Genomic DNA, 72,089 nt, shown 5'->3' with positions numbered 1-72,089 from the left:
GCAGAGCAGAGAAAGTTCCCACTTAAATGCCTGCAGATGACTTGCCCGTGGAGCCCCTGAGAGGCTCTATGAGAAGAGCAACCAGGAGCAGTGGAAGGTCGGGGCGCACAGGCTAAAAACTGGGGCACTGGCAGACACCTGGCTCCCTCCTTAACCTTTCATAGCCAGAAGGTGGTTTCTTCCTTGCCTTTGGAAAATTAAACTGGTGGGACTGTTTTCAGGGTCCCGAGGTCTGGGAAGAACAAGGTGATGTGGAATGGGGCTTGAACAGAGAGTGAAGAACACTACATAACAAACAGTGAGACCATCAGAGCCCTTCCCTATTACTTAGAAAACCAGAATCCAAGCATATATTCCTTTCCTGAAGCTCTCTAGCAGCACATTGGAAGATAATTTTGTGGAGAAATGAAGTAGCTCCAAAGAAAAGCTTTCCAGAGACAGACAAATGGAGCTTTCCATCCACAAGGATGGCGTGCCCTTTCATTACCCCAAGTAAAACCCAGCAATTAAGTCTCTGCCCATGCTCACAGTGCTTCAGATAAACATTTGGTGCTTTACTCTTAGAAAAAAAACAAATGGGCAATCCAGAATAACTAGGTATTTGAGGAAGGCCTTCCACATGAAAGTGATGAAAATGCACCAAAAAACCCCCAACAACCAACCAATGAAATAAACAAACCAACAGAAAATGACAATGAAAAGGAACTCAGTGAAACAGACAATGCTGGCAGCAGGGAAAAACTTAAAGAAAAATCTGCAATTAATACCTTCAGAAAGATGAGAAATTTTGTTACACCTATAAAATATCAGTATGATGCTTGGGAAAAGGGAACAGAACAACAAAGAGCTCTTGGGGGAAAAAGATGATGTTTTGATTTCACACACCCCCCAAAAAACTATAATGTTCATAAAAATGTTGAAAAATAACTTTGTTTCCAAACAAAAGGAAAAATGATGGACAAGAAGGAAGAAAATGCAGGAAAGTTAAAAGCGCAACCCAGAGACTCCCACACCTATACTTTAGGAGATTCAGAAAGAGAAGATAGAGAAACTGGACAGGATTAAATTATCAAAGGACTAAGGTAGGGAGGTCTCCCCTAACTGAAGTGTGAGAACTTCTATATTGAGAGGCTCCTGATTCCTCAGCACACTGTATGCAAGAAGACCCTACACCAAGGCACATTAGTGTGAAATTTTAGAACTCCTGGAATAAAGATGAGAGAGAAAGAGAGAGACAAAGACAGAGATAGACAGAGACAAGATTCAGAATTCAAAATGGCTGCAAGCTTAACCATGGTGACCCTGGATAATAGAACAGATGAGCAATATTTTCATATTTGAAGAGATAATTATAGTCAACCTAGTATTCTATACATAGCCAAATTATCAATTGAGAGTGTAAGGTATTATGTAAACATTTTCTGACATGAAAGGCTCAGACATTTTATCCACTACACATCTTTTCTTAGGAAGCTACTATAGCGTGTGCTTTATAGAATGAGGAATCAAGAAAGAAGAAGACATGGGTTTAAAAAGCCAGGGCAGTTAATACCTGGAGTTGAAGAGGGTGGAGAAAATAAGGCCCAGTGTGCCAGCTTTATAGCAGGCCTGAAGACCAATAGGTCCAGATAGGAACAGAGGCCTGAGGTCAGTGGGGAAAAGGGATGCAGGGTAGGTGGGTGGAAGAGGGGAGGACAGGAGACAGAACTAAAGTGTTTGAAACTGTGGTTCAGCATTTGTGAAAATTCCTGATAGACTCTGAAAGATGTGTTGGGATAGTTGGGGAAAAAGTAGCAATAAATACATTAAAAAATGAACAAATGAAAAAATCAGTTAACAACTCTAAGAAAAACAGTAAGGTCTATTATGAAGGGTATGAAATCCCAGTACATTACTTGGTTTAGTAACAAACAGTATTTATATAGTCATAATGATGCAAATACTGATTATTGACTAACTCGATATCAAATATATAATCAAGAAGTTGAAGATGGTGGAAGAAAGCTGAATGCTTAACTTCTATAACAAGAAGTCAATATATAAGGTCTTAAATTTATAAAGCAAGATACAGCAGTTTGAGCATCTTATTTAGAGGCAGGGAGATAATTACCAGTAAAGACTAGGTAAAACAGTTGAAAGAGCCTCTAGGGAGCAGGACTGGGGATTTGGTGGTGAGTGGGGCAGGAGATTACCATTTTTCAGTATAAACCAGTTTATTTGATTTTTTACACATCAGAGCGTTTATTATTTAGATAAAATAAAGCAAACAACCTCAGCAATTATTCTTTCTGTGTAGCTTTTCTCAGTGCTTTCCATCTAGTCTAAATCACTTGCCTTCCCCTCTTCTCCCACCCCAACCCCCCCATCTTGTGCGCATGTAGATCATATGATTTATTACACTATTTTCGTTGATTTTTAATGGTCCAGTTTTGCCTTTTACACTCTTGGAATGTAGGGACTGTGTAAGAAGCTTCCAAAAATCTCTTGGTTCATTTAGCCCTCATTGTCTCAGTAGTTTCTTTGTGGAATCTCTACTATGAAAGAAATACGTAGCAGGTCTGTTTGTTGAGTAATTAGGTCCAAAGAACTTAAGATCATCCTTTAGAAACAGAGGTGCTTTGGGAAGAAGCACCAGGGGCTTACAGTGTGTATTTTTTCGTTTTGGAGAGGTTCTGGCTTGTGTCCCTCCAAGTAGTAGCAGGAGCTAACTTCCCCACAACAGGGATTGCTTAGGAAATTAACCACAACAATAACAGAAATCAAATATTAAAGAAGAAAAAAGACTAACCTAGAATTCTGCCGCTCCAAGAATCACCTGTTTTCCTTTTCCTTTTCCTGTCTAGTCCTTGTCCATATGCAGACATGAGCTTTTCACAATCAGTGAAGATGTAATGTTGTGTTAAGACTTTATCACATGCAGTTTTCCTTGCTGGTACATGGGTTTTATAATGGTTATCCTAAACAGCTCTATATTTCAACACGTTGTATTTATTGAACCATTTCCCAATGAATGGATGTATTGGTTGAATCTTTCTTACTCTGCAATTAACATCTTTCTACATATATCTCTGTTATTCTTTTTGATTATTTACATAAAATAATTTCCTAGTAGGGGCCAAAATGGATACAACTATTTAGAATTTTTGTTATCTTAACAGGAAGAGAAGCTACAATATCAAATCTCAAATTGAAGGCAGGGATGCCTTCTAAAGCAGCATGCCTCTTCCTTACTCCTTTTAATAAACCTTACTTCCTCACATGAAGGTTCATCCAATTTGTTTAGAAAACAAAAACTTTTAAGTCCTGGCTTTTTTGAGCCAAAAGCAGCATCGTTTACTGTACTTGTTGGTCATCATTCTGCCCTCAGAAGCTGCACAAAACCAGTGTGTTCTCTCCTTCCTTCCACATGGCAGCCTTTCAAATATTTGAAGATGATGATTATGGACAAGTGACCTTTGCACAGACTTTCAGCTAAAATATTCCCCGTCCGTGACTGTGCATCCTGCTACTCACTCACCTTTGCCATTTTCTGCCCCAATTACCCAAACCTTCTTCTCTCCCTGCCAATCACCCACAGTTCCCCCAGCATCCTTTATGGGCTGCCTTTCCAAGTCTATGCCACTGTAGCCTGTTAATTCACAAATGCCATCATTTGTAAGATGCGCCGTCATTTTTATGTATCAGTAATAAACAAGCAAAAACCTCTGCCAATTAAACTCTGACATGACATCAATTATAAGGCATGCTTCATTTTCAAAGATGTTAAAATGTGAAAGTAATGTGTGTCTTAGAATCAGTGAAATACAGCAAGGCAGTTGTTTCTTTCTAGGTCAGCTGCAGACTGTCAATGTGCACCATGCAGTGTGGGTCCCTAGACTTGGCAGTGGTATTCCCTGGGTGGTTGGCTTTCCCTGACAATGGTAGCTGTTGCTGCCCAGGCCTGTCCCAGACCTGGGGGAGGTTTTGTAGGCATATGTGATGTGATTTGGTACTCCTGAGTGTGTGCTTGTGTGAGTGTGTGTGTGTGTGTGTGTGTGTGTGTGTGCATTGCAGAGGTGTGATTAATTTAGCTTACTGATTAAGTATTTGTATATATTGTGAAATAATCACCACAGTACAGCATATAGACAAATTCATAAACACAGAATCCATGAGTAGGGAGAATTGCCTGTATTTCTAACAAAACCTTCTTTCATCTTTCTTCCTCCTCTACTTTCCTATCTAACTACCTACTTGTCCTTACATCTTTCTATCCATAGAGAGACGTCTGGAATTGTATTCAGCAAGAATTTGACAGTCACTACTATTGGATGGTGGAATTTAAAGTTTTTATTTGAAAACAAAAATATAATAGAACACATTTTTACAAATACAATTGTCATTATTAAAATCTATCTTAAAATATAATATTAAACATTATGAAAATAATAGTAAGAATTTTTGTTTTGTTTATTTACCACAATGGTATTTGTGCTTTTTTTCCACACTGTGATTCAATATTTCATGAGGATGTGAGGAAACAAGCAATAATATATTGCTGGTTTTAGTGTAAACTAGCACTTTTTTTTGGAAGAAATTTGGCAAAATGCATCAAAAACTTCAATGGTTTTATCCCTTTATCCAGTCATTTCATTTGGAAATTTCACCCATGGAAATAATCACAAAAATTTATTAACAATATTATTATAGTTGTACATATGTAAATCAACCCAATAGTACATCAATAAGAGCTCATAAGAAAGAAATACATTACGAGCTATGTCATGTACCTTAAGAATTTGTATGACATTGTTAACATAAGCACAGAGTAAAATACCACACAATTGCAGATATGTACATTAAAAAGTCTTGAAAAGTATGCAACCAAAATGTTAGCAGTGGTTACCTCTGGGAGGTAAGATTCTAGGTAACTTTCATTTAAGAAATATTTTTGTGGACAGTCCACAATTTCTATAGTAAGTATATACAAGGGTGAGTCAAAAATTATCCACACTCTGGCTGTAGAATTTATTTTAATTAACTTTTAGAAAAGACAAATACAACATTTTTGATATAATCTCCTTGCTTTTCATTACACTTTGTCCATCTGTCAACAAGCTTTCCTATTCCCTCATTAAAAAATGTTTTAGGCTGAGCTGCAAGCCACAATTGCACTGCTGTCTTCACTTCATCAGAAGTGAATCTTCGTTCTCCTAGGGCTGCTTTCAGGGGACCAAACAGGTGAAAGTCTGGTGGACCCAGATCAGGACTATAGGGAGGATGCTTTAACACCTCAGAATGAAGTTTCTGCAGAATGTGGACAGTGTGGGCAGAAGCATGCAGACATGCAGACTCTCAGACCACAAAAAACGAATCACTGCACGCTGATCTTCTTTCATGCAAATCATTTTTGCTCACACCGCAGTTACAAATGAACTGATGTAACATGTTCACACCTGCACAGCAGTGACTGGGGAGACAGTAGCCTTGAATGGAAAGCACTGATAAGACAATGTGGCCAACAGAAGTTTTAATAAAACTGGAATGTGGATAATTTTTGACTCACCCTCATATTTATAATGAGAAAAAGGATAAGAACTATAATTTAAAAATAATACTTGGCCTCTCAATAAAGCACAATGATCAATAGCATAATTTACATAAATGCAGATGCCTGCCTTTTTTGGTCTTTTTTTTTTTTTTTGAGGATCTTGTACTTGCTTGACATATTCAACATTATATCATTTAAAATGATTTACATTGTATCCTTGTGAGGCAGGTTTAATTATCTTCAGTTTATAGATGAGAGTACCTAGATTCAGAGAGATTATACACATAACCTAAGGGCTCCCAGTTAATTGGAGACAGAGTCAGAATTTACACATAAACTTTCTGACATCCACCTACGAAAGCCAATGTCGGAGTTGTGAGGCCATTGTCCTGCAGGACCAGCAGAGCAGTCTCCCATTTTATTGTAGAAAAGGACATTTTCTACAGTGTGTCATCGGTAATTTTTTCAATCAGGAATATGTGATGTTCAGTATAGCATTGGATCAACATTTTCCAGGTGACTACAACATGCCAAACATTGTTCTAGGCACTGCGGATACAGCAATTAGCAAAGTCTCTGCCCTCATGGAGCTTTCATTTGTTTTTGGAGAGACAGATAATAAAAATATTAATATTTGACATGGAAAGTGGCTATAAGTGCTGCTAGTAAAAGAGAAAGTGGGAAAGGGCCTCCCCCATTTTATGATCCTTCTCTATTTCTGGGTTTGAGGTTTTGAGCAGAGTGTGGTTGCCTTGTCCTGAGGTGGAAAAGCTGGAGGTGGAGCATGTATGGAAAATCAAGATCTTAAATTAGACACCTAATGGAGTTGTCAAGCTAGCAGCCACATAAGCCTGAAGTTTAGGTGAGAGGTCAGGTTCGGAAGTGTAAATATGGGAGCTTTTGGCTTATAGATGGTACTTAAAGTCCTGAAATTATATGCAATTATCTAGGGAGACACGCCCTGGAGCACACCAACATTTAAAGGAAGACAAGATGATTGAGAGGCACTAAGAGACTGAAAAGAAAAGAAAGGTAGAAGAAACCCAGGGAAACATGGAGTTAGAAAACATTTACTGTAGAACCTGGATTAAGATGCAGTTCTTCTGACTCCAGTGTTCTGCCATTCCCCAGTTATTGAAGATTTTTATGATGCTTTTTTCCTTTTTATGCTTATCATTTTTGTCCCTAAAAGTGTTATTTAAATAATAACTGAAGTGGTAGATTTGCCAGATGGTAATTGCTAAAATGACTTCCTTTACTCTTTAAGTCTTTTGGGCACCATTCCAGTTCTCTATAACCTTCAAACATATGTGTAAACAGTTCAGTGAGCTCATTATCTAGCTCCCTGAACAGCAAAGCATGATAGCATCGAGAAGCCAATTCTCACTCCCATAAAATGGAGCAATGAACCATTTAGCTTAAAGGACCTTCACAGAAGGGTCCGTATTCTTAGGTAGTCATTCAAAATTCATGCTTTGTTGTTTATTTTTATTTTTACATTTTTTTTACCTATATAAAGGTATAAACTTTAGATGATAAATTGAACTAATTTTAAGGTCAGTGAATTCCTACACCCGTGTACGTACATCTGCCCACCACGATGCAGATCAAAATTTAGAAACTTTCCATCACCGAGAAGCCTGCTTCATGGGTTTTCTCCGTCAATACCCTCCCCTCTCTTTCCCCATCACTAAGTCTGAACTCTGTTATCATTGGTTTGTTTTGCCTGTCCTTGAACACAATAGAAATGAAATTGTACGGTATTTTTTTTATGTCTGACTTCTTTTATGTTACAGATTGTCTGTGAAAGGCATCCATGTTGTTGCATGTAGTAATTCATTCTTCTTAAAATTTCTCTATAGCGTTTCATTTTGTAAATATACTCCAATTGATTTATCCATTCTACTGATGATGGACATTTGAGTTGTTTCCAGTGGCTGGGTATTATGAACAAAACAACTATGGTAGACACACATTTGTTTCTCTTGACTATTTCTCTGGAAGTGAACTGGTGGGTCATAGTATATATATGTGTGTGTGTGTGTGTGTGTGTGTGTGTGTGTGTGTTCTAGCCTCCAGGAGATGCAAATTAAAATAATGAGATATCATTTTTTGCTTATGAAATTAGTAAATATTTCAGTATATTTAGTACAGAAGATCCACCACATTCTGTTCCCACTTCCATACATGGCTGGTGGGAGGATAAATTGGTATGACCATTTTGGAAATCATTTTGTCAGTATTAATAATAACAGCCTTTAAAATGTTTATACCACTTGACTCAGGAGTCCTTTGTTTTTTCTTTTTTTTTAACTTTTTCTGTTTTGGAGCCTACCCTAAGGATATTTTATTATTGTAAATATTATTTAAAGTTTGTACTTAATATAAATATATTAAACATTGTTAAATATTATTGCAAATATTATTAAAAGTTTGTGAACCAAGATATTTGCTGGAGAACTATTTGCAGTGGGGGGGGGGGTGGAAAAACTACAGTGGAAATGACTTATGCCGAACAATAGGGAATGCTTGAAGTGAAGTAGGTAACAACCTCTCAGTGCAATATACGATGTTTTGTCTATGAAGAATTTATAATAGCATAGAAACAGGATTTGCTAGAATGCTAAATTTAAAAGCATGTATTTAGAGTTTGCATATAACTTTGTGAAAAATATATAACAAAAAGAGAAAAAAGCCCCAAGAGGAAATATTAACAAAATGTTAATGCTGACCAACTGAGTGGTAGGTTACTGGGTGATTTTTTTCCCTTTCTCTGTTTTGCAAATTTTCTGAAATGATTAGTGTTGTTTTATTGAAATGTTTTGAAATTTAAGTCTCTGCTTGCATTGTCGGTGGCAGCATGGGATGCTGGTTGAGAGTATGATTCTAGAAGTCATATTACCTGGGTTCAAATCCTCAAGTCCTGGTTTTATTGCTTGCTAGCTGTGTTTCTTTGGTCAAGGCTCAGTTCCCTTTAACTCACCAAGTGTTTATTGAGTGTCTAGTATGTGCCAAGAACGGCTGAGCAAACAAACGGGTAAAATTCCCTGTGCTCGTGGAGCTTCCAATCTGGTGTGTGCCACTTGCGAAATGGGAAGCAGCAGAGTGTCCAACACACAGGGTGGTGACCAGCCAACACTGGGGGAGTGTCTGAAACACGTGAGCCCTCAAGAAATGCTAATGATACCTAGTGCTTTTATATTATAATACCTTATTTTTTTATATAAAAAGTCTACTGCACAAATGTTGGAGAGGGTGTGGAGAAAAGGGAACTCTCCTGCACTGTTGGTGGGACTGTAAGTTGGTACAGCCACTATGGAAAACAATTTGGAGGTTCCTTAAAAAACTACAAATAGAACTACCATATGATCCAGTAATCCCACTCCTGGGCATATACCCAAAGAAAACCATAATCCCAAAAGAAACTTGTACCATAATGTTTATTGCAGCACTCTTTACAATAGCCAGGACATGGAAGCAACCTAAATGCCCATCAACAAATGAATGGATACAGAAGATGTGGCATATATATACAATGGAATATTACTCAGCTATAAAAAGGGATGAGATGGAGCTATATGTAATGAGGTGGATAGAACTACAATCTGTCATACAGAGTGAAGTAAGTCAGAAAGAGAAAGACAAATATTGTATGCTAACTCACATATACGGAATCTAAAAATGGTACTGATGAACTCAGTGACAAGAACAGGGAAGCAGATACAGGGAATGGACTGGAGAACTCGAGGTATGGGAGGGGGCGAGGGGTGAAGGGGAAACTGAGAAGAAGCGGGAGAGTAGTACAGACATATATATACTACCAACTGTAAAATAGTCAGTGGGAAGTTGTATAACAAAGGGAGTCCAACTCGAGGATGGAAGATGCCTTAGAGGACTGGGGCAGGGAGGGTGGGGGGGACTCGAGGGGGGGGCGTCAAGGAAGGGAGGGAATATGGGGATATGTGTATAAAAACAGTTGATTGAACCTGGTGTACCCCCCAAAAAAATAAAATAAAATTAAAAAAAAAAAAAAAAAGTCTACTGTACTTATAGAGTTCTGCAATTCCCAATTTCACTATCAGTTAAAAAAAACATTCAGAAAGAATGTATTTGACTTGGTATACAATTGACCACTTTTGCTGGTCATTTGTGAGAAATATTGATTACCCACCTAATCAGTACTTTTCTGTTCTATACTTACCACAGATCATGGGACCTGGCTGTGACCAAGAGGAAGCCAGCTTTCTAAATCCTTCCTAAGAACTTCTGCCTCCTTATGCTCTTCTCAGTGATAAAATTATTTCTTATTATCTTTTGTATTACATTATATTTTTACCATTTTCAACCATTGATGCAAGTATTAGTTTGGTGCTTTCAAAACCAATAGTGTAGTGGAGGCATTGGTGGTTCAGTGGTAGAATTCTCAAAACCAATAGTGTTTTAGTTTTTGAAGGCTGCCATGATAAAGTACCACAAACTGGGTAGCTTCAAACAACAGAAAGTTATCCTCGCGTAGTTCTAGAGGCTAGAAATCTGCAATCAAGATACCAGCAGGACTACGCTCCCTCAAAGGCTCTAAGGGAGGGTATTTCTTTGCTTCTCCCAGCTTCTGGCAGCTCCTGGAATGCGGCAGCATAGCTCCAGCCTCTGCCTCCGTATTTTCTCACAGCCTTTTCCCTGTGTGTCTCTCTGTACCTTCCCTCCTTTCACAAGGACACCAGTTATTGGATTTAGGACCCACACTGAATCAGGATGATTTCATCTCATCATCCTTAACTAATTACATTTTCAAAGATCATATTTCCAAGAAAGAACACATTGTGAGATTATAGGTGAACATGAATTTTGAGGGTGGAACACACTATTCAACCCACTACAGATAATAATAATATCAACAACATCACTCTTGCGATTTTTAAGTTCTTAATATCAATGATAAATAGAATAATGGTTTCTTTAAGTGTGTGTTCATTGCTTTCTTATAAAAGGTGGATGAGGCCCAGATTTTTCAATAGTATGATTTTGAGGAAGAATGAGCCAGAAAATGCTAAGAACCAATGTAACCTAAGATGCTTAAGGCTGATTTTGTGAAGCTCTGGGAAGACTCATCTATCTCCACAAGAACTGAGATATGCAAATGTTAAGGGTTGTGGCTAAGGCCAATTTACTGGAAAAACAGGAAAGGAACAAGGTGCCTGAACATCTGGACAGAGATTCTGTTCTTCTTTGCCATTTCTCTTGATGATGTGGAAATTCTGATAACCTGTTACGCACGCTAAGTTGTTCATATGCCAACCTAGTTGAATGTTGTTCCTTGTGACTCTTCTGTTGGTAACGGCAATTGCTTCCCCAGTTATTAAAACTTTTAAACTCTGATATCTCAGTTGAGGCAAATTCCAAAAGCCCTTTCTGTAAATTGAACATACAGGAATTAGTTTCTGGTGGGTGTGCATTTTGCAGTATTTTATAGTTGCATGAAATAGATGTAATAAGGGAAGACACTGGACCACATTTGTCTTTGCTCTTCTGTGACCAAGCAACAACACCAGGATGTAGGGCGATGGCAGAGAAAGAAGGCTGACATTCAGTTACCCATTTATTCAAAGAGGTATTTATTGAATACCCACTATGCACTATGCCCTAGGCTCTGTGTTGGGAATACCACAGTGAGCAAAACAGCACACCTTCCCTTAGAGAAATCTCAGCCTTTTGGGGCAGATGAGCAAGTAAACAGGCATTCAAATTATAGGGGAGGAGGTTTGATGGGGAAGTGTTCTGAGATACCAATGAGCGGAGTACCATAGCAATTAAGAGAAGGGGCATTCAATTTAATCTATGTGGATTGGTGGCGCTGGTTGGTGTCATAAAATGCTTTTTGGTGAAAATTCTCAGCTAAGCAGAGGTCTGTGGAGCCAGAAGGCTTGATTTATAATTACTCCATAGATCTTTTTTGGAAGCAGAGTGAAAGAACGTGCTCACAGCCTCCCTTGCTTTTGAGAAGAGTGTTATTTCTACTTTTCTCACTACAGCTACGGTTTGAATCAATATGAGAATGTGTTGGCCTTTGCACAGGGAATCAGAACTTTACAGAATTATCCAGAATTCACAAGCCAGTACAGTGCAAATGAATTGACACTAAGAACATATTCTATAATGTATTGTCTGGAAGGAAGCCTGATGCAGTTTTCTCCATGTAGTAATTGTTCAATTTATGCTGGTTCATAGCAATGGCAAGAATTTATTAGTCAAAACTCTAGTTATGTGAGGAATCTGAAGTTCTATTCTGAAAGTTAAAATAACTGAAGCTTCAGGTAGGAAGCAATTTGTAGTGAAGCTTATGTCTTTTAAGTATGTTTTTAAAATTTTTTGCATCTGTGTGTGCTTAAAATGCTTTTTTAAAAAATAGAATTGTGGTGAAAAAATAGACCTTTAAAAAATTAACTTAATTTTTAAAAATTACGTGAAATATTTAAAGTAGAAAAAATGTGAAAATGAATGATATGACAGTGTCCAAAAGCTTTGTCGAATCTTAACATTGTTGACATATTTGCTTCAAAAAATGTATTTTAAGAAATAAATCATCACAGATAGAGGTGAACACTCTGCGTGTTCCTCTCCCATCCCGTTTCCTTCCCTTATTAATCAGAGATTAACAGGTAAATCCCTCTACAATGTTGTTATAAACCGGGTGTTTGCTGTTACCTAGTTGCCTACCTTTATCCAGTCTCCCCTCCTTCCTTAGAACAGAGGAATATTGATTTTTAATTTTGAAGGGGTATTTTTTGTTGTTGCTTGTTTTTTGACTATTCTTTTCAATAGTATTTGCTCCTGTTTCATGGATGCAATATCTTTTACTTCTCTGGGAGTATTTTTTTTTTCTCTTGATTTCTTTTGCTTCCTGTATTTTATCTATTTCTTTGTTTCTTTTTTAAAAAATAATTGTGTTCGTCTATTTATTATATTATAAGTGGTCTTAAAAAAAACCCTGGTGATTCTTTTCTGCCCATTTCCATTGAAAAGTGAGGCACATAAAAGCTTATTGAAAGCCCAACACAGGAGGTCAAGGCTTATTGAATGGCGAGCTTCATTCTCAGGCAATTGAGCACCTATTTTCTTGCAGAATTTCTAATTGTCCAGCAATTGTAGGTCTTTTTAATTGGGCTTCTCAGTCTCCTAAGGAGTTTCTGTACCCTCCTGTCTCTTGCCCGTGGGCATAAGCCTGGCTGACGGCTTTTGGGGTGTTGAGGGAAAGAAGAGTTTTGGACCCTCATTTCAGCATTTGTAGCTTTGCACCCTTCCCTCGGCTACACCTGCTGCCCTTGAGTCCAGAGTCTTCTGGTTCAGTGGCCTCAAAGGTAAACTTCTAGTCTTCTCTGGCCATGGAGTGAGTGAAGAGGGAAGAGTAATTATGTCATTTTGGCTACAGGAGGTGCCCTGGGAGTCTAACTGCTTCTTTCACATATATACACCTTTAATCAGTCCTCCTAGTCTTTGATCCACTATATCGCCAACTTCAGATTTATCTAGCATTTCTAATTCCTGGTTTCTATTCCATTAAAGTTTGGCCAGGAAATAGAGTTAGGCTTAGGCTTAGAGTTAAATGAGAGAATTTTATTTATTCTCTCTCTCTCCATCTGTATTAATCCCACCTTACCTAATGATTGGATAGCTGCCTTTCCTTTCTCCCAGGGCCATGTATAGATGTCTAGGTCTCCCCCTAGCATTTTAGGAATCCTGTTCCACATACAACATTCATAGGCATGTTGTAGATCTAGTTACCTGGTAAGTATGTTGCTTGATTCCATTCTTCCTTGATAGGTGGTGCCTGTGTCCTCTGGGCTCAAGCCTGAAGCTGGTTCAAATCCATAGTTCCAGGTGGAGGTGGGCAGCCAGCATTTCCTCCCCTTTTCCTAAGTGGGGAAAACCCTATACATACATCCACTGGCTTTGAGCAGTCAGTTTTGTCCTGGCTCCCTGTCTTGGGTTGTGGCTTGTTTTATCTTGGTCACTTTGCAGAAGCTGAATCTTCAGCCCCATTTCCAACTCAGAGCCCAGGAGCCTTATGGCCACAGCTACTCTCACTAATTTGTGTCTTTGTTCCACTCCTCATTCAAGAAAGATAATCTTTCTTTCCCCCCTTATTCCTGGAAATATCTTTTTGTGTCTATCTACACACATTTATTCTAGATAGGTATATATTTATTGTGTATTTACTTATTTATTTTATTTAGTTTATTTTTTTCCTATCACTTCTATTTGTTTGGAGCAGAGGAACAAATTGTGAATTCAGTGCACCATTTTCACAGAAAGTCTGAGTATTGATTCATTAAAAATGAACAAGATAGCAGCAACAGCAACAAAAGCCAACAACCAAATGAAAACCCATGCCCCTTCGCCTGGTAAAAAGTGATAAGAGTTGATTGAGTCTGATTTGGATAGATTTGTCAGGATACTGTGTATGACTGCTTTATGATACCTAAAGGCCCTCACAAATCTTAATATTTATTTTATGTTTATGTGTCCTTGTCACCTCATTAGGAAATTCTAAGGCCTTCTTCACATGAGACCTATTTTTATTGATGTCCCGAACATAAAAGATGAACGTCTAAAGACCTGGGGTTCCTCTCTGTCTCAGACACATTCCCCGAACTTCCAACACAAACGAAAAGCATTTTCCTGTCTCGGGAGACCTCGAGCAATGTTTGGCCGAGAGACACACAAGACGAGGGTTAGAAGTGTGTTCTCAGCAGGCTGGGTGAGTAGAATGGCCTCCTTCCTGCACAGGCTCTCCAACCCCGGGCCCACGGCCAAGAGCACAGAAGTTCACCAGAAAGACAAATAGCAAGAAGTTCACCAAACACTTGGACTTTAAATTGCTTCTTGAAATGCCAGGTTGTTTTCTTTTTTCTGGCAGAAATTGTTGTGCCTTCTCTAACCTCACAGTCCTACTCTTGGTAGCAGTTTTCCCAGAACTCCACAAGTGCAATTCAATAAATATTTGCTGAAGTGTGCCAGGCATTGTTAGGCACTGGGAGTGTGGTGATGGGTATGGTGCAGTGCCTGTGCTTAAGCCCTCACAGTGTGATGTCTGGGGTGGGGCAGGGGGGCCAAACAGGCCTGCGAACCAAGAGAATTAGCGCAAACCTTTGTGCTTGGAGCCCTAGCTGTGGCGTCCAGCTGCCCAGTGCACATCTGCAGGAGCTATTATTCACTGCGAGGTTATGAACAGTTAGTCAGCCTCTCTGTGCTTCAGTTCCCTGGTCTGTATAAAGTGCATGATAACACTATCATGTAGTGTATTTATGTGCATGCGTACGTACGTACATGCATGTACATTCAGGATTTATTATGGCACTTACATATATATCACATGTATGTTTTATATACACTCATACTTACAAATATATGTGTATGTGTCTATATGTATATGTATATATGCTGTATCTATATCTAGCTATATCTAGCTATATGTATATATGTTGTAGCCTGTATATGTGTATAAATATGTGTGCTGTATATATGTATATATATATAGTATATATTCTGCATGTTCTGTATATAAATATACTGGTATTATAATATGTTGCAGATTATATATTACATCAATATATATTAAATGCACATAACTGAGCCTGCCAAACAGGAAGCACTCCATAAATGTCAACTGGGATTGTTATGTACATTTTAACTATGGAAAGTGAAGGAGAGATTGAACTAATAATGAATTGAACATGGATTTTAGATTCAGACAAGCCTGGGTTTAAAGCCTTGCTCAACATCTTATAACGTTGAGTAAACTTGTATGTGAAGCCCTTAGTCCCTTTCAAATCAATGCTCAAAAAGTGCTGCTATTATTATTATTATTTCTTAATTGGTCTGAAATAAAGCTTCCCCCACTCAAAAATAATGGTTATTATATTTATATTGATATAGAACAATTGTTCTTATTGTTGAAAATAATAAATATATCATTTCTAGCACAAAGGGGGCCATTATAGGTAGTCAATAAATGGTGATCATTTAAAATATGATTATCATCTCCAGCTATGTATTTCTGATGTAAAGTGTCTCCTGTGTGGCAGAGAAGACTAAGTTTCCACCCAAAATGTCCACTCTTCCTTCTATAGGATAGAGATATATCTGGGAAAGAGCTGCCAAGCCAGGAACTACACCTCCTTCCCTTTTGGGCCAGGTACCTGGTTCTCATAGTAGAACATGAAAATAAGTGATGCACGTGCAGGTAAAGGTGATTAGAAAGTATGTATTTTCTCCCCTCTCTTTTCCCTTCTACTAGCTAGAAGCAGAGGACTCTGAGATATTAAGAAGTGACAGATAAGATGAAAAGTTCCTGGGTTCCTGAATCACCTTGTGGAGGAAAGTTATCTACTGAGCAGGAAACACATTGGATTCTTACCTGAGAAAGAAATGAGATTTCGTTGTGTTAAGCCAATTTAGGGATCTATTTGTTAAAGCAGCTAGTATTACCCTAATAAATGCAATATGCTAAATGCTGAAGGTACCAGGGATGAACTACAGTTAGGTAAAATTTAGGACAGTATCAAAATTAGGCCATTATAAAGGTCCAGTTAAAATGTTGAGGACATTTAAAAGAGGGAGAAAGGGGGGACCAGAAGAGATATCATCAAAGATCAGAGCTTTGCCTGGATGTTGACGAACTTGGACATGTAGCAAATCTGGGGGTGGTATTTACTGGAGGTAGAAGAAACCAGGTAAGGCTAGTGTTCAGTAGAGAGTGAATACTGCCTTTAAAGTTGCATGCAGAGGGGACAAAGGGGAATCAAGAATATTAAAGATAGGAAGGTGGATAGAATCCAAATTTTGAGGAGAAATTTGAATGAAAAACAAGTGTCTGACTTTATTTTACCAACAGTGGAGAACTATTGATAGTTTTTGAGTATAGGAAGGGATATAATCAAATTTGTACATGGATAACATTTATCTGGAAATCCTGCAAAGGATGTTCTTGAAGAGAGAGTAACTGAAGACAGGCAAGGAAATTAGAAGAGAAATATAATCATCTATGGGAGAGGTTACCAGGATTCCAGCCAGAAAATGTTGATGGAAACGGAGTAGATGAGATGAATGCAAAATATATTATGGAGATAGGATAATAGATGCTGTCAATTGATTAGATTTGTGGAGCAAAGAGACAACAAATGTAAAAATAGAGTCAGGTTTGTTAACTTGGGTAACTGGGAGGATGATGGTGACATTAATAGAAGTATGGAAGGGAGGATGAGTGTGGAGGAGGAAATGGGGGAGGTATAATTTATTTTGGATAAATTTAGTAATAGGATATTTAGTAATAGGATATTTCTGTGCGATAGACTGTTGATGTTGACCAATTAGTAGTTCTTGTTTTTGGACTAGTGTTGAGGAAAGAGCATCAGTCACATCACTAATTTTTCTTGTAAGAGGTGGATTTATAAAACTCTTTGAATGAGAATGTCAGAGGCTGATTGGTGGGCCAATGAGATTGGAGACACAGTGCCTTAGTCAGCTCAGGCTGCTGGAACGAAATATCATATATTGCATAGCTTAAACAACAAAGATGCGTTTTTTTTCCAATTCTGGAGGTCAGAGCCCATGATCCAGGTGCCAGCTGATTTGGTGTCTGGTGAAAGCTCTCTCCTTGGGTTGCAGGCAGCTGCCTGCTCACTATGTCCTCACAAGAGTAAAGAGAGAGCAAGGCCTCTGTTATCTCTTTTTATAAGGGCACTAATCTCATTCATGAAGGCTCCACTCTCATGACCTAATTACCTCCAAAGGCCTCATCGCCAAATACCATCACATTGGGGGTTAAGGCTTTGACATATGATTTGGGGGGACATAAACACTCAGTCCTTAATGCACAGATGTTCAAGTCAAGGAGAAAGTAGCTAAAGTCAGGGTAGAGAAAACTCTTTAAGAAGTTTAATCAGAAAAGGCAAAAGTGATTGAAGCTGAAAATTTTTAGTCATTCCCATAATATTAAGGGAAAGAGAAACATTTAACCTAATTGAGCATTGAGGAGAAGCCAGGAATGTGGAAATGCTACCTGTCTAGCTTTCGAAAGTATCTGTCATGACAAGATTTGAAATTTGGTTTTACATTCACATCCCATGCATGAGAAAAAAAAAACATTTTGAGGCTTTCAATCCAAGTATTAGTTTATATGACTTATAAAGTTCATTTAGCATGGTCTCCTTGCTGAAGATGATTGTTTCTATTAGTCTGTTTGCTTTTGATCTGAGTCTATTTAGACTTTGTTTGAACATTGAATCTGTGGATTGTAGGAATTATAGACCTGGATGAGCCCCTAGAGATAATTTTAGAGTCCTGTTTTTCAAACTATGTTCCTAGGAACCCCAGGGATGAAGAGGAGGTGTATCACAATTCACCTTAGATGTGAGAGTGGTGAGAACCTGCATGGGAGTAGACACCTCCCATATCACCCCCACCCCACTCTTCAACCAGCTAGATCCACATGGATTCTGTGTTATATGTTGATATTAGTCTTCTAAGATGCCATTTGAAGGAAGGATTTCATGCATCTATGTCTACACCCGTGTGAAAAGCTATGTTCAAGATCAAGATCAAGGGTCTATAAACTTTGTCTGTAAAGGGCCAGATGATAAATATTTAAAAAGTTGAAGTCCATACTGTCTCTGTTACAGCTATTCAACCACTGTAGCAGGAAAGCTATTACAGACAATATAGGAAGAAATGAACTTTTTGTACCTAACCTCATGGGCTTCCTTACTATTCCTGGACAGATCTGGCTTGGCCCCACCATAGAGCCTCATCTCTATCTCTTCCGCTACCTGCATTGCTTCCTCTCCCCCACCCCATATCCATGTGGTCGCTCACCCTCTCACCTGCTTCTGGTCTCTGCCCACATGTTGTTACCTTCTCAATTAGGCCTACCTTGACAACCTTGTTTAATACTGCATTCTAAACTTCCTTGCCCCTTATTTTCCAGGCCTTTAACTTTTCTTTTTCCGATAGCATTTGCCAGCTTCTAATATACTACATGATTTATTTATTATGCTTCTTGTTCACTGTCTTACTCTCCCTCAGTCCCCAACAAATGCCCTTGACTATAGGGACCTATATTTTGTCCATCTTTGTTTCCTAGTATCTTGAGCAGTGCTGGGTACTCAGTAATCAGTGAATAAATATTTATTGAATGAATGAATGAATGACATTTTCTTATTTCAAGGCTATGTTCTTAACTAAATTATATTCTAAGGGAATGAGAATTAAATGAGGACATGAATGAACAAAATGGGTGACTATTCTAGTTTGGGGGTTCACTGAGAGACCTTGGGTTGTCTCTTTATTATGTGAGTGTGCCTGGCTCAAAGCAGGTACTTAGTGAATGCTTCCAGAATTAATGTACATCCAGCACCGATTCTGACATTTGGTAGCCCTGTTACCCTGTAAAATATGTCCCTCCTGTTTTGGCCCATCATGACCACAATGACTTCTCTTAGCCAAAAAAGCCCTTTTCCCTTGGCTGAGGTTCAGACCCTGCTGCTTTCAGCCAGAAAGGGCAACAAAAAGGAGCTTCAGAGGGAAGGACAACAGTCACTTTCTTTCCACAAGCTTCCTCCCAGGCTGTTTAAGCCTCTCTCCATGTCCCCTGTTTTAAATCTTTTCGCTTTGTTTGCTCTGCAGGATTCTGACAGCCCAAAGAGGTGACTCTGGCTGGAAAGTATAAGAGTGGGAGAGTCGTGGGGAATCCTTCCCTCAGGAAATACTGAAATATCAGGGCTCTTTTTCTTGTATTTTATATTCCAGATATTCCAGAGCCCAGATATTGGGGCAAAATAAAAAAAAGATAGCAATTTGGTACTTACAAAACAGCAGTTCTGTAGCAGCAAACTTGTCTATGGCAAGTTAAGTCTGAAGACAAAGCCCTGATAACTCCTTCTAATGCTCTTGCACCCCAAGCTCCAACCTTAAGGTTTTTCATGTCAATACATGCTGAGTGTCAGAAAATTGCAGGTACCAGCTCTGTCACTTAGGAACTATGTCATCTTAGGCAACTCACTTAGCTTTTTTGAGCTTCATTCATTATATTATCTGTAAAATGGAAATATTAAATCCAGAATACCATGAGAAGAAAACGAAGATACTGTGTTACTTTTGTGAAATGCTTTCTGATTTTCTTTAACAGTTGATGTCTATGTACATGATAGCTACACACACACACACACACACACAAACACACACACAGAATACATCTAAAAACTGGTGAAATGTGAATAAGATCTGTAGTTGAAACTGACCAATGTCAATTTCTTGGTTTTGCTGATAAATAAAAGATACATGGAAGATGTTACCATAGGAGGAAGCTGGGGGGAGGATGCACAGAATTCTGTATTATTTGGAAATGTCTTGCAAGTCTAAAGTTATTTCAAAATTAGTTTTTAAAAAATTTTTTTAAGATTTATTTTATTATTTATTTTTTATTTTTAGCTTCATTGGGTCTTCATTGCTGCACAAAGACTTTCTCTAGCTGCAGTCAGCGGGGGCCACTCTTTGTTGTGGTGCTGCGGCTTGTCATTGTGGTGGCTTCTCTTGTTGCGGAGCATGGGCTCTAGGCATGTGGGCTTCAGTAGTTGTAGTGCACAGGCTTAGCTGCTCTGCAGCATGTGGGATCTTCCCAACTCAGGGCTCAAACCCATATCCCCTGCACTGGCAGGTGGATTCTTAACCACTGTGCCACCAGGGAAGCCCCTCAAAATGAGTTTTTAAAAGAAGTTGATTTCTGCTGCTTTTTGTCTTCTTGAAACACCTTCCAAACACTTTTAATAGAATGTGTCGTGCTTAGAACTGCTGGATCTGATTCTTTGAAGGGCTCTTTGCTCCTTGAGGGCACAGTTGCTTTTTTTTTTTTTTTTTTTTTTAAATTTTATTTTTGGGGGGGTACACCAAGTTCAATCATCTGTTTTTATACACATATCCCCGTATTCCTTCCCTCCCTTGACTCCCCCCCCACCCTCCCTCGAGTCCCCCCCACCCTCCCTGTCCCAGTCCTCTAAGGCATCTTCCATCCTCGAGTTGAACTCCCTTTGTTATCTGTTCCTATTCACTAGACTAGTGTACTGCTTGGCACAGGTTGTTCACAAATTTTTATTGATTTTTTTCAGCTCAGGATATCAAAATAAGCAACCTCTCTTCTAACATACACTGGTGCTGAAGGTCTTCGAAGACATTTAAAGAAAATTATCTTCTTTGATGGCCAGTCACTTTATATAAAGTTCTTTTAGTTAATCCCCATAGCAATCTTATGAGGTATAAACTACAATTCCCATTTTACAGATGAGGAAACTGAGCCTCAGAAAGCTAGATCTACTTGCCAAAGATGGGCAGCATGGAGGTAGATTCAAGCCCTAAGTCTGTATGTCTCCAAAGTCCATTTTCATTCATTCATTCATTCATTCATTCACTCAAAAGTGCTTATGGATCACCCAGTATTTATCAGGGGCCATTCTCAGACCTTAAATATAGTCACAAATACACAGAAAGATAGCTGCCATTGTGAGGCTGACATTCAAATAATGAAATACAGATGATAAGGAATGAATAAAATAAAAAACAAAACAAAACATGTGAACACAAAGGAGAAAGAAAAAGGAAGGCAAATTAAGACAGTTGGAACTGAAGGCAATTTGTAATAGGATATAGAATGTGCAGGGTAGGCCTCATTGAGAATACAAGATTTAAGCAATGGGGTTAACTAAGCAGATCATTGGGGAAAGAGCCTTCCAGGTGGAGGAGCAGCCAGTGCGAAAGACCTCAGACTGTGGACATGGCCCTGGTGTGTGTGTGTGTGTGTGTGTGTGTGTGTGTGTGTGTGTGTGTGGACAGGCAAAGAGGCTGGTTTGATTGGAGCAGAGTAGGCACGTAGGGAAGTAGTAGGAGAGGTCAGGGATGGAAGGCAGATCATAGTGGACCACAGAGGTCATTGCAAGGACTTGTGAGGACTTTAGGTTTTCTCTGAGACAGGAGCCACTTTAGGGTTTTGAGCAAAGAAGTGACATAAGCTGACTCATGCCTTTATGGGCTCTCTCTGACTGCCATGTGGAGCTTAGACTAGTCTGAAGGAGTCAAGGTCAGAAGCAGGAGACCAGTTGAAAGGCTGTTGCAGTATTCCAGGCTAGAGATGGCAGTGGCTTCGAAATAGCAGTTGGAGCTGAGGGCCTGTCTTTCTTCTAATACTTCTCTCACTGAGTGATGGCCTGTCTTTCACTGGTGTTTACAGGACCTCAGACAGCTGGCTCATCATGTGCAAGGTGGACTTTTCTTTCTCCCCCTGCATAGTGTGGCTCAGATCTGCACTCTTTCTCCTCCCAGCTTCCCACACACACACCCTGAGCCTGGCCCTGCGCATCCCACCTCCCTCCTCTGCTCTGGCCCACTTTGTGTCCTGGGCCTTGCCTTGCCACAGTGGCCCAAAGACTCGCTCTTGCCTGCCTGTCCCTGTTGGCTGTCATTATTTTCTCAGACACCTGTTTGCCCTGATCTGTCATATGTTGTGAAACCAAAATGCTTGGGGTTGCTAATGGATGAACTTGGGAACATAGTGGGGCCTCCACCCATCACCCCAAAGCTGGGAGAATTGCAAACTGACTCTTGATTTCCACTTCTGCCAGCTGGGGATAATCAACACCTGTCTCATGGGAACGTCGAGTGGCCCAGTGGGCCAACACGTGGGGAATTGAAGTGCAACAAGAACATTCCATAGATAACAGGGAAGAGGAAAGAACTTCGTTCAATACACCCTGGAGTCAAGCACGTAGGATCCAGTATCTCATGTAATCTTTACAAGGACTCAGTGGGTTGGTGTTAACCTTCCTGCTTCCCAGGTGAGAGAGGCCCAAGAATAAAGTAGCCAGCAATGAGTCTGCTGCCAATTCTATTTTGGGAGTGCGGGCAACCTCCAAAGCAGAAAGGTGCTTCACATCTGTTGAAGACAACAAATTCCTTACTAAAAAAATAAAAATGAAATGATAAAAAGAAAGGCTTGATTTCTCGGGCCCAGGCATGATTGAGTCAATGAGCCAAACCAGCAAATTCTCTGGTGCCTCCGTCAGTGCCAGGCCTCGTGTGGATGTGGACACCAAGCCAGGGTTTCCCACAGCCTGTTGTGGGTGCTTCCCCTTGGCCTACAGAGGGAAGGGGTGTGTGAATGCTTTCCCATGACACCGAAATGCAGCTAAGCAGAAAGGACACATGGCTTGGGGCTGGAAAGACATTTATGACAATCTGGCAATGGAATCCTTTTGGCTCAGTCTAGCTGAGAATGGCAAGTTGGGGCAAGAGTCACATCTAATGATCACTGTGTGTGGTGAAGTCCTCCCCACTCCCCAGAGGGTGCAGGGCTCATGGGCAAGTGAATTGTGCCTAGGGTGCAGAAATGTGCTAAGAAGTTGGTGCCTGGGTAGCCCTGCCCCGTGTGTGTCAATCACCCAGTTAGAAGGCCGCTTGGGGCTGATTTGTACCTTGTCAGCATTTTAAAAACTGGTAATTTTCTCACCCAGAATGTGATGTTTCCCCTTTGCCAGAATCTGAAAAGGAGGCCAAAGGAGTTGACATCTTCAAGGCCAAGAGCCTTTTGTTTTCTTCTGCCACAAGAGTTTTCTGAATGCCGATAGAAGTGTGGTGGTGATGGCTAACTGTTTGAGTCAACTTGGCTAGGCTATAGTGACCAGTGGCCTTCCAAGCAAAGACTGAGTTTTCCCAAAGAAGGAATTTGGCCTCCAGCATGTAACATTGAAATCCTGTTTGAGTTTTCAGCCTTTGGACTCAAGTGGTATTAGAAGGGTGTCTGCTGTTTCACTGCAGACTTGGAAAGGGAGACTACACACCGTTGCCTACTGGATGTCAAGCTGGTAGGGCCAGGGCTAAGTAACAAGCCTGCAGGGTGTTAGCCACTCAGCCTTTTGCAGCAAGCAGGCTTTTCATTTTGTAGGACAGAACTGAGTGAGTACAAACGAATAGGAGTGTTGGAGTCAAAGGGCCCATGGGTGTGTCTGTGGGCAGATTCCAGACATTCTGAGAGCTTCAGTCCTTTGAGAACTTTGGATTAGGTTGGGGTACCCATACTTTTCTTGGTAGAGCACCTCCCCTTTTATTTACTGTTTCCACATGGAGCCCATACCTTGAAAGATTTTACTCACCAAACATATTGGGTATGCTTACTTTCTATTGCTTTATATTTATTGTATTAATTTATTTTATTTTCATTAAGTGACAATGTTACATGCATTAATTTATTGAAGCAGGAGATGACCTCATTGTGATGATAAAAACTCAATCATTAGCAAAGAGGCAATTTTATAGTTCAATTAAGTTACAATATTAATATTGCTATAGCTGTTTCTCTTTTTGTCAACTTTTGCCTATCATATCATCTTCCAATCTTTATTTTTCATTTTTAATTGATATATTTATTTTAGGAGTGTGTATTATGATTCATGAAGGTGTATTAAAAAAAAACTCAGACTCTGTCCTTTAATAGAGGAATTTAACCCATTTACATTTTCGTGATTACCAGCATATTTGGGCCATGTGAACGTAATTTAATCAATGTAAGTTTCCTGTAAGGATAGCTGAACTATTGAAATAGTCTGGGGATTTCAAAAGCTCCCTTTCAGGATGCCTGAAGTCCTTTGGGACTCTAAAATTCCACAGCGTTCTTCATCTGTACATATGGATGCTGGAACTCTGCTCTGAGTATTCCCTAAAGTGGTACCTAGACAAGAAGCAGGGTGCAGCTGAATCATGGCCAGGGAGATTTCCCTTTGTGTATTTGCAAGCTGCTTCCCTCTTTGCTTCTATATCTGTCCTGCTTTGCTTCTGGATTTGTTCTTTAAGATTCCTGGATGAGGAGATGACTGCCTGAGTGATACTATTTTTCTATTACTTTCTAAGACACAATTATCTCTGTGAAATCCTGTAGTAGCAATTCACTCACTCATCTATCCATCCAACATTTTTTTTTAATTAATTAATTTATTGGTTGTGTTGGGTCTTTGTTGCTGCACACGGGCTTTCTCTAGTTGTGGTGAGTGAGGGCTACTCTTGGTTGTGATGCGTGGGCCTCTCATTGCAGTGGCTTTTCTTGCTGCAGTGCACCGGCTCTAGGTGCATAGGCTTCAGTAGTTGTGGCACACGGGCTCAGTAGTTGTGGCTCACGAGCTCTAGAGCACAGGCTCAGTAGTTGTGGCTCACAGGCTTAGTTGGTCCTCAGCGTGTGGGATCTTCCCAGACCAGGGATTGAACCTGTGTCCCCTGCATTGGCAGGTGGATTCTTAACCACTGTGCCACCAGGGAAGCCCATCCAACAAATATTTACCAGTGTGCTTCATCCACCAGCTCTTGTTCTGGGTGCTATTAGGAGAGATCACTTGTGTGCAGATACACTATTTTGGAGGTCTAGAAAAATTCTACCCTTGAGGACCACAGGGGACAGTTCTAATCTCCTTTTCCATGGACAGCCTGAGCTCTGCAGACCATAGCCTTGTGTTTGTTCTGGCCTCTTTCTCTGAGCACAGGCCTGTGATCTGCAGTGCTGTGACTGATCACTATTCTCGGCCTTGGTTTCATGTCATTCTGTTTCGTTGTGACAGTTCAGGGCCTTGGAGTTCCTCTGAGGGCTCCTGCCGGGGGTTTCAGTCACCTCCTCCTCTCACTCCTCCCTGGAATTGTGTTTCTGACAGTGAGGACTGATGTTGGTCCCTCTCCTCTTTGAGTCTCAGGCTGTTTGACCATGACTGCATTTCTCCAAGTGGATAATTCCTTTTCTTCAGGGGTGGCCATTTTAAAGATGCACCCCGGCCTGGAAGCCCATTTGGAGCCCATCCTGCTCCGATGGATGGACATACCTGCAGTCTCCAGAGTGGCTTTGCCCCTGGACCTTACTGCTCACGCTTTGCACTCGGGCTGAGGCTCTTGCTGCTGAAATACCCCCACGACCTGCCTGCACGCTGTGTGTGGTGGCACAAGCCAGGCTTCCTGGTCCTTTACTTCCCTCCTGGGTGTGATTTCATGTCTCTCCCTTAGGAAAGAGGTTGGCGTGAAAACCAAATTAGAGTAGGGTAATGAGTGCCATGAAGAGACCGCTGTGGTGCTCTGAATCACCACCTCCCAAGTCCAAGGTGGTGGGCCAGATCAGGTTCAGCAAAGGCTTTCTAGCCGAGGGGCCTGTAATAGGAGGCCTGAGAGGTCAAAGGGATTCGTGGTAAATTGGAGGGCGGGCAGGAGAGTTTCAGGCAGAGTGAACACCTTGAGAGGTAATCAAAAACCTGGAATCAGTCCCCTGAGCCAGGAGTACTGGGTGTGAAGGAGAAAGTGACCTGGGACGGCAGGAAAGGTAAGCTGGGGCCACGACAAAGGAGCTGTTTCTCATTCTCACTCCTGGCGGTCGCACCCCGATGGGAGGGGAGCACCTGAATCCACAATCCTTTCCTCAAAGACATGCATCTCCACCAAGGGGTTCTTTCTGCTGGGACCCTTGGCAGGTGAGTGGAGTAGATGCACCCACTTCATGTCACCTCCCCTGCCCTCCTCCACCTCAAGGAACACCAGCTTGGTTCCTGAAAATTCACAATGCAAAATGATGAGGATATTCTCTGTTCAATTCTGTAAAGGCAACCACGTGAGAAAAAAGGCTGGAAAGCACGTACATAAAAGGCAGTAATTATGTTAGGGTGATGTGTTTGCTGGTGGATATTCTTGCCTCTATATTACGTGGGATTTTTTTTTTTTTGATTTTGTTTTACTAAATTTAAAATTATATATAAAAAGAATTATATTTGAATTATATTCAAAAATATCTCCGACAGACGTCCTGGGTCTAATTTCTAGGTCACGGCCAGAGAAATTCATCTCTCAGGAGGAATTGGTCTTGGTCCGTAATATGTTAGCAGAGGCTCTATTAGGAAATGATAAGGCCACATACTGAGGTCTCTAGAAATATAGGTGATTTCTCCGCCGATGGCAAGGAGTGTTATCCTACATCAGCCTCATGAATTTGCTCTTTTCCTATTTATGGCCCCCGTTAGGGTGTCTCATTTGTGGTGGTTACTGTTTCAGAAAATGGAAGGGAATTCAGCAACACTGCTTGTGATGTGGCTGCAGAATTCCCTGCTGGCCGAGGGTCCCAGAGAGCTGTGTGTCCAGCATACGATATCCTTTGTTTAAGCATCTGCATCTTTCCCTCAAGCAGGCTGTCAGCTCCAGGGAAGCAATCACCTTCCCTACTCTCACGCAGCCCAGGAATCGAAGCACAATTTGGCCTCTTTGTCATTTTCAAAAATCAAATCTGCCTAGGGACCAAGTTCCAGCAGCAGATGTTTTTGCTTTATGTTTTATTTAAAGACGTTTAATTTTGAGCCTTGTGTGTTTCCAACGTGCGTGTGTCTGTTTTTTTTTTTTTTTTTTTTGTAGAGCAGACTGTGTGCATGTATAAAATGCCACTGATTTGTGTATAGCAGTCATTTCTTTTTTTTTTAAAGGTTACATTTTTATTTATTTATTTATTTATTTATTTATTTTTGGCTGTGTTGGGTCTTCATTGCCCCTAGTGGCCTTTCTCTGGTTGCAGAGAGCAGGGGCTACTCTTTGTTGTGGTTCACAGGCTTCTCATTGTGGTGGGTTCCCTTGTTGCAGAGCACGGGCTCTAGGAGCACAGGTTTCAGTAGTTGTGGCATGCAGGCTCATTAGTTGTGGCTCATGAGCTTAGTTGCTCTGTGGCATGTGGGATCTTCCTGGACTAGGGATCGAACCCGTGTCCCCTGCCTTGGCAGGTGAATTCCTAACCACTGCACCACCAGGGAAGTCCCCTATCAGTCATTTCATTAGCAGTCAGTGCTTTTTAAAAAACTTAAAAGATGAGTTAACATTAATTAAAGATTATTAAAATCAGATAAATTAAAATTATTATAGTTATTATTTTTATTGTTTTACTTAAAATAATAGAAGCTTTACACTAAATACACCAAACACTCCATGGCAAGCTTTGTGCCAAATGGTTTACATATACTTTCTCTTTAAGCCTTACCAGAATCTTATGAAGTAGACAGAGGAATTTAATATCCATTTTATGAATGAAGTTTCAGAGTGCTAATGACTTGCCCGAGTTCTCACAACCAATGAGTAGGAAACTAAGATTTTAAACCAGGTGTGTTTGATGCTACAGAATATATATTAAATATAATCTATGTGATATTGCATGTACATATGTGTATATGTGAGTGCATACCTTTTTGCTACGTTATCTATATATGACATCTGAACATTCAAATCACATTTTCTGTCTATTTCTGTCTTCTCTCTCACTTTTCCTCTTTGCGTCTTCTGATTGTTGACTAAGCCTGTTGTTTAGAGTATGATCTGGGTGAGCAGACCGTCAGAGCATTGCACACCTTGACCCTTACAGCTCATGTAGGCCCGAAGAGGACGGAGCCCCTGGTCCTGATGCCGGGGCACGTGGGTTTGTATCTCCCCTCTTCTCTTCCCTAGCTGCAAGTCTTTGGGCAACTGTGCAGATTCTCTGAGCTTCAGCTTCCTCATCTCATGTGCTGGTTGGTGCCAACAAGAGCTGGTGGTCTGTGTAACCACAAGGGCTGTTGTGAAGATTAAGTTTGAGGATGGATGTGAAAGCCCTTTATGAGCCTCAAAGCGTCATGGTTGCTCTGTCCTGCTCCCTGGGCTTCAAGTCCTTTGGGATGAGGATTTACTTTTCAGGAGAGTCAGGAAAGTAAGGAAAACAGGAATCACCGCAGAGGCAACCTCACATATGAGCAGGATTTAGAAAAGGTCACATGGGATTCAGCAAAAGTCCAGGAACCAGTATTAGTCACCATCTCAAGGTGCGGGCATCTGTTTTTCCTACTTAAAGAATTTGTCATCACTGCAGCTTCACTGCTTTCTGCCTCTGCTTATACTGAACCTGACATCGCTGATTATTTCTATTCCTGTCTCTCCACCTTGTGGCTTCTCCTACCTTGTAGCTCATAGCTGTCTCTTCTAAGTTATTCTGCTTTAGGACCACTGTTAAGGACCATGGACTCTTTCTGTAGGTCTCACTGTCGAACTCCCAAGGGAGAATATTCAGTTTCTTAGCATTAGTGTTGTGCTGGTAAATATTTAATAACTGACTATCTATAGGAGATTGGGGTGGGAGGAGGTCCTGATTTGTAGTGTTTGTCAATTTCCATGATGAAAATATTTCCACTATGGTTGATTGCAAGCTACTGACACAATGTCATCTGGCTCCTCAAATCCTAAAAATTGAACGGTTGGATCCTATGAGCTAGTATGAACCAGCTCCAGCTCATCACTTTCATTCTGTCTGCCACTGCAGAGTTTCTGGTCAGTTTAGGGATTGGCTGGCCTTGAACTGGGTTCTCATCCTGGTCCACTTAACTGTGGCCACAGTATCAGGAACACATGTTGAACCTTTCTCAGAAAGTCCTTTGATAAGAGGGGGTTTCCAGTGTGTAATATGCTCTCTAACACAAATATCATTTGTTTAACTCTCATTTTACAGATGTCTCTGTGACCTTAATAAATTAATAAGAAAGGTATAAAAATATAAATTAGGAAATGACTAATGCTGCAAGAGGTGTGTAAAAAATATGAAATGGGGTTTCAGAGGGAAGAAATGTTACTTTCAGGTGGAAGCAAAAAAGAAGGCTTTTTGGATCCTATAACGTTTGAACTGAGACTTCCAAGGATGGCAAGACTTGGAGATGTAGAAATAGAGAAGACGGTGTTCAGGACACAAAGCACAAAAGCTGGAACAACACGTGGGCTAGAGAAAGCATGGGATAGGTATGGAGTTAGCACTTCAGTTAGTGGAGTAGAAGGTACATGAAGGGGATAAGAAGGTGATCGTATTATTAAGGAAAGTCGTAGAGGAAATTTGGTGTCAAAATGAGGTGGATGAAATACACTACACTGCTTTTCTCTGTTGCTATTAGCAAATAAAAGTGAAATATAAGTTTATATGGGTATTATCTATACCATTACATGGGTCTATTGGAATAGAATATTGAAAGCTTACGACAATAAGACTCTGCTAAGTTTCTTGACCTTCTCCATCCTTTTAAACAGCTGATCTTATTATTTATGTTAATTTCTTGCACTAAATAGTGTCAGCAACATGAGGCAGATCATTGGTAAGAATAAGACTGGGGGTGAACCTGCAGACCTGGATCCTAGTCTCTGCTTTGTCACCAACTCAAGGAGTGACCTGGGGAAAGTCATCTCTTTGCCAACCTTGGTATCCGCACATCTGTCATCTTGGGGGGTGGTTATTTGATGGTTACTTTCCTAGCCTTTCCAAGTCTATAATCACATACACACGATCTCTCCAACTTTATTTCAAATAAAGTCATTCATTTTTGGGTGCTGGCAAGTAGCAAAAAACTCTGTGCCTTTGACATATATAACTCCCTTTGGGAAACAGCTGATACTGGAAGCACTGACAAGGTTCATGTGTGATGGTGGATGAGAATTCTCATTAAGTGAATTTTTGTTGTTGTTGTTGAAGTGAAGAGTAGCTAGAAAAACCTATATAAACCCTTGCTGTTAGCAATATGTCTCAAGTATACTAGTGAACTTTTATTTGATCTAAGAAATACAGTTTTTTAAAATAAGAAACCAGGTACTGAGGACTGGGTACGTGCCAGGCTCTGAGATAATCACTGTAAAACACCATCATCATCACCATCATCATAGCTATCATTTATTGAACATTTATTCTCTGCCAGGTACTGTTCTAAGAGCTTTACATGCATAATTTTATTCAATATTCCCAAGAAACATAAAGGTTAAACAAACACCTGGTGGGTTGAATGGTGGCCCCCCAAAAGATATGGCTATGTCCTAATCCCTGGAACCTATGAATGTGACCTTACTTGGAAAAAGGTCTTTATAGATCTAATTGAGTTAAGGATCTTGAGATGAGGACATCATCTGCATGATCAAGATAGGCCATAAACCAATGAAAAATATCCTTATAAGAGATACACAGAGGGGAGACATATAGAGAAGGAAAGGCCACATGACATTGGAGGTAGAGATTGCAGTTATGTGGCCATGAGTCAGAGAACACCCTGTGCCTCCTAGAGGAGACAAGGAACAGATCATTTCCTACAATCTTCAGAGGGAACGCAGCCCTGTTGACACCTTAATATCAGACATCAGGACTTCAGCACTATAAGAGAATAAAGCTCTGTTGTTTTAAGCCGCTGAGTTTGTGGTAATGTGTTATAGCAGCCAAAAGAAACTAATACACACTTTTTAACAAAGATGAAATCAAGGCATTAAAGGGTCAATTAAACTTACCTAAGATCCCATAGTTAGTAAATGATATTACATGAGACTAACCCAGGCAGCTTTAGAATTTGCTTTCAACTTCAATAAAATATTGCATCTCATAACTCTATCTTCATAGAGGTATATAAACTACCAGTTACATTACACTCTGAAATGTTCTTTGAAAACATGGGGCAAACATAAAGGGATATAGGAGGGCATGAGGGGCATATAACCCAGCTTTGGGGTAGTGAGTATCAGGGAAGTTATCCTAGAGGAGATGATGGCTATTGGGCTGCTTTTTAATGATGAAGATACTTCTCCAGATTAAAAAGTGGGGTAAATTTTCCACACAGAGAGATCAACCACAGAAGAAGAGAAAGAGCAATGCACCTTTAGGAAATTTCAGTAGCTAGACATGGCCCAGGGGGTTCTGAAAGAAAGATGGGAGGCATGATAGAAGATCAAGGGGAATAGCTGTTGGGGGACCATATGAGCCAGGCCAGAGATTGTAGACACCTCAGGCCATTGGAAAGATTGGATGACTTGGTGCAGGTGATTCTGTGATCAGATCCATTTCTTAAAAGACTTACAGTGGAAAGCACCCTGGAGGATAGAATAGTGTGGATTGAGAGCAGAGGCAGACTATCCTATAACAATAAATGGGATGTGTGTTAGAGCCCTGGAGACGGTGATGGAGGAGAGAAAGTACATTTAACAGAGACTGTTAGGAGGTGACGTGAGTAGGATTCAATGACTAACAGGATGTCAAAGGCAAGAGGACAGAGAATCATGGGCTGCCTTGCAGGTTTCAGGTTTGGGGAGTGTTCAAGAAGAAAGAAAGGAGGTACACCACTGGGGGTAGAGGCAGGGGTGGAGCTGGAGATAGTGCGTGTGAATAAATATTTCACGGATGGCCAAGGGCCTCTGCATGGTTTTTATTATGAAAGTGTGAACATCTACATATGATCATAGCTTTGGAACTACACTGTAGTACACACGGAATTTACAATGTACTCCAAGAAAAGGAAGAAGAGGGGAACTAACATTTACTGCATATTACAGGTTGGGTGTCTAACTTACATTACCTTACATTATTCCAAAGTGGACTTCCTCTTAAGTGTTATCTATATTTGATAAATAAGGAAGCCAATTAAAATGTTAAAATTATAAAGTAACTGGACCAATGTCACAGGGTTTAGTCAATGTCTGGGGCTCTGAGTTTAGATCCCATCTTCTTTTTTACTGCCTTTTGGACATCGAGGCAGTGTGCTCTTTGACTCACACCTTCCCCATTTATTAGTCTGACCTTTGGAAATTTGCTTAACGACTCTCGCCTCAATTTTAGCAGCCTTCAAAAGGGGATAAAAATAAAGGCACTTGCTCGCCCTAACTCAGGTTAAAGTCTATGAGTGAAATTTCTGCAAATGGTAAAAGCCTGGAAAAATATGGGTAACTATGTATGTGATTAGCCTAGACTTTTCTAAAAAAATTTTCTTTTGCAATAATCCCTGACCTCAGCAATTTTTCTTGTGATTTTCTGTTTCTTCCCTAAAAGTCTACTAGCATAAGTTTTTAGTTAACAGAATTTTAAAAATCGGGGCTTCTTTAAATAGTCATATCCAAATCACTTCAAGCAGTTTCTAAATGTGCTTCTCTAAAAATCCTATAAAAACGCATTCCATTGATAATGGGTTTTTATTGGCTGTGTGAACACCAAACCTATCCATTTGTCATGAAATGTGTCCACTTTGTGTTAAATCTGTAAGTGATATTAGAAGAAACTTCCAGTACCTCAACTGGGGAGCAGGACAGGTTAGTAAGTATGGATTGATTCTCAGTAATTCTGCAAACTCCAGGATCTAGCACAGAGCTGTGTCTTCAATGTAGAAACTAGGTGTTTACTATGCAGTTTCCTCAGCTCTACAATAAAGGGGTGGTATTTGTTCATCCCTAAGCTCTATCCAATTCTAAGTCTATTTTTTTTCCCCCGGGAAGTCTCAACATAGAAAAAGTAAAAAGCACTGTAAAAACTAGCCAAACAGCCAGAGATAGAATCTAGTAGCACTTTTCAGACATGTGTATGTGTATGTGATGTAAAGTAACATCATCTTCTGTTATATCTTTAAAAAATGGTGTGAAGAGGTAACAGAGCAGAAATGTCAAGAAGATAGTTGTACAATTAGCAGAACAAGTCTCTTTTCTCAAAAGAGATAAACTGTCTCCACTGCACAACTCTGCTGAAGTCTCTGTGCGGATCATGAAGATAGTAGGGCGCAGTGCAAGGGAAAGTAGCCTGGAAATCAGGAGAATTTTCTTTTGGTCTTAAGCTAGTTGGCATTGGGTTTTCGTTATATGCAACTGAAAGAGCCCTGCGGCTGCACCAGTGGCTGTGTAGAGCAGAGGATTGGGAAAAATACGTTAGAGTGTATTCACACTTTATTAGAAAAAGGGATCTTAATCCCAATACTGTGGAATAGGTCATCTCAATCTTTTAAGAAGTTCTAATTGGGTATTTTGGGGCCAGTTTTCCAAATAAGCCGATCATTGAGGCCAGGGTGGTAGAATCCTCACATTAGCTAGGCCTGGGTTATCTGTTTACTCTGGAAGCCAGGGTAAAGGAGTGGTCAGCTCTTATCTTAGCATTAAGGACACTGCAATAGTCAAGATATTTCTGTGGTCTCCGCCAGGTGCTCCCCCACTCACTGTCTCTCGCCTGAAATCCCATCCTACTCACTTCTGTGCCAGTGTAGACTCTTCATCATTGAGGACTCAGTTCCCCTGTCATTGTCGCTAAGGAACCTCCCTGGGCAGCTCTTACCTGGAAAGGCTGTTTTCTCTGATTCGGCACATGCTTTACAGATCACCAGTTCACCACAGCTCACTGAGCCTGAATCTCATTCAGTCCTTTTTCCAGGCCATTTGTCTCCCATAATGTATCTTGCATTTCCTCCTTCTGTTTCTCATCACTAGCTTAGTTCAGACATTCATCTCTTTTCACTTGGACCACTGACTATTTTCTTAACTTTCTGCCACAACTCTAATTTCCCTTTAATCTGCCATTTCCTTCAGGGTGATCCTCCCCAAAGTGCACAGCTCTGACCATGCCAATACCGCCTTTAAAAAACCAATAGGATGAAGTGGAAGGGCAGAGCTGAGTGAGACTGAAAGCTGGTATGTGCTGGAGGTTCCTTTCTCAACTGCTGACGGCTCACCGCAGATCCAGTCCAGAAGGTCTGACGTGAAGTAGTGCAGGAAAGTCAGAATCAACTGATAGAGCTGTGCGTATGGTGTGCAATTGTGGGAAGGTAGCACAACTGGAGTGAGGAACTGAGGTGGGGAACAAGCGAGGACAGAGATGCATGAGGTACGAGGAATCCCCAAATGGAGGTGTTTCAAAGGAAACGGAACGCAGGGTTTCACATAAATAGTCATGGTCTGGTCGGTTTGTGTTGTTTTTAAAGAAAGAGGCACGGCCCTGCCCACTGAGACTGTGGTGAGCCTTGATTGTGTTTGGGTATCTGGGTAGGTTTATTTATTTATCCACCAAGCAAATATTTAAGTAGCTAGCATATGCCAAACACTGTGCATCAGAGAAGGCTGCACAGAGGAGCCTTGCAGGGTGATTACGGTCGACTGACCCGGGTGGACATGGGCAGAAAGAGAGAGGTATTTTTGAGCTTTGTATTTCTCAGCACAGTCAGCTGTGTGCCTTCTGCCCAGTAGGTATTCAAAACTAGGTTTACTGAATTGAAAACTAATTCATGCCACTATGGAGTGATCTGTGGAGTCAGAGAAACTAGGGAAGGAGTAATAAGCATCTTTAGTGAGCCAACCATATGTTCATGGCCAAAAGGTACAACTTTGCTCTGTCTTGCTTAGTAACTAGAACCTAAACTCCCTTGACATGTCTTTTTTTTCTTTTTCCCCTTCTTACTTTCTTCATTTTTCTCTCTGCAAAGTTCTCATTAACACATTTTAATGAGTATAAATGAGGACTCCATGTCCCAAGAAAGAGAAAAGCCAAACAGCATGTACAGAGAGAGAGAGAGAGAAAGAGAGAGAGAGTAAGTAATTATCGCTGCAGGTTTTTGTATTTCAGGGCCATCCCCAATCTCATGTTGCTTGCCAACTCTGCAGAAGATGACTCTTAATTGCATGAGAAAAATGAGATTGGTGATAAGAGCACAGATATAAATAAAGATATGGTTGGGATGCGGATAGTAATATAGACATAAATACAGCCTCCCTGTTGTATCTTCAAGTCTGTGCCATTCATTTGGTTTCCTTTGTCCTTTCATATGTTATTTTGACATACATTTTTTTTCTTTAACTCAGAAACCGTAACAGATTCCTGCACGCCATTCTCCTGTCACCCACTGTGAGACCCTGGGCTTAGGAAATGTTGCCTTGTGTGTTTCAGCCTCTCCCAGCAGATCTGGAGCTCTAACCTGTGGGCATGTCTGGTCTGTGGAACCCTTGCTCAGGGGTATGGGAAGAGATTTGGCACAGCCTCCTCCAACCCATTTCTGTCACACAAGCTGCTCTTGTTCCAGATCTATCTCCTCAGGTCTTGATGACCTTGATCTCCATTCAGGGCACAGGTGGGTGAGGCCTTTCTGGACCTGTGGTCCACAGTTTTCTTTTCCTCTTTTTTTTTTTTTTTTTTAGAACTTTTATTGAGATATAATTGACATACAATAAACTGCATATATTTAAAGTGTACAATTTGGGTTTTTTTCCTGTGAGTAATGTATATATGGCAATCCCAATCTCCCAATTCATCCCACCCCAACTCACCTCTACCCCCTGCTTTCCCCACTTGGTGTCCATGTTTGTTCTCTACATCTGTCTCTATTTCTGCCTTGCAAACCACTTGATCGCTACCATTTTTCTATATTTCACATATATGCTTTAATATACGATATTTGATTTTCTCTTTCTGACTCACTTCACTCTGTATGACAGTCTCTAGGTCCACGCATATCTCTACAAATGTCCCAATTTCGCTCTTTTTTACAGCTGAGTAATATTCCATTGTGAGTATGTTCTATTTTCTTTTAATTCTCACAACAGCCCTGTGTGGTAGGAATGGATTTCCTTAAGCCAGTAGTTTACAACCTTTTTGAAACTGTGACCTCCTCCTCACTTTTAGTGTCAACAGTGTCCACTGACTATACTTTTAGTATTCATTCAGTGAAAAAGTCACCATGAGCAAAATCTATCCTGAGCGCATTAACTTTTAAGTTGATGTACATGTTGATATCAAAACATTGGAAATGTCCAAATGCACTTGGCACTTACAACATGCCAGTCATGGAGCCAAACGTTTTATGGTGATTCTCTTATCTGATGCTCATGACAGCCCTATGGGGCGTATTCTCTGATGGGCTCCATTTAACAGATAGGAAAACTGAGCCTGTGAAACAGAAGAAGTAGTTTGCTCAAAGTCACACATCAAATAAGTGGCAGGACAGGAATTTAATCATACGCAGTGAGTCTCCAGAACCAGCATGTTTATCCATGGTGAGGTTTAGACGTTCATTTGAAAACAGTAGGAGACACCTGCAGTCCCCACTGGCCGATCCTTGGAGACCAGAGGATTGTTATGGGATGAATGAGGTAACGTGCATAGAGAAATCACACAGTGCCGGGAATGCTCAGCAAGGGTTATTCACAAGGAGAGTGAATGTCTTTGACTATCACCCTTACTGCTAAGTTTTAAAAAGTGGTATTTCTATGACTACTATAGAGGTTAAGGACCAAGATGACAATAGCCTTGGAGACGTGGCCTTGGTCACAGGGGTGAAACAGCTGGCGTGAGTGGGGTGGTGCTGTGACCCTCGGCTTTGGCATTATTGGCCCTAAAGTCACTGTCCTGGTCCTTGAGTGGCAGCAGCAAGGGCAGAGTGTCCTTTCATGGACAAGGGGGAGGGAGTAGCGACTTTGGGTGTCTTTGGTGACCAGTAATAGCAGGACTGTGATCCACAGAGGACAAGAGAAAAAAAGCCCAGTAACTCTCAGAGCACCTGTGATACACCCTCCTAGCACCTGCAGGGCTCTTCCGGGGGGACTTGAAAGAGGTGGAAATGAGAGGGCTGAAAGCTCCTGTGTGGTCCTCTTCCTCTCAGCTGGCTTGATCTAGAGCACAGTTGATATAATTGCAGTCCTCCATGAGGTTTGTATGAATTTCCTCTTCCAGCCGTGTGGTGGGCAAGATGGCCTGGAGAAATGTTCTGCTATGGAATCCCTATGTGTTGAATAGATTGCAAAACAAGCAAACAAACCACACACTTTCCAGGGTGTTACTGAGCCCACAAGAAAGTAAGGAATTTCCTAAAAGACAGAATTGCAAACTAACCAACTGGAACCAGAGAGGTGACTAATCATGAAGGCAGAGTCATCCTGGGTAAAGTGACACAGCAAGGTGCCTGAAGCTTTGAGGACTACTGATCACACAGCCTATGAGAAGATGGATCATGCAACAAGGGGGCTACTGGACATGAGATCCCCTCAAAAAGCATGACTCTATAAGCGCCTGTATAGTCAGTGAAAAGCTGGACTAAAAAAACCATCTGCCTGCAAGTGACAAGAGAGTGTGCTTGTCTTTGCTGTGACTCTGGATAGAACTGAATTAACGATAATACTTGTCTGCCCTGGAGTTCGTTAGCTCCAGTCACGGGCTGTTCTCATGTGGTCCTGAGATTATTTTGTACCATTCACGGCATCAGGAAATATAAAGCCAAAAAAATCAAAGGGGCCCCAGCTTGAGAGCATCCCCTGGTGTCCAGAAACACCATATGCGAATTCTCTTAAGGGGTCAGCATTTTCAACTTGGAGCCTTCAGGATGCCCTCAGGTTAACTTCAGCCAAATATAAACTCCTAAAGAAAGATGTCTGAATACCCAAGTACGTGTCGGAACAGGCCATCATGAGGGATGGTCAGCAGAAACACTGGGAGTATCAGATACTATCATGCTTGAAGAAGTAAAACGTGGAATAAAAATAGCAAAAAAAAAAGTGACTATCAATCATGACCAAACAGATCTGGTAAAAGAATGAAAGGGAACTTCTGAACATAAAGTATAATTATTGACGTTAGACTGGAGAACTCGAGGTATGGGAGGGGGCGGGGGGTGAAGGGGAAACTGAGACGAAGCGAGAGAGTAGCACAGACATATATATACTACCAACTGTAAAATAGTCAGTGGGAAGTTGTTGTATAACAAAGGGAGTCCAACTCGAGGATGGAAGATGCCTTAGAGGACTGGGGCGGGGAGGGTGGGGGTACTCGAGGTGGGGGAGTCAAGGAAGGAAGGGAATACGGGGATAAGTGTATAAAAACAGATGATTGAACTTTGTGTACCCCCCAAAAAATAAAAAAAAAATTATTGACATTAAAATCCAGTGGATGGGTTAAAGAGGAGATGAATCATAATGGTGATCTGACAGGTGACAGGTATACATTATTCACTCTGTGCTTGGGACTTCCCTAAGCTCTTTGCAAACACACCTGAAGAAAGAGGGAGTGAATTAGAAGTTAGATTTAGACAAATTTCCTTTATGGAGACAAAGAGATAGGAAATATGAATGTGAGTGCTGTGTCTCAAATTTACTACTATCGGATCTTCGACATTTTATAGAGCCCTCAGTTTCCTCAGCTGTAAAACAGGAGAGGAGGCTATTTATCAAGAATGTCTGGGATTTGATGCATTTTGTTGTAGGGCTGCTTCTCAAGTTTAGGTTTATCAACACAAACAGAGTAAAATAATAATTAAGAGAGAGAGAGTCTGATTTGATAAAACTTCAATATTTATAAGGTGCATTTTGGGGACATTTTCTTGGCTTTTTAAAAATTCCCTTATTAGGGATATTTAGAAATTGGATGTCTAGTTACACAATTATAACTCAATGCTTCAAAATATTGATAGTTTTACTCTGTCCCAAATCATATAAATGACCAAGAACCCTCACGACTTGCATGAGGATGCCACTGACACATCACACAGCAAATATTTTCAGCCCATTGGGTCACATTACTCCCATGCATGGTGCACCATGACAAACTCATTCATTATTAGAAGGCGACTTAATAAGTGGATGACTTTTAAAAATCCTATTGGTTAGAACAACTATTGTTTAGGCACCTGTAATATTTAGAATCCTAGAAAGAAAGAAAAAAAACACAGTTCCATACTGGAATACTGCCCATTTAATAAGATTTTTCTGACAATTGAAGAAATAATGGAAATACAATTAATTATACATAGTAGGTATTATCCCTCTCAGTGTTCTTGTTTGCAAACAGCAAAAAGAAACTCTGGCTTATTTAAGCAGAAAATGAATTAAACGGAAGGCTGGGTGGGAAGGCTCAGAGAATTAATGGGAATAAATGGGAAGCCTTGGAAAATGGGCAGGGACCAAAGGAGGCAAGGCCCAGCCACCAACCCATGGCAGACCCAGTTGGCTAAGATGCCCACTCTAGCATCTCCGAGCTGGTCACTTACCATCCACACCACTGGATTCCTGAATCAGCTTCTTTGACAAATAATTTCCACCCCCCCTGTGCCTCTAAGTCACTCCTTCAAGGTTCAAAGTTGAGGGGGGGTGGGGTTGAGGGCTGTGAGCATATCCTGTGTGCTGCTACCCTCGATACATAACAGTGGAGACAGCATCTGTTCTCCTTCAGCTTCTGTCCCTGGAGACACTGCCCTGCTCCCACTCTTCTTGGTATTTCCAGAAGAGGAAAGGTGTCTACATGCGGGGTCGCCTCAGGAGTTCAGACCCCACCCAAACTCCCAGAATCTTCACTCCCTCAAATCAATAGCTGGTGGGAGTACTGGAGTTTAATAAATGCAAAATTTAAAAAGCATTTAATCGCAATGAATTAAGTCTTTGTTTTCTGGCACCAGTAATCTATTTCATTTTTTCCTAAGAATTGTATTTTTTTATTTGCAAAAATAAGTCATTCACAGTAGGAGGGATCCCGGTAGTGATAGAAATGCTCTGCATCTTGACTGCATCAAAGTCAATATCCTAGTTTTGATGCTGTACTGCAGTTTTGCAAGAAGTTATCATTGGGAGAAATTGGGTAAAGGGTACCTATAGGATCTCTTCATATTATTTCTTACAACTGCATATGAATTTAGAATTATCTCAAAAAAGTTTTTTTAAAAGGCATGCTTGTTGTTAAAAATATATATCAAACACTACAGAAAATTCCTTTTCATCAGAGTGCCCCCAAACCAATTCACCTTAAGTAGAACTAACATTTTGACACACGCACACACACACACAAGCATGTGCTCCTATAATATAATTTCCTATAGAGAAAATACACATAAACAAAAAATATTTACTTCAACAAACTTTTTTCAACATACTCTTTTCACCCAACAGGATGTACAGGCAACTCCTATGCAAAATGACGTCTAATCTTATTTGTGAGTGTGTGGCTTCTTGACTTTTCTGGACCTCTCTCTATCTTCCCCTCTAGGCTGTGACCTCCTTGGCAGACAAGACCTTCACTGCTGCATCTTAGACAAGTAGCTACATGCCCCACAAGTGGTGGGTCCAATATATGTATGTAGGATGTTAGGAAGACCATATTGTCCACAAAGAAACAAACTGCCTAATGGGAGCATTACAGTGTATAGTAATATTTCACCGAGAGCAAGCCCTTAAGATGCCCAGGAACCAAGCTGTCAATTTGACCTTGGGGGATGGATCTGAAAATCTCACTGCCCTCTCTAGCTGGTATGCTCTATGCATTTCCACACTGGGTCTCCTTCACATTACTGCTGTGGGCTTCAGGGACATACTCCTTACCTATCCCTCTGACTCAGTAAGTTGCAAACCCCTGTCCGTCTTGCATTGGGTTGCACTGCTGCAGGTCTTTGAAGTTTAGTTTCAGAAAGTAAGAGCCCAATGCCAAAGGTACCTCTTTATTTTGGTTCAATTCCACAAATATTTGCTCAAAAGCCTAGTATATCACAATTGGTGTTGATGACACAGAAATTAATTAAACCACCGGTAACAAATGACTAAGCATTTTCTGAATACCTACTGCGTGCATAGAATAGGGTATTGCAAGGTAAGATATGGTCCCTGCCCCTGCATAGGTTAAAATTTCCTGGAGGATACAAGTAGATTACTACAAACAATGAAATAAAATAGCTTGAGTGTAATAGCAAAGGTGGAAACACTACGTTTAGGGAATGCTGAGGTGATAACAATTTTGATCCCCACGGTCCCTGTGCGGAAAAAAATGACTTAAAGCATTACGGAATCATTATGTGTATATATATACATATATATGCACATAAATCATATATACATAATGAAGAAGATCAGTATATTATTCTATCTATTGATCTATTGATCTATCGTTCTATCTACCATCTATCTGTCTCTTGATAGCACAGAGGAAAAGGAGAATAATAACCAATTTCTTGGTTGTTCTGGGAGCAGGAGGAACAATTGGCTTCAGGTTAAAAGTGTTTGCAAAGAATTGTAATCAACAAATATAATTCACTAGAGAGACTGGGGATGATGAGAGAACAACATGTGCAGAGGCAAGTAGGGGGCACAATACAGATGGTATTTGGAAAAGTCAAGTAGCTGGTGTTATCGGAGCACAGATACGAACATCAGATTAAATAGCAAACTCCAGAAACATGCTCCCTTGGAAAAATTAATCATTCTTCCATTCCATTTTTTGTTGAGAGCCTCTTCTAGTCAGAATGGCAAACACTCATGTCGTGTTTGATATTTACCCGGCGCTGTCCTAAGTGTTTTCTATATATTAAATAATCTCATTCTCACAACACCCTATGATACACTGTTATACTGTACACTAGCATTTCCATTTCCATATGTAGAGATTAAGACACAAAAAGGCTAAATGGTTTGATCACATAGCTGGTAATCAGTGGAGACATCAACCCGGAAAGTCTAGCATTAACATCCACTCTTCACCAAGACACTACCCTGCCATGTGCAGAGGTGTGTGCTGTGTATTGGAGATAGAGGCAGCCGTGGGCATGGCTTTAACCTGCCCTTAAGAGCTTACATGCTGGGAGTAGGTATTAAAAATGCAATAACAGGCACAAAATAAGTGTAAATCAGGGCATTCTAATGTGGCCTGGAGGGCAGATGGGGCTGAGGACAGTTGCACCTGAACAGGTGACAGTTATGCTGTGACCTGTAGGATGAGTAGGGGTTATCCAAGTGAAGAGGATAGAGGATGTAGGAGAAGTCTGTTCCTAGACCAGGAGTCATCCTATGTGCAGGCCTTGAGGCAAGAAGAAGCAGGCCTCTTTTGAACAGATAAGCAGAAAGAGGGCTGGTGTGACCCAAGGACAGTGTTAGGGAAGTGTGCTTAAGTTAAAGGTGTGAGGAGTCGGTACCAGACTTTGCAGGGCCTCTGAAAGGACTGTGATTTTTATCCTAAATGCAATGGGAATCCTTTGAGTGGTTCTAAGCAGGAAGCTGGTGTGAATTGCACTTGAAAAAGCTTACTCAGGCTGCTATTTGAAGAAGTGTGTGTGTGTGTGTGTGTGTGTGTGTGTGTGTGTGTGTCTGGTGGGGTAGGCAGGAAAGAAGAGCAAAGATGGCTGCTGGGAGATCTTGCAAGAGATTGATGTAGTCGTGATGGTGGCTTGGATGGGGGTGGTGACTGTGAGATGAAGAGAAAAGCAAACACTCAAGAGATATTTTGGAGATGGAATCCATGAAATAATGGTGATTGATTGGACGTGGGGACTGAAGAAGACGATTTGTCTGAGATGACTCCCAAATTTCATGACTCTCTGGAGTAATGGTTGGTAAACTTGTTCAGCAAAAGGCCAGATAATAAATTTTCTAGGCTTCATGGACCATATGGTCTCTTGCAACTACCCAACTCTGTTGTTGTGCAAAAACAGCCGTAGACAACAGTAAACAAAGGAACATGGCTCTGTACCAGTGAAACCTGATTTAAACACAGGAAGCAGGCCAGATTGGGTTGTAGCTTGCCAACTCCTGGTCTGGAGAGTGTGCAGGTCACTGAGATATGGTACTCTGGAGGAGAAAGGGCTAGGTAAATTATTGTGTGTGTCATTTCCTTTCCTTTTCATGATAGCACCATGAAGTAGCTGCTAGGATTCTTTTTGTTAGAGACAGTAATCTGCACTTTGGTACCATTAATGACTTCTTCAAGGTCACATACCAAGTAAGTGGCAAAGTCAGTATTTGAACCCAGATCTTTTTTTTTTTTTCAAGCCAATGAAGGACCTTCCCTTTACCCCATGCTATCTCCTATTCCTTTCCCCCTGCAACTACCCTGTGATGGTGACAAAACTTTGTTTTGCAAGCTTTCCTCACTTTCCCCCAAGGGCACTTTTCTTCCTTGAATGATTTTTTAAAAAGCCAAATAAAAAGGGACAGTGAGTCTCTAAATGTACCATCGTTGCTTTTGTTCAGTACAATAGACTTTATATTGCTTTGTCCAGTCCCTATGAAGTGGGGCATAGATTTGTTTCCAAGAAATTAGCATGGTTTTTTCTCTTTTTTCTTTTTGCTCCTGACACAATTTTATCTTGGGGATAAACAGTGTTATTTTCATTCCCTCCATTTGAGCCCACATTGAACGTTTTCTATTAAAATTTAAATAAGCCACTTCAGAGACAGATGAAGATGTGAGGCTAAAATGAGCTGATTCTCTAGAATTTGTTCCTGAGAATATAACTTATTTTCTCTTACAGCTTATGCAACTTAGTTTCATAATAGAAGTTTTAAGTGGGCCAGCATTGTGCCATTATAGTCAATTCCTTCAACTTTTCCACCCAGAATAGCCAGCTGTAAAGGGGAAATGAGGGACACAAATTCTCTTATCCCCCACCCCACGGAGACACAATTATTATTCTAGGAAATTGCTGGAAACTGAAATTTTTGTGAAGATACACTGGATTCTCTTTCTGTGATCCTCAATCTGCACACATAGCAACAAAAGCTTTGCTGCTGGCTGATTGTCCAAATTTCTCTCTTTTTATTTTGATTGAAGTTGGAGACAGGGCATGCCAAGGTGGGGATGTATGTGTGGGGTGGGGTGGGAGGTGTTGAGAGGAGATGGGAGTGGTTGGTGTGTGCTGAGGTAGAACAAAGGCAAGGCTGAAGACTGATTGGTGGGCAAAGACCCAACGTGCCAAGAGGAGATGCTATATGGCCTCTAAATCAGAGGTCTAAAGTCAGGGCACAGAGAAAAGAATTCAGGGCCAAGTAGGTAAGGCAAGTATAAGCAAAGTGCTGGAGGGGTGGAGTAGTGTGGGAATCATTCTGAGTGATTAAGAGAAAAAGGTTATCCAAGTTATGTCTCTTATCAATCAGTGTTCTAAGAGAAAATGTGTCTTCTGTTGAGAAGTTTTGAAAATATGTAGCTTGATTCTTAGAGAGCCATATTGATAGGGATAATAATAAAAATGATAGCAATAAAATAATGGTAGTGTTAAAAATAGATGCATAGATGGCTGCAGACTCCCACTCACCAATACCCCATCTTTCTCTACTGCTGGGAATACTGAATGAAGGACTGTCTACTGCTATTGAAGTTAGGCATGGACACGTGACTTGATTGGGCCAATGAAGTGTGAGTGGAAGTGACATGCATGATTTCTGCTTTCATCTCTTCAGTTTGCTTTTCTTCCTGCATTCCCTAAATGAAGATTACCCCCACCCCACTCCAACACCGACATGGGATGGACATGTAGGATAAACAAAAAGTAACTTTTTGTTGTTCTATGCCACTAAGATTTTGGGTTTGTTTGTTATAGACGTGTAACCTGGCTTATCCCGACTGATAAAATAGATGATATTTAATGAGAACTTACTATGTGTCAGATACCATTTACAGTATTTTACATGTATTGACACATTAGTCTTTGTTAGTGGTTCTGGTATGTCTAGAGGTAAATACAGAAATTAGGAAACCTGTAAGTTTCTCCAAGTGTACAGAACAGTGGAAGCCCCTTATTTCTACTTTCCTTATTTTGGGTATAGAACACCTATTGATGCCTTGTGGAACATAAACAGATCACACACATCAAAACTCAGGCTTGAAAGTGTTTCACTGTCCACAGCCTGAGATGGGGCATCATGTACCACAGGGAGAACAGAAGTCTTACACGGTCGGCTAATAGAGATAGAGAGTTAAAAATGCTGACAGCTTCTCCTATCCTTTCCACAGCAGAGCATGAGATGATTAGCAGTTCTTCATTACAGCATGACTCTGGCTCTTGGCTAACATTCAGTAATCAAGAGGAGGTTGGAAGTGGAGCAGTGGGGAAGGTGAGGACTTGTGTTTTGGTGGGTTGATCTCCCTAGAGGAAAACTGCTAGCTTCTTTTCTGTAAACCAAAACCCCAGGAAAAGATAAAATTCCTCACCTATTGAATAGGTAGGGAAGCAACTAAGACTAAGAGCAAGAATTAAGTAAGTATGATCTTGTAAAGGTGAGGCTTTTGTGGCTAATACACCCATGGCCAGTACTGCTATATTAGTCATAGTAATATGACTTACGTGGTCATGTGATGGAGAATGTATCATAGACATGCCAGTCGTGATGGATAATTTTAGGTGTCATCTTAACTGGGCCATGGGGTGCCCAGGTGAAACATTATTTTCTGGGTGTGTCTGTGAGGGTGTTTCTGGATGAGATTAGCTTTTAAATTGGTGAACTCATTAAAGCAGATTGCCCTCCCATCCAATCCATTGAGGGTTAAATAGAACAAAAAGGCAGAGGAGAGAGGAATCTGCTCCTTTTCGCCTCCTGCATGCCTACTTGAGCTGGAACATTGGTCTTCTCCTGCCTTTGGATTGGGATTTATACCATCACCTCCCCTGGTTCTTGGGTCTTTGGACTCAGACTGGAATAACACTACCAGATATTCTGGGTCTCCAGCTTGTAGACATTAGATCTGGGGACTTCTCAGCCTCCATAATTACGTGCACCTCATAATAAATATCTTCTCATGAACATAAGTCCTGTTGGTTCTTCTTCTCTGTGTTAGTCAAATACACTAGGTGACTCTGCTGCTATTCTTAAAGTAGCCTGAGTAGTCCTTGGGGGTAGGTGGCCAAAGAGACAATATGACCTTAAGACTGGATGTAGGAGCTGCATGGAAGGACTCAGGTCTCTGTGCCTATTGCTTCTGCTGCTTGGAATACTCTTCTACCAGACCTTTGCATGCTTGGCTCCTCCTCATCATTCAAGCCTTGCCTCAAATATCATCTATTTGGAGGGGACTTCACTGACCTCTCAACTTTGGGAGCCCGAGTCACTTTCTGTCACATCACTCTGTTTTACTCACACCCCAGTGCTCATCACTTCCTAATACTTTTCTTGTTAATTTATTTGTCACTTGTTTGTCTCCCCTTAGTAAAACGTAAGTACCATGGGAACAGAGAGCTTGTAATGCTCAGTGAGGAACCCCCCATGTCTAGCACAGTATCTTACACCTGATAGAAACTCAGCATTTCAAAATTATCAACTGAATGAATGAATTATTGAACGAATAACAGTTCCAAAAAAAAAAAAAAAAAAAAAAGAATGGAGCTTATTACAGTGAAACATGCATAAAATGGACAGAAAGAAACACTAGGATGGTAGCGTTCTACCAACAGCAGCGGACACTCAGTCCATGTCTATAATGTGGTCCAGTGCAGGACCACAAGTCAGGGTTGCTGTTGCCTGACTCCAGAGGCTACCCTTCATGCCTATCTCCACTAAGGCTGGGTTTATGGTGCCTACTGGGTGCTTCCACATCTTCCATAGGTTAACTCTAGCAAAGCATCTACAATTAAGGATTGTGATTTGTTAACTTACCTACCTCGATCACTAGCCCACATGTTCCTAGAAAGACTACATCTTATTCATGACAGTGTCCAGACCGTAGAGAGAGTATTTAACAAAAATTTGTTGAATGGATACATGAATGAATAATTTCATAGACAATCCCTTTATCACCTCAACCCAATTGTTGACTCTCATATTAATACTTACCACTTGAGCTTGAGCTCTTCCCCAGACTTTGGGTCCAGAATGGCAAATAGATTTCATCTTGTGTGCCAATTTGCTACTATTAGTTGCTACTTAAAGGCTTGTAAAGAGAAAAGATCTCAAGACTAGTTCTAGTGTCAGATGGATATGGGTACCATGATTGATTAATAATGTCTACACCAGGCAAGGGACAAGGAGTGGCCTAAGTTTCATGTATTTTCTAACCCAAACTTGTGGATTCCTCACTAGTGAAGAATGACTGTACCTGACTCAGTCTTACCCAAACACCTCTTTGTAGTCAGTATTTCAACCAAATGCATAAATCACATTTTGTGTGTGCGTTTTAAACTCTTCTCTCTGAATTCTTTTCATTATGAAGGGGTATTGAGTGTTGTAAACCATGAGGACAGCAGCTGTGCAGAAGAAAAGTGGCATGGGAAAGAATAAGAGACAGAAAAGAAAGAAAGGAAGAGAGAGTGGATGCAAAGGGGGAAGAAGTTAGGGAGGGGAAGTGGAAAAACAGAACTCTTGAGTGTTTATAAATTGGAAAGAACACAACAGATGAGTGGGCAGGGCAGAGAGGATAGGTTGAAAGAATGGCTAAAGAAAAAGTAGAATGGAATTTCTTTTCTTGGGTGGTAATTGCACACATGAAAATTTAAAACAGGCCTAATAATACTTGATCCCTTTGAAATCTGAGGGCCAAATCAGATGCTCATTTGAGTTTTCATCATATTCATAGGTTAATGAGTCTCTGCATTAATTTTTCTTTTTCTCACTTCTTTTCTAATGTTTCCTCTCTTTTTCTAATCTCTCCTCTTATTTCTCCTCTGCATTCCTTTCCACATCTTTCCATCCGTCCCTTCTTTCCTTCTTCCCTTCCTCTCTACTTCCTTCCTTCTTCCTTCCCCCCTCTCTCTTTGCCTCTCCACCTCCCTTCCATCCATTCTTCATTCCTCCCTTCCTTCTTTTTAAAATTTCTTTTTTCTTCATTCATCCACATGAGAATATCGTGCCAGTGCTGAAAATAATATAGACCAATGAGAGACCCATTTCTTAACCTCCACTAGTTCTTGATTCCATTGGGAGGACAAGATTGGAAGTATTCAATAGCATAAAGCCTAAGTGTCTTTGGATTTAACAAGACATGGATTGTAATATAAGCTCTGCCACTGGCTGCCTTGTGACTTTACCTCCAAGAGCCTTATAGTTTCTTTATATATAGATTAGGGATGAAAATAGCACCTTCTCTGTGGGATAGTTGTGAGAAATATATGAGACAATATTGTATGTAAAATGTTCATGAGCAAATATCAGTTATATTTTTAAATATTAGTGTATAATGAAAACTTCTGGATCTTCATTTATAGAATGAGATTTTCCATCTTCTGTCTCCCCTGAATGTTCAGCTCATCCTCTTTACCTCTGCTACAATTTCACGTTTAACCTTGCATTCTCTTTTCCTGTATGTGCACATGTGTTTGTTATATTCCCCTTAAATGAGATGGTGTTTCATAATCTGCTATTAATTAGAATACCCTTAACTATAAAGTAAGATAGTATCCAAATGAAAGTAGTTTAAACATTGATGAAGTTTTATTATCTAACCTAAAGAGAGGTTGGAAGGTAGGAGGTTTCAGCTTATTTAATCCAATGGAGCAAGGTGTCAACAGGGATGAGGATGTTTCCATCACTCCTCTATGTCATTTGCAGCTTGTTGGCATTCATCCAAAATGTGTGCCCTCATGATATCAAAAAGGCTGCTGTAATGCCAGCCCTTACATTCTCACACAAGTTGTCAAGAAGAAAACAAGTTTCTTCTCACCTATCTCTTTTTGTCAAGGAGGAATATCTTTCACACTAGTTCCCAATGGACTTCCCCTTTGTGCCTCATTGGCCAAGACTGTATCACATGGCCATGCCTAAATCAAACCCTGTCAAAAGGAATAGACTGTCAAAAGGAATAATTGCATTTATTGGCTTGGACTGATCAATATTCATTTCTTGGTTCTAGCCTGGGGCCATTTTCCTTGAATACATGAGACTATTAACATGACAAAAATCAAGAATTTTCCATTAAGGAGGAAGGAAGCAGAGTAGAGGGGTTTGTTATGCAACCAAGAATATCCTCTGTAGTTCACATTTGTATCTCAAATTCCAGAAGACTGCCAATCACTTAGTAGGTCTTTTGAAATAGTTGTGTCAAGAAAATCCCATTCTTTCTACTCAACATCTCCACTTAGATTGCAATCAAACTACCAGAAACTAGGAGACAGTCATGGTTCAGACTCTTCCTCACAAATCTCGGAAGAATCAACCCTATGGACACCTGGATCTCATACTTCCAGCCTGTGAGACAATAAGTGTCTGTTGTTTAAGTCACTCACATAGTCACGGCAGTCCTAGCACACTTCTAGTACAGTTCATATTGCCTGCTAGGTAAAGTCCCTGTCCTTTATCATCCAGGATCTGGTTCTGGCCTGTTTTCTAGCTTCTTAGATCATTCTGTCCTCTAGAGACAGCTTGTATAAGATCTAGGCCTTTCTCAGGGTTCTTGGAACATGGGTTGAGTGTCACACGTACGTTACTGAGTCCAAGCTCGCCTCATTCACTGCGCGACAGCCTGATGAATCGGAGACGAGGTGCTGAGGCAACGAATATGACTTTATTCGGAATACGACTTTATTCGGAAAGCCAGCAGACCAAGAAGATGGCAGACTAGTGTATCCAAAAAAACATCTTATCAGGCTCTGGATGCCAGTTTCTTTCATAGACTCAGAGAGGGAGAGGCTATGAGGAAGTACAGTGAAAGGATAGAATAGAGAGGGAGAGGCAGCTGGGAAGTAAAGCAAAAGGGCCATCAGTCTTGCAAAACATCTCCAGGAATAACCAGCCTCTGTGAGGGGATGTGTTAATTTCTCCTTTCTTGTAGCCATTCACAGGTGGGCAGGGCAGACTGCAGGCCTGTGAGCTGAACAGAGGCACTTTAGTTTAACATTCAGGCAGAGGGGCAGGGTTCCTGGAGGCAGGCCATCATGTATGATTATATTAACAAACGTAGCAAGAAGCAAAGGTTAAAGTCAAAGAAACAGATCCAACGTGGAGTTTGATTTAGCTCTTCCCTGCCACACATATTCCTTCATTTCCTTGTCAAATCACATTCTTTGTTCCAATTGTCATCTTTTCAGAGTGGCCTCTCCAACCCTGTCTACCCAGAGGGAGTTTCCTCTCTTCTGTTCTCTTCCTTCACCTTGTGCAATTCTCCACTGAAGCACGTGTTCCACTGGATTACTTTTGTCTTTGTTTTATGATCGTGTTTCTCTGTCTGGACTGAGAGAACATTCAGAGTGGAAATAGCTTCTTATTCACTGCTTTCCTTCCAGTATTAAGGCCAGGGAGGTGGCTTAAGCCACCTAACAATCCTTGCTGGGATGTTACTGAGGAACTGAGGATGGCCCCGGGGAAAGTGGGCTGGAGAACTTGCTTTTTATGTTCACTCTGACTCTAACTTGCTGGTTGACGTTTGGCAAGTTCCTTAACCATTCTGGGCCTCTGCATTCCTATCTGCAACCTCTAGGGTTGCCTTAACTGTGTCCCCAAGGGAAGCTTCATCCAAGGATATTCTTTTGTCAGATTCTCACGGAAGCCAAACAGAAGTTGTAAATGTTGAGTGAAAGAATTTCAGGCAGACTGAAGTCAAAGGGCAATGTTTCCTAAACAAAGACCCGCTTAGCTCTCCCAGTTTTTACACATGAAGGTAGCCACTTCTTTTGTTTTCTGGCAAGGCTGACCACAGCCCACAGCTGCCAGGCCATAACGGCTGCGAGTGTAGCCATAGCTTAAGTTTTAAAAATGAATAGCCAGCAAGCAGGATGACTGGACTATTTTGGGCCACCCCCTTTTTTGCTGGCAAGGATTTCAGGGGCAGTTAGAGGAGGCTGCATGAGGAAATGAAGCAGCTTCCAACAAGATACCTGCAGAACCTGAATGGGAAAGGGCCCCAGGGCAGAAGGTGGAGCTTCCCACTGCACTCACCCTCCTCCTCCTTTCTCAGCACTTTTGTCTCTTCCCAGAGCAATAAAAGTCTCGTTTGATGAGACAGAGGATTTCTTCATTGTGGATGAACTCCAGGTTGCCCATGGAGTCAGGTTTGGACTGCCAGTGAGCTTGATAGTTTGATAGAAAAACTAAAATCTTCACTTCTGCAATGGTGCCAAGCTGTGTTGGTTGCCGATAAGTTTTCACATGGGAAATTCTTGGCTGGTTTTGCCCTTAGTGAAAGCTCCCTTCCCTTCAGCACTATTCTTTGCGAGATCCATATCTTGACAGCCTGGAGCAGCCACAGAAAATATTCCCATGACCCAAGTAACTAAACCCAGCTCTATGTGTGAGTGTAATATAGACACATATAGATACACTTTTCTTCCCTCCTGGTACGTTTTGTCTAATGTTTGATTCATAGCTTATTAACTGGTACAAATGACTTGGCCTCCACAGTGCTGTAAAATGGGTATAAGGATGCCTATTACCTCTTACATTTTTTTCTTCCAACAAAGCCATTCATTTATCTCATCTAAAGTCTTTGACTCAATGAGGGACTTTGTAGGTGGCACAGTGGTTAAGAATCCGCCTGCCAATGCAGGAGACATGGGTTCGATCCCTGCCTCAGGAAGACCCCACATGCCTCAGAGCCACTAGGCCTGTGCACCACAACTATAGAGCCTGCACTCTAGAGCCTGCGAGCCACAACTATTGGGCCCATGTGTCGCAACTACTGAAGCCCATGCCCCTAGAGCCCATGCTCCACAACAAGAGAAGCCACCAAAATCAGGAGCCCGTGCACCACAATGAAGAGTAGCCCCTGCTTGCTGCAACTAGAGAAAGCCCGCACACAGCAACGAAAACCCAACACAACTAATAAACAAACAAAAAAATTAATTAATTAAAAAAAATAAAGTCTTTGACTCAATGAGGTTAGCTCTAATGTTAAGATCTACAATTTGTTGAAGTAAAATGTGACAATGTAGTTTTGCAAAAGAACATTTACTTAGCTGATTAGTGGGGAGAAAACCCTGTTAAACTGTGCATTGTCATAGGTCTGGTAGTGAAAGCCTTGAGTTCTTTGAAGGCTCTGGTCCAAATAATAACTAGTGACATTTCTTTCTAGGTTGCACTAAATTTTTTTCCTTCCATTTGCAAATTTATTTTTCCCCATAATAACCAGGAAAGTTGATACTGTCACTTCCATCTACCAAATATAACTATTGATATTTGGGGGAGAATAAACAATGGTCCCAGGCCACCCAGCAGCAAGAAGCAGAGTTAATACCTAGAACTCAGTCTTCTGACTCCTCATCCAGTGCTCTTTCCACTACAGAGATGATTACACTAGTTATGTCTTGGAGTTGTTAAATGCTTTATCTCAACATCAGTGAAAACCATATTAAGTGCCTGCTATGACCCAGGCTCTTTGATAAATGCCTGATAAGTCTCAATCCCTGTGCTAAAGAAGCACACAGTTGAAAGGTCAAGATAAGATTCCTGCATAAAGAGCCCCAATACAAAGCAGAATGTAAATAACTTAGGAATTAGAAAGTCTTCAGATCATGGGGAGCATTGAATGTCTAGCTGAGGAGTTTGGAATTTATTGGTAGGCCATGAGGAGCCACTGAAAGTCTTTGTTGAGCATCCTGTGTTCAATAAGACCTTCCTAAACAGAAGAAAGCAAAACAAAACACAGTAAGAGTTTACAGCAAGGATTTGCATCTTTACCACTCTCCCACTGGAAGAAAAATGGAGGAAAACAAGCAAGATGCAGTGGCTTATTCAAGTCACAGTGTGTGAGAGAGAACAGAGACATGGACCAGCCATTCTTCCCTGTGCCCTGTCCTGAATTTCTATTGTGCAGACATGGTAGAAGTTGACTGGGCAGGAAGACGGGGGCCGCAGGGGCTGGTGGGCCATAGGGGCTGCCCGAGCTTTCATCTCTTTCTTCTCTGGGACATTGCATACAAGTCTGTTGGCTCTTAGAGGCTATTTTAGTCATGCCACTTTTCTGCCTGGTCCTTTGAGAGAGAACTTAACCATGTGACTTGCTTTGACCAATAGGAGGTTAGGAGACCTGACACAGTAGAGTTTTGATATGACCTTGCGTTCTGGGCTTTTCTCTCTTGTGCCTCTTTCATCACTCATGAGCACGTCCAGGCTAGCTCAGAGTGAGACAACACTGCAAAACTGCGTGCAGAGAGGATGGGGACAGTGTGGGGGGAGAACTGGGGCCATCATTGCAGTTTTTTAAATAAATTTATTTATTTATTTATTGGCTACATTGGGTTTTGTTGCTGAACGTGGGCTTTCTCTAGTTGCGGAGAGTAGGGGCTACTCTTGGTTGTGGTATGTGGACTTCTCATTGCGGTGGCTTCTCTTGTGGAGCATGCGTTCTAGGCACGCGGGCTTCAGTAGTTGTGGTGCATGGGCTCAGTAGTTTGGCTCATGGGCTCTAGAGCACAGGTTCAGTAGTTGTGGCCACAGGCTTCGTTGCTCCGCGGCGTGTGGGATCTTCCCGGCCCAGGGATCGAACCCGTGTCCCCTGCATTGGCAGGCGGATTCTTAACCACTGTGCCAGGAGGGAAGTCCCATCATTGTAATTTAATAGCATCTATCTATTGCCATACCCACTCTACACATAACACCATGCTCTTTCTCTGCAATATCTATGCTGAATCCCACTAATGTCGTCTAGGGCTACATGTGTGAGTTGAGCAACCCTCTGATCCTAGGTGTACCCCTCCTTTAAGTGCAGCCCAAATATCATCTCTTTCAAGAGCTACTAAACACTTCTAAACTCTACTAATGGTTCTCTTCTCTGGGCACCTAAAGCAAGTGAAAATGAGGACCCTGAATACGTTGAATGAATACACTGCCTTTTGATGTACTGTCGTATTTGAATGTCTCCTTCAAGCAAATAGGTAGCAGACAGGATTCTAGGGAAGAGGCAGAGAGAGACTGTGTGGGAGCCCCAATTAGCTAGAGAGTTGAGAGGTACTACCCCAGACATCTGGAGCCTCTTCTAAGGTGTTTCCTTAAGAACTCAAGGAAGTTTCATTAGGTCCCATTTGTTTATTTTTGTTTTTATTTCCATTATTCTGGGAGTTGGGTCAACAATCCCACTACTGGGCATATACTCAGAGAAAACCATAATTCAGAAAGATACATGTACCACAATGTTCACTGCAGCACTATTTACAATAGCCAGGACATGGAAGCAACCTAAATGTCCATTGACAGATGAATGCATAAAGAAGATGTGGTACATATAAACAATGGAATATTACTCAGCCATAAAGAGGAATGAAATTGTAGTGAGGTGGATGGACCTAGAGTCTGTCATACAGAGTGAAATAAATCAGAAAGAGAGAAACAAATACCGTATGCTAACACATATATATGGAATCTAGAAAAATGGTACTGATGATCCTAGTGGCAGGGCAGGAATAGAGATGCAGATGTAGAGAATGGACTTGAGGATACCGGCGGGGAGGGGAAGCTGAGACATAGTGAGAGAGTAGCATTGACATATACAGACTACCAAATGTAAAATTGATAGCTAGTGGGAAGCTGCTGCAGAGCACAGGGAGATCAGCTTGATGCTTTGTGAAGACTTAAAGGGGTGGGCTGGGGAGGTTGGGAGGGAGGCTCAAGAAGGAGGGGATATGGGGATATATATATATACACATGTACATATAGCTGATTCACTTTGTTGTACAGCAGAAACTAGCACAATACTGTAAAGCAATTATACTCCAATAATGATTAAAAAAAAAAAAACACCAAAAAACAAACAAAAAAAAACTCGAGGAAGCTTATCCAGGCAGGAAACATGGAGTTCAGGTCCCAGAGCCTCGTCCACAGGGAAGATGATGACTGTGAAATTGTGGGTAGGTATTTGGTGTGACACGGAACTTAAATTTGTGGGCAACCAGGGCACGATGTCACCGTCAAACGCATTAATAATACACAACAGCTCTCCTTTACTGGGCAAGGATAAACAACTGGTAAGCAGAAGAAATACAGTTCAAACCCAAGCCTGCTTAACCCAGAGCCAGCACTTTTCTGCTCTGCCACTTCTAAGATGTATTAGTACCATTGTGATTTCCAGCTGTAAAACTACCTCACCTAAGTAGGTCAGGCCCTTTCCAGTGGGGCCATACCACCAGGTAGGGTTTGGTGGGAAAGGCAGTTGTGAAGAAGGGTCCTTAAAGAACTTGCCTGTAATCCCATGGACAGACATGTAACTGTTCTTCATGTGCCACCATCTATGTGTCCCACGTGTCCCAGCTGGCCGTTGCATTGGCTAGTGGAACACAGTCGTACTTGCTGGGGAAGAAGGAGCAGGTATTCTAGCTCTGGCTCTGTTGTGTGACTCTAGGCACGTCACAAACCTGCCTTGGTTGGAGTTACTTTAACTATAAAATGAGGGACTTGAGTAACGTTTAATACAACATTCAACTTTTTGGGTCCCACTAGTGCTAGTAGATGGACTGAAGTGAAGAGAGACACAGAGAGGGGTCAGTCCCTGCCTCCAAAGAGCACACGGTCTACTGCGGGCAAGAATGCATGCCCAGGTTCCTCTGACATGGCTCAGACTGTAGTGAGAGCTGGGTGGAAGTGTGGCCATACTCTGGGGGCAATAAGAGGGAGAGACCTTGTGGGAGGGCTGAGAGAAGGCTGCACCGGGAGTTGATAGGCAGGAGAAGCTTCAGGAATGAGTGGAGTTTTTAAAGAGAGTTACAGGTTTCATTTCATCTAAGTATCTTTAGAGTCTGTCAAAGCGCTTTGCACATTGCAGGTCTCAGGGTCTGCTTGTTGACTGTAAATGAAGAAGTGAGGGAGAATAAATGAATGGCCATTTTAGCCATAAAAATGTTAAATTTCATTGTTTCTAGGCTCAACAAGGCAGCAGAAAAAATAATTATTTTGTGTTTTATATTTTGTAATCTAACCAAGAAGTCTGACATACATGGGAACACATTTCACTCTTTTTTTTCTTTTGGATTTAAGAATATTGATTATCATAAACATTTTGTAATGTGGGGGAAATTATAAAGGTGTGACTAATCTCTTCATCCGAAGATGATCAATTTTATCATTTTGTTATTCTTCTAGCCCTTTTGCTGTGCTTGCACACACACACAGACACACTTACACTTTTTTTTACCTAACATAGAGTGAAAATGTGTTCAGAGAAGAAAGAAAATGAGAGAATGTAGTTCCAATAGTCCATTTGACTTTTTATACAACAATAAAGCCCATGGTGAAATAAAAGAAGGGCATAATATGACATAGTAGGCTATAGATGTTCTTTTCTCTGCAGAATGATGATTTAACGGTAGTGGTAACAATGAGGGCTCATTAGCCCCCACCATATGCCAGGCTGTGTACAAAGAAAGCACCTCGCACATATTAAGCTTTTTTTATCTCGCCACAACTTTGCAGGTTGGAAAATGCTGTCTCCATTTAAAAGAGGAGGTTTAGAAAGTGGCCAGGTCTACTCAGCTGGGAACCCAGGCTTGTCCGACTCAAAGCCAAGTACTCACTCCCAGGGTGTCAGAAGTGGTATTCCAAAGATCTCCACACAGGACTGAGAACCAGACTTCCAAATCTCATAGGATCCTTCCATGACTTTAAAGGGCTTCTGATGATGTGTCTTTTTGCCATAAAGGTTATAGCGGAGCTCACAGTGGGCTGCTCCAGCCAGTTGTTGGCTGCTGTGCCTATTAAAGTCCCTGGACTTACCTCTCTGACAGCACTGACTCTCTGAGTTGCAAAGAGTGTCTTAGTCAGCCATCCACATTGATCTTCCTGCCAACAGCCTGCATCAATTGCCAGCCATGCGAGTGAGCCATCTTGGACCTGCAACCCAGGCAAGACTTTAGATTGTCACAGGTCAGCTGTCAACAGACCACAACCACACAAGAAATCCAGTGGGAGAACCACCAGCTGAGCCCACTCAACCCACTCGGCCATGAAAAATAATAATATTCTTTTATTTGGGGGGTGCTTTGTTACACAGCAATAGATAATCATAACAGTGACATTGAGTTGGGTTGAATTTCAGACTTAAAGGAATTTTTCCAGGAAATTTTTTTTCTGGTAAGTGTGTTTTTGGCTTTAAAATTCAAATTCATATGTGGGGAAGGTTGTTTTTGACTATTATGTAACTGGTCACCTCCATTAAATGTTGGCAGTGAGGGTTTTTTCTGCGTCTGTATTGGCAAAAGGCTCTGTGTAGATAGACATTGCATTAGATTCAGGTTTGGCAAAACCATTAGTTTACTTAAAAAAGGGAAAAACATGGTGTCCAGAGCCAAAAAACTTATTAAGATTCTTGAAAAAAAAATGAAAAGAAAATTTAGGAATATTGAGAATAAATTAGGTTACTAACACACAATACAGGGTTTTAACAGGCAAATCATATTGGCCTATTCTAATTTTCTCTAATTTTCTCATATCATAACATTCTGGGCCAGTAGATTGAGAGGAAGTGGATTTGCATTCCTGAACAACTGCACTTGGTCATGACATAGTGTTCTTTCATACAGCCGTGGACTAAGTAGCCTAATGTCTTAATTAAGCTTTGCATGGATATTCTTTACTGAGATTCTGTGAATTTCTTTTATTTTTTTTTTCAGGTTCTGATAATAATTTCATTTTATGAAGGAATTTTCAAGTTTAAGCTTTAGTGATCTGGAATATTTTAAACAATATTGGAATTATTTGTCTTCAAAGGCCTGCTGTAATCCTTTCATGAAACTCTTAGCCTAGAACTCTGTGTGTGTGTGTGTGTGAGAGAGAGAGAGAAAGAGAGAGAGAGAGAGAGAGAGAGAGAGAGATTGGGGGGTGGGAAGTCAGCGGTGACTTCTGGAGTTCTGACTTGCACAATTGTTTGGATAGTAGTGCCATTGCCTGAGGTAGGGAGCTCTGGAGGAAGGCCTGCGTTGAGTGAAAATCTTATGGATTCAATTTTTGAAAAATGTTGATTTTTCAGCTTTTGACTGGGGAGGAGGCTAAGGGTGGCAAGGTACTTGACTAGAAGACTTGTGTAGAAGATGTGTTTAAATATTGTATGAGTTTCCTAGGGCTGCTGTAACAAAGTACCACAAACTGTGTGGTTTAAACAACAGAAGTTTATTATCTCACATTTGTGGAGGTGAGAAATCAAGGTGTTGGCAGGGTTGGTTCCTTCTGAAAGCTCTGAGGCAAAACCTGCAGTCCCTTCTCCTAGCTTGTGATAGCTTTTTGACTTGTGGTATCATCCCTTCAGTCTTCCCACATCGTTCCCCTGTGTGTGTGTCCATTTTCAAGTTTCCTCTTCTCATAAAGCCACCAGTTATATAGGACTAGAGCCCATTCTAATAACCTCATTTTAATTTTATTACCTCTGTGAAGACCCTATCTCCAAATGAACTCAGATTGAGATACTGGGATTTGGGACTCCAACATATGAGTTTGGGGACAGGATTACAGTTCAACACATAGCAAATGTCAAGCATGCTGTTCTAACTTAGATTTTGTTTATTTGGGGGTAGCTCATGGGGTGAGACTAATGAAGATTAAGTGAGAAAATGTACTCTCCCCTCCAAACTCTCCTTGTTGCTGCCACCAATTTGCTACATATATGTGTTTGAGGTGACTTCAAGATATTCAAAAGCAGATGTTATGCTAAGTAAAAAATGTTGGTCACAGAAGACCACATATTGTATGACTCCATTTACATGAAATGATCCAAATGGGGAAATTCATAGAGACAAATTCATGATTGCCCAGGATGGGGGCTGGGGGTGGGATGTGGCCTCTCTGTTAATGGATATAGGGTTTCTTTTGCCAGCGGAGGGGGATGAAAATGTCCTAAAATTTGAATATGGTGATTGTCACACAACTTTGTGAATATTCTGAAAGCCATTTATTGTGACTTTAAATAGACACATTGTATGGTGTGTGAATCATAGCTCAATAAAGCTGTTAAAAGTAAAAGCAGATGTTAAGTCAGCAGCTGGATATAAGGGTGTTTGAGTGAATCTTAAAGTCCATTTCGGTCATAAGATTCTAAGATCTGCATTTTTTCATCTCTCTGGATTTCATTTTTTTATTTGTAAAATGAGACTAAAATGTACGTAGTAGATGATCCCCTCTGTGGTTCAACCTAAAGCATCACCTGATGTCTTTATTTTACCTTGCAGAGCAGATTAGCTTAGAGCCTGGGCTTTTTTTTTTTTTTTTTTTTTTTTTTTTTTAGCACTGATACAATAGAGTTTAATATATAATCCATATTCAAATTTCCACATTTGCCCTCAAAATATTCTTTATAGCTTTTTGGGGGAGGGATTCAAAATCCAATCAAAGGTCATACATGGCATCTAGAGCCTGGGCTTTGAGAGCAACAGATCTGAATTTGAATCCAGCTCTTCTACCGACTAGCTCTGCAGCTTTGGGCAAATTATCGTTCCTCTCTGACGCTTAATCTCCAAATCAGGGTGTGGAATGGGAATAATAATAATTCTTCCCTCATGGGACTAATGAGAGCATTTAATGTGCTACTGTTCTAAAGGGCTTAGCCAGCATCTGGCACGGGGTAAATCACTAAAAAGCAGTAGCTATTATTACTGCCAGCATTAACTTCCTAGGGTCGAGACTAACGACTCTACTTCGCCAAAATGGGCAGATGATTCTTTTTCCAGGTGTTGAGTTGTCCTCTCACATTCGATGCTCTGTCTGTTCTACATCCCATGCAGTTTTAAATTCTTGAGTATTCTGACACAGCAGCACCTGTGTAAGACCAGCATGTATTTTTCCTCATGCGCCTCCTGCAATCTGGTAAGATCTTTGTGTTATCAAATACTCAGTTTGCCTCTGTTTTTAAGAGGCACCGAATGTCACATAGAATGAGACCAATTCATGATCATTAGTAGCAATCCGATGGATGCAAACACGTCTCTTTAATACTTATTGAGCACCTACTTTGTTCAAAACAATATGCAAAGCACAGAGAAGAGAGCAAAAATGAACAACGTGAGGATGCTATTTTCACGGGCCCCATGGTTTAGTGGGGAAGATACTTCCATGTGTCCATTCTGTCATGCATTGAATATTTTCCAGGCTTACGAGGAGGATGGAAACGTGCAATGCAATGCATGATGCCGAGTCCTATGAAAAGTGGATGAAGGACTCTCTCGGAGAGAGAGGGATTAATCTGTCATGGAGATGACATGCTGCCAGACAGTGCGGTGGCAGAGGAGCACTTGCAACTAAAATTGGGGAACACATTACTGTTCTGCAAGCAGGTCATGCCCGTTTATGACCTGCATCTCTTATTTGGAGACCAGGGCAGGCTTCACGTCTAGGTAAAGCTGCTTCCGAAATGACGAGTACAATTTGGATATTTAATGAAGGGATTAGGAAAGGTCAACACTGGGAGGGAAACTGGGGTTGGGTTATGAAAGGCCCAATTCTAATAGAAGGCAATCAAAAACTCTTAAAGGGGAATGACAGGCCCAGAATTATGCACATGAATTAGTGTGTGTGTTTGTGTCTGTGTGCATGTGTGTATGTGTGTGTATGTTTGTGAGTGCTTGTGTATGTGTGTGTGTATGTGTGTGTATGTGTGTGTATATGTGTGTGTCTGTGTCTGTGTGTATGCATGTGTATGTGTATGTCTGTATGTGTGTATGCATATGTGTGTATGTGTCTGTATGTGTGCGTGCGTGTGTGTGTGTATGTGTGTGTGCGTGCACGTGCGCACATGCCTGCACTGAAAATGTAACACACAGGGTGCACTTTTCCTACGTTTTACATGGTATTTTCAACCCAAAATTTTGTATGTGTTGATTAAGAAATTGCTTTTGCGGGGCGGGTGGGGTAAGTATTTGAGCAACAACAGGCAGCATGTAGTTTCGACAGCAAGCTTACTGCGGACTCATTTGTCTCTCAGCGACTGAGACTTTTCATTGTCAATAACGTTAATTATATCTATCACTCATTGTAAAGTGACCTTTATGATTTTCCCTCCTCATAGCATTCTCTCCACATGGGCTCACATTTGGGTGGCTGAAGATTGATAGTGTCAGCCCTGAGTTTTCACCACCTGACGATCAGAGCTCTGGAACCACAGGCTAGACTCTCAAGCTTTCTTGTGGCCCTGCCTTCCAACTTACCTGCCTGAATTGAACTGGTGAACCATTCTCTGCCACGAGGGTGCAGAAAAGCATATTTCCTGTTCACCAAACAATCCTTCACTTCAAAAGGCTGGGGCAAGATTTGTAGAAAAGAGAGTTGGAAGGAGCAAACTATTATTAAGACATCGTTGAGAGAGCAGGACCTTGGAGTCCAAAGACCCATGCTTATTTTTTTTAAGCTCTTTATTGAAATGTAATTGCTTTACACCATTGTGCCAGTTCTGGCTGTACAACAAAGTGAATCAGCTGTATTTATACATATATCCCCATATCCCCTCCCTCCTGCGACTCCCTCCTGCCCTCCCTATCCCAGCCCTCTAAGTCATCACTCATCATCGAGTTGATCTCCCTGTGTTATGCAGCAACTTCCCACTAGCCATCTATTTTCATTTGGTGGTGTATATATGTCAGTGCTACTCTCTCACTTTGTCTCAGCTTCCCCTTCTCCCATCCTCCCACCCCGGGTCCTCAAGTCCTTTCAAAGACCCATATTTAAATCCCAGATCTGCCACTTATTTGCTGGGTGACTTGAGCAAATTGCTTCCCTGCTCTGGGTCTCAGCTTCCTCTTCTTCTAGAGAATAAGGATGGTAATATTTACCTTACAGGGTTGCTAGAGGGTTGAATGAGGTTCTGTAAATAAAGCAGGCAATTCAGATCCTAGCTCAAGGTTGGCTCTTATTCTAGAAGTCCCAGGAGAAACGACAGCTGCAGACTATCATCTTCTGTGGGTTTTAGAAAGCCAGTGTGTAAAGGGAAACATAAAATAAAATCCACCTTTGAAAATCTCTTAAATCAAAGGTCAGCCTATGTGGTTTTATGTAGACGCACAGATTGCTTCTGGTTAGTGGCCAATGTAAACACAAAACAGGTAAACAAACATGTATCTTTACACCAGAATCATATTCATCATAGAACAGCATGTTCACCATATTAGAAGTTCATGGACACCAAGAACCACTGAGAGAATGGGAATGGAAAAGTCGTATCCAGGGAGGGCTTCCTGTGTAGTTATGCACTTGACTCAGAGCTCCACTGTTACCATCTTGAAAATCTCAATAATTTTTGAACAAGTCCTCTCAATTTTTTTTCCTCTGGGCCCCACAAATTATATAGTCAGTCCTGGACATATCTTTAAATTGTTCCCCTCTACTCCTTTTTACCCCCATTTGGTATAGTTGAATTCATACAAGATTTAGGGCATTTTCAAGAGATTGGTGTAATTGTCCGCATTGCATAGATGTGTAAGCTGCTCAAGATCACATGTTAGTAAGTGCTCAGATCAGGACTGGCATGTCTGTCTACACTCACTACTATACCATGGAGAATGAGAAAAAAAAACAAGCATGAAAATAATTCCAGTTCAAAAATAACACACAGCAGCAAATGCCTTATAAGAGGATGTTTGAACCGAACTGATGTGCCGGGCCGTGCAGGACCCAGCAACACATCACTTATTTATGCTAAATTCTCCTGGTTATGTGCTTGCTTCCTGACCTGGAATCTGTGGGGGTTTACTCAACCTTGGAGTCACAGCCCCTGGTACACTGCTTGGCATGTAGAAGATGCTCACTACGTATTTGCTGAGTGAATAATATTCCCGCCAAGTTCTTCACTCAGCATTGGCCTTCCTTTTTTGCAAATTCATATCTTTGCTTCTCTTCTTTGAAGACCTCTCTGGCAGGAAAATATTCTTTAGCAACATAATTTCTGATTACATAAACAAAAAGCTCCAAGATCATAACGAGCAAAAACTTTGATGATGACTCTTTTCACATAAAATGTTGCTGGTTTATCATGTTTTTAAATGCTGTTGGAACATTCCAGTTACTGTTTTACTCTCCACTACCTGGGGGTGCCTTGAAAAAGGCCTCAGGAGAAAGAGCTCCTCCCCCGGGTTGGTATACATTTTCAAAAATCACTTTCTTTGGGTGTAATTGACATACTTAATGTATATACTTTGAATGAGTCTGGAGATAAATATACACTCACGAAACCATCACCACTATAATCCATCTTCTTCAAAGTGTTTCTGCTTCCCTCTTTATATATTATTTTTTTGTGGAAAAAAAAATGCTTAATATGAGATCTCTTAGCAAAATGTTAAGTATTGGGTTGGCCAAAAAGTGTGTTCAGGTTTTCCCCACCCACTATATACTACAGCATTGTTAACTACAGACGCTACTTTTACCCCAAGTTATCAGTGTTCCCCCACCACACCTGGGAATCAGCAGGCTCCCTCAGTGTCACTGCTCCCTCATCCCTCACTCTGCCCATAGTCAGCGTGTCACAAGGCGCTACTGATTTTTCCTCCTGCATTTCTCAACACCAGCCTTCCTCACCATGACCCACCACTTCCCCAGCTTGGCCCTCACTTTTCTCCTGCCTGGTCTGATCCAGAAGCCTCCCACCAAGTCCCCTTGCCTCCTTCCAGTGTGTCACTACCTAGCAGCTGGAGAGGTCTTTCAATACTGGACTCTAACCCCAGCATGCTCTGGTTTCTCGCTGCTTGCAGGAAAAATTGCCACCTCTTGGCACGGCACTGGAGGTCCTCACCATCTAGCTCCAAACTCACTTTCTGGTTGGTTTCCCTGTGTAAACCCACTCTTGTAGCCTCACCCAGGCTGACTCTGATACAGAGTTTAGTGCTCCGGGGAGATCAGCATCTGTGGGAGGGAGGCAGAGAGAGTAGTTAAGCTGTGATGATACAGGGCCAGTGGTGGCCCCTGCCAGCCCCTCTAGGAGCACTGGAGCTAAAAAGCTGCCAGAGTGGTCCCCTGTTGGTCCAAAATAGCCATCCTTTGTACCCCCATCTCAGCCAGTGCTGCTGGATCAGGTGACCTTGGGCCAGGTGGCTCTCTGCGGCAGAGGCCACTGCTGAGGAGCTGACGGCTGCAGGTGTCTGTCCTCAGCACGGCCTGCAGCAGGGCAAGAAGTCCTTCCCTCCCAGAAGGAGACTCGGGAGAACATCTCCATGTCCACCACATGTGCCCTCCTTTTCCTCCATAGACCATTTACTCCTTTTTTCTGGCTTAACACCTCTGTACTTGCTTCTTGTGTTGGGAATGCCCTTTGCCTACTGCTTTCTCCATTTGATCTGATACTCTCGGTTTCCCCCTGTGACTCGTGTCAATCACCGACTCCTCTGGAAGCCCCTGCCCACTCTCCCAGGCAGAGTCAGTTGCTATCTCCATGCACCTTGCTCACCACGTGATAAGCCCGGACTAGACACCGAAGATGAACGAGACACAGTCTGGAACCCCGACCCAGTGGGGAGACTTCCCCTCTTCTGAGCCCCAGCAGTACTTAGCCCTTTCTTGTATTATAGCATCTACCACGTTGCTTATCTACTCACCCACTCGATCATTCACTGGGCATTAATCAAGTCCCTGCCATCCCCGTGCCCAGCACTCTGTCGGGTTTGCTGAGGTATAGAAATTAACCGAGTCCTATAAAGCCGGTGTAATTCTAGCCTGGACAAAGGCTATGAAGTCCATGGAGCTGTGAGGTTTTACAATGGGGTGTTTGATCTGGTCAGGGAGGTCAGGGGAAGCAGACTGGAGAAGTCATAATTACCATACGACTTGAAGAAGGGAGAGAGGAGGAGGCTTTCGGGTAGAGATTACAGAAGGCCCGCAGGGCCAGGGGCAAGAGAGCACGTGGAACGTGTGAAGATGGGAAGGAGCTTTGATGAGGCTGGAGTTCACAGAGCGAGAGAGGAGCAGAGGGTGATGTGCTTGCTAATGACCATGTCAGTTTACTGCGCGTCTTTGGTGCTCAGTGGGAAGTCATTACAAGGCTGTAAGCAAGGGATTGAAATGATCAGATTAGAGATCTGAAAATGCGTGCTGGCTGCTGTTTGGAGAACAGATTGGAGAAGGGAGAGGGCACCATGGGGAGACCATGAGGAGGCCATTTTCAGTTGCCCATGGAGATAAGGGCTGCTTGGAGTAAGGTCGGGGCATGGAGAGAAGGGGCTAGATCTACAGCAATTTAGGAAAAAACAAAAACAAAAACTGACAAGCCTTGGTGATTGGTTTGTATGACTGGGGATTAAGGAAATGGAGCTGTCAAAGCTGCCTTTAGATTTCCATTGCTCCCTACCCTAATCTCTTTAGATTCAGAATCTAGTGAAAATTATAGGCCACCCACTGGAGAGCTATATACGCACATGCACTTACACACAGCATCTTGTCCATTACTCCAGAGGGATGCATAGAATGTCTAAAGCCCACTTTCGAGCCCCAGGTGGGAAAAGAGACTGTATCTTATTTCTTGCTGTACCTCTAAATTCTACTCTAGACAGCAGTATAGAATCTGGCACACAGACTGTGTTTGTTGAAGCAATTACTAAAGGTGAGAAAAAATGGAGGGTACTGAGAGGCTCCTGCTGGTGAATTCTCTGCCCTTCCTGCTGCAAGACGGATGTGAGAATTTTAGAATTTTGTAGAAGAGCTACAACTTGCATGTCTATGAACCAACTGCTCCTTAGCTTGCAAGGCAGCATGGGGTGGAAAAGTCCACAAATGGACTCAGGAGCCTCCAGGTGGTGAAGAGGAATAACTCTGAAAGTATTAAGGCTCCAAAGACCCAAGATTTGTCTGCAGCAGATGTTTCTCCACAATGCTCAGTGTGTTGGACTGAAGAATCAAACCGTCTGCTTTTATTTTACATGGGGGAGTACATCATTTGAAGATGAAGCCAGGCTGCCTATGGCTGGGTGGATAAATTAAGTTAATGTCTTGCATCCAGTGATTCATTTTTACCTTGCGGAAGAAGCAGAATTGGTAATTGTGTTCATAGACAGAGATTTAGAACAGAATTGTGCCTCTGCAGGTAAGCATTTCAGGAGACCAATAAAGGTAAGAGGGGAAAAAAGCGCATAGGGGAAAGTTTTACGAAAGATTTAGTTTCCATGTATTAACCTAGGCTGGGTTGGATTTTCTTCTTTGTGCTTTGAGCAGCTGGTGGGGGAGTGGACAGAGAGAACTGCCACCTACCTATGGACTCTTCAAGGGGCCTCAACAATCACCTGGTTCAATTCCCATCTAAGCAGGAATTCCCTCTGCACTGCCCTTTGCAGATGGTCTGTGGTTCCTCCCGAGGCTGCCCTAATGGGGCTCCATTGTTGAATAACTCTGATATAAAATCAGGTCCAGACTCTTTCGTCTATACCAGGAATGGCAAATCGGCTTAAATTTGCATAATGGTTCCAATTGTTTGACAGTGCTTGCCTAGAGCTGAAGGATTCCAAGGCTGAATCTGGATTAAAACAAACAAACAAACAAATAGTAACTGAATATCAATGTCTGTTGCAGAGGAAGGAGGATGAGGGGTGGTAACCTGGAAACAAAAAATGTTCTGTACTTGTCATCCCTGGGCTATAGCCCGTTTATTGAGCATCTACTGTGTGCTGGTTGTGGTCCCAGGAGCTGGGGTTGTATATCCAATGGTTAGTTCTCAGTCCTCATTTTACTTGCCCTCTCTACAAAATTAGACAGAGTTCGTCATTTCTTCATCTTAAGCTACATCCCAAGCTCCACCCTCATCCCTTATTTGGCTTCCCCGAAACCACATCTTTCCTTACTCCTAACTCATAGGCTATTTCTCCCCAATTTTCTCTTCTCTATCTTAAGACATTGCACGTTCCCAAGATTTGGTCCTGAATCTCCTTCTCTTCTCTGTCTCACTCTAGTATCTAGATAATTACATCCAGTCCCATATCTTCAAATACCATCTATAGACTAATGAAACTTGAGTTTATGTCTCTAGCCACGAAGGGAAGCCTATATAACCATCTTCTACCTGGTATCTCCATTTAGACATCTAAAACATCATGCACCTCCAACATCACGCATTCAAAAAAGAACTCTTGATTTCCATATTCCACCAGCCCCCCGCCCCTGCCCAAACACGACCTCATTCATTTGCCAGTCTTCCCATCTCAGGAAATGGCACTGTTATGCATTCAGTTGCCCTTGCCAATGAGACAGGGTTTCTTCCCTCCCCTCACCACCCCTTGTCTAAGACACCAGGTAGTCCTGTCAATTCTACCTCCAGATCTTCTCCCAATCTCCCCAAGTCACCCTGCCACTTGACCACCATCCTTATCCCAGGCATCCCCATTCTTTCCTGGAATCTGTCCATAGTTCCTATCTGCTTTCTCTCTTCCATTCTTGTCCCCCTCCATCCACTGTCTGCACAAGTTGGAGAAGTTTGAAAAACAAATGTTAATGAGATCATGTAAACTGGTTGTTTAAAATGCCATAGAAAATCCATGCTCCTTCTCCAGTTTACTGAGTCAACTGTGCACCTCTTAGACCTCGCTGCTCTTACTTTCTTTTGCACTCACTAGCCCACTTTCTATACCTTCAACAAGCCATGCAGATTTCCTCCTTGGGGGCTGTAGGTTTTTTTTGTTTCTCTTTCTAGCATATTCTTCCCTTTGATCTTTCTGTGGTTGGTTCCTTCTTGTCTTAGCTTCGATTGTACCCTGCAGGGTATCTTTATCATCTCTCATCTGGATGGCTGTAATCACCTCCCTGCTGGTCTCTCTGCCTCCCTGTCTCCGCTGCTACCCCCTCCTCCACACTTCACAGATGGCAGCCCGGTCTCAGCCTGACATGGTCCAGCCCCTTCCCAGTCCTTCAGCCTCATCCTCTTTGGCTTCCTTGCCTCAGACATGATGCTCCTCTCCTTTGCTGTACTGTGGAAAGCCTCTAAGCCTTTCACATGCTATTCCTACTGCCTAGTATACTTGCTATACTATACTTGCTTCTGGATAACTTCTACTTCTTCTTTAAGACACAATTTAGGACAGTGTCACCTTCCCTGGAAATGCTTTTCTGACCCTCCCCTTATCCGAAGTTCATCCCCTGCTTTCTGTACTGGGCCTCTGAAAGCACTTGGGAGATGTTTTGTTGTGTTGTTGCCTGTTTTCTAGTCTCTCTCCTGATGCGTCTCTTGGAAGCAGGGATTATGTAAGTGTGGGCTTGTCTTTATCCCCAGAACCGGCACAGCCCTTTGCATTAGAATAAATACTGCCTGAAGGTTTACGGACAGCATTTCTGGAAGGTGGCAGTGGGATGGCATTCTGCTGGGATGCAGCATAGCCAGTGTGCTCTACCCAACTCTAGGATTCATGAGCTCTGAGTGAGGGCTGACCTCTGGGGATGGAGTCAATGACATATCCGGAGGAAGAAGATGCTCAAGGGTGAATTGTGGAGAATCAAAGATGGCGCTCTGAACGCTGTTCGGTGATCCTGGCACAGCTAGGAACTTTGCATCCTACAGCAGCTCAGCTCTCGGTTTGACATGTGGGCCGGGGAAAGGACAGAGTACCAGCAGAAGTTGGAAATACTTGAAAGGACAGGAGAGGCTCAGGTCCCCCAGGAATTCTCATGGTGAGCAGCCCTGGTGTGGCTGCCTCCTTTCCTGGGCACTGCATCTCACGTGCAGTGGGGTATAACTGGCCATGTTTCCAGTTAGTGAGCCTGCCCACCTGGCTACACCTGAGTGAGCCAGGAGTAGATATCCAACCCCATTTAGGGCAATGGGATGCTCGCTCTCCTAGAATTTAAGAATTAAAGTAGAAAAAAAGACAGAACTTGGAAGGTGGTGATACTGACTCAAGCTAACAGCAACATCCTAAAAAGAAAAGCTACAAACTCTTGCTGTTGAAATATATTCATTTCCTTTCCCTTCCAGAGTCAAATCTTCTGAATTCTATGACAAAGCCCAGTAACCTTGCAAAAAGAAGGAGTAGAGGGGAGGTGGGGTTTGGAATGACAGAGACCCAGATGCTTTCTGGAGACAGGAGTGGACCAGTCTTCCAGAAGTGAAGGACATAATGAGAAAAGAGCCAGGGATAGATCTCAAGCTTGGCATTTTGAGTTGAGCAAGTGCTTTTTTCCATCAGCAAAATTGAGGACTTTCAGAAAACCAGAGCCAAAAGTCTTTTACTCATAAGGACACTGTGACCTAGAGTGGAGTCATGACTTACTGAGGCTCCTGCAAGCAGGTAATGGTTAGGTCTGGAATGCAGACCTCTCAGCTCTCAGCCCAGTGCCCTTCCCACCACCTCAGTTGCCTCAGTCTAAGCTGGGCTCAGCACGTCTGTCAACATGAGTTCTTTGCGCTCCCCTTCTGTGTCCAGCTTGGTGGCTGCAGGAGATTACCTTGGGGTCCAGGAACACAGGGTTAAGTTACTAGGAAAGTGTGTTTCTGTGTTCATCCAGGGCATCTGCCTACCTAAGTACCCAAGTGACCCATCCCTTAAGATTGTAGGGCTGAAAACCATAAAGCAATAATTATATGGCAGGTCACTGCCATGAAAGAACATCAATTGTAATAACATGATGTGATGTGAGCGGCATGGGGTGGTACTTGTGAGCTGCCTTACCCTCACACACCCTTCCAGCCCTACAGCATTCTAGCATGGCTGCCTTCCTGGCTTCACACATAACACTTGTCATATTGCCTCCAAATATGGTTGGATGCAATAACTGCACTCTTCTTTTCAATCAACTCAGCGTCTCCAAAGTGGGAGCATTTCTTCTCTCTCTGGCCAGGTTTCCAGGAGGTCTCTCGATAGGCAGTGCCCCTGTCTATCTTCTATCATTGGTCTGAAGTCGCTGTCTTCAAAGTGTGATCTGAAGTTTGCTTGAATCAGAATCTCTTAGTGTGATGGTGAACATGCAGATGACTGGGTCTCTCGCAGACCTACTGAATCATAATCTCTGTGTTATTAACAGATTCCCCAGATGATGAGGACTGCTATTCTCCAAAGTTCATTGGGGTTGGAAAAAGTGATGAGTTTGGGTTGGGGAGAGAGTGGTTTCCTGCCGCTGCTGCAGCACTTCCTAGCTGGGTAATTTTGACATGTAACTCATCTTCTTGGAGCATCACTTGAAGAGGAGGAATCTGTCATACGTATATTTATCAATATTCAGTGACAAGAAGGTTCCTTAACTAGTGTTAAATGGATGGATGCACACACAAGTGAGGATCTTTCCCCACATCGCACCTATTGGATAAGAGAACTCAGGGAAAACTCCTGAGCAATGTCCTACACACAGTAGGTGCTCATCAAGGGTAGTTCTCTTGCATTGCCCTTAGGAGGGTGGCCTGTCGTCTGTGGGTAACTTGAGTAGGGACACCGCAGAAGTGTGGGGAAGGCGATGTTGGGTGCTCAGAGACCTTGCTGAGATCCAGAGGTAATAGGTGCTTCTAGAATATAAGTCCTTTCTTATTCTGCTCTCTGGTGAGCTCTGTCCGTTGTCCTGGGAGTGGCCAAACTCATGACGGTCAGCCAAGGTCAATCACAGAGGAGAAGGCTATGGTTGCCATTGTGCTACACTGGGGCTTAAAAGGCCACCTGATGGATGCTAGGTCTGTGTCAAGAGGCAGAAGAACATCATGGCTATGACAGCAGCTAAGGGTAGGGGGCCTATAGAGGATTAAGTTGGGAATTTGAGGTCTTGGGTATGAATAAATGAGTTGTGATCTTAACCATTGGTTGATACCCAGTGACACCTTTGGGAAAAATAGTGATTTCTTCTAGACTCAATGTTTTTATCTGTGAAAGGGTCATAAAGTATCTCCCTTATCTACTCCCAGCATTCTTACAAGAATCAAATGAGGTAATGAGGATATGGCTATTGTCTTTCCATATAAACAATATTGGGATGCTTTCGGCTGAAAGTGTTGTCCCTAGACCAGCAGCATTGGCGTCACTCAGGAGCTTGTCAGAAATGCAGAATCTCAGGCTCCACTCCAAACTCACTGAATCAGAATCTCCTTTTAACATGATCTCCAGGGGATTTCAAAATCCCATGAAAGTTTGAGAAGCAAAGACTATACAATTATAAGAAATGTTTAGTTCTCCAAACACCTTTTTTTAAAGAGCTCTTCCAGTGAAAGGGAATATGTCTTATTTATTTCAGTTTAGTACCTAGAATATAATTGACTCAACTAGAGTTGACTGGATGAATGAATGAAGATCTTGCTCTCACCCACTGCTTGGAGCTCTTTACCTAATATTTCTTCTGCTCTAATAGCAGAACATGTATGAGATGATTACAGCTGCCTCATAGCCAGCTGCTGCCAAACACAGATGCAGACATTTAGTATGTGATTAAGGACAGAGTAATCCATTTAATGTGAGTTGTGGGAGATATTTGGCAAGAACCAAGGGACAGAGGTTGGATTTTAAAGAGTTTCCAAAGATAATGTCTTTCCCAATTATTTACCACCCTCAGTAACTTGGATCACACCCAGACAGAAATAAGCCTTCTTAAGACAGAATTTTCTAAATAAGACTCTTGTTCACTTTGGCAGCAGAACCTTAACTCAAGGTCTGTTCAGGTGTTTATGTAACGTTACAAGGAGGGGGTGTCCAGCTTCGTTGAGCTGAAACTAACTGAACTTACCATCTATTGGGGAGAAATGCTTTTTGCTTACCAGATTTTACTAGCCACTGAATTCACTGAAGAATTAATCTATCCCAACATTCAACACATACTGCAATGCTTGGCTTGGGGTTACCATAGTGAGCATGCTAGCAGGCCCTGTTTCTATCAAGTAATGAGGTTGGACTATGGATCAAGCACTCACAGTGAGGTCTGAGGAAGTACAGACTGACATGGGAGAGTGTGGCAGGCAAACTTAGCCTAGTAGAGGTAGAGGTGATGGAGAGAGACTTCCTGCAGGAAGGGATCTTTAGGCTGACACCTGGAGGATGAGTAGGAGTTACGCAATTGGGACAGGAAGGAGGAAATGAAGCTGGTACACAGAATAGCATGGGGTAAGGCCTAGACACAAGGGAGAATATTGTCTAGCAAAGGAGGTAGAGCAGTAAATGCTTGAGTAGCTGCGGTGACTGTGTGAGCTGCTTGGGGTGTATATGCAAGGTGTGGAGTGTGATGAGACCTGAGGTTGAAGAATTATTCAAGGGTGGGA

This window comes from Hippopotamus amphibius, chromosome 13, assembly GCF_030028045.1.
Source record: "Hippopotamus amphibius kiboko isolate mHipAmp2 chromosome 13, mHipAmp2.hap2, whole genome shotgun sequence".
NCBI classification, from domain to species: domain Eukaryota; kingdom Metazoa; phylum Chordata; class Mammalia; order Artiodactyla; family Hippopotamidae; genus Hippopotamus; species Hippopotamus amphibius.
Note: the sequence above shows the minus strand (reverse complement) of the source record.